Raw genomic sequence first — 72,089 nt, forward strand, 5'->3', positions numbered from 1 at the left:
CTGAGAAGAAACTGCCTACTGGAGGATGCACTGAAAGAAATGGTGAACGGGAAAAGAATTCGGGGCAGAAGAAATCAGATGACAGGCGACGTTAAGATGTATGGATCATTTGAGGAGCTTGGTATCAAAGTTGGACAACTCCACTTTAGCTTTTTTTTTTTTTTTTTTTTTTACAGGAGAAACGAGAAACTAGATCCTTGGAAACCAATGTCACCGTTATACGTATATATTTTTTAAACATTCTCTTGCGTCATATAAATATTTTTTCAGTCTCAAAATGTGATTAAAATTAATATTCAAGTCGAAATTTAAGTTTAAAAAGTGGAGTTGTCCATCTCTGAAACTAAGTCGTGGAGTTGTCTGTTTTTGAAGCCATATTTAAAGTGAAATTGTCTACTTTTGAATCTAAGTCTCTTCTAACTCGGTTTCAAAGCAAATTTACGTAAAACAGTACTTATTCATCCACAAACCGATTATATAAACAATCAGCCATGTTGGATTCGCGATGCGTGATGGGAAAAGGTGATACGAATGTGGGCTTCTCATTGGCTACTGAAGGAATTGTTCTAATTTGAAACCAAGCCACAGTGGAGTTGTCTACATTTTGAATCTAAAGCGCACAATTAAGTGATATTTTCGCTCTGTTCTGTCATTTTTTCAACCTAAACAGTTCCAGAATCGCATTCAGCACACAAAATTCTATGAGAAAAAATCGATATCTCGAAATCGCAAAAAATGGAGTTGTTTAACTTGATACTATGTTCCTCATATGAGGAGACAAAGAGGAAGGCAGAAAATAGGAAAGATTAGAGAAAGCTGGGTTTGCAGTGAAAGAACACTGAATGAATGAATCAGTGTAACCAAGTCATTCCGGTAATTTCGGTTCCAATTTGAGCAGTAATAAAATTTTCTTAAACTTCTGATAGGCAGAAGAATGGATAGATAAGTGCCGAATATCGTATTTCACATTTATTTTTATTATCTTAAACTGAATTCACAAAATCTAGAATCGATAACAAGCAACATGAAGGAAGAAAATTACTTCCTGACATAAATGTAGAGTGGCTAAAATTTGAAGCGGTCATGTATGTGGGAACCACAGCCTCTCTCACCAAGGAGACGAGTGTTAATGCTCGCAGAAGGCCATGCTCATGAGGAGAGCTTGGCAGCGCGGCGACGAACAGTCTTCATTTAAAGCGATGTCCATATGGACGCGCAGCGTTGACTGGCGTGGCACCTTCTAACCTCACAGCGATCGGAGATTTCCTGTTGTGCTCTTGCATTCCCGCCGATCAGCACTACATCGATAGCTAACACGTATCGATTTGAGGTAATCAAGTAAGTACCGTGCATTTAACATATATCTAACTTTAGGTTAAAAATCCACATTATTTAGTTAATTAATGTATTTCAAACTTTGCTGTTATGTTGGTTGGGAGTAAAGTATTTACATAATGAAACGTGAAAATCATATTCTGGGATGAAAGAAGTTATTTTTTCCATTAACTTCGTATAAAACAGGCGATTACTCAACTACTTTTAGAGACAAACGAAAGCTATTTTCTTTGACTGAGTTATTCAATTGTTTACTGAGTACCTAGTCTAATAAAATTATTTCATAGCTGTAGTATATGTAGCATGTATCATTAGCTAATAATTTATTATGTTGTATCTCAGATTGATTTATGGCGAAATGAAAGCCTGATTGTCTTAACTTCACCCTGATAAATAATTATAAAATTCTAATTCTAACAGAAATATGGTAGCCATTATGAGATATCCAGTTCCGAAATAATAAACATTATTATTATTATTATTATTATTATTATTATTATTATTATTATTATTATTATTATTATTGGCGGCCGGATAGCTCAGTTGTAGAGAAGCTGGCTACGGACTGGAAGGTCCGGGATTCGATCCCGAGTGGTGACGGGATTTTTCTCGTTGCCAAACTTTCAGAACGGCCCCGAAGTTCACTCAGCCTACTATAAAATTGAGTACCGGGTCTTTCCCGGGGGTAAAAGGCGGTCAGAGCGTGGTGCCGACCACACCACCTCATTCTAGTGCCGAGATCATGGAAAGCATGGGGTTCTACCTCCATGACTACGGGCGTAGCTTAGGCGGTAGCGTGTTTGCCTGCTGATACAGAGTTGCTCTCAGACTTGGGTTCGATTCTCGCTTGGGCTGATTATCTGGTGTGTTTTTTCTCCGAGATTTTCCTCAACAGTATGGCGAATGTAAGGTAATGTATGGAAAATCCTCGACCCCATCTTCCTCTCCCTTGTCGCCCTGAATGTCCCAGTTGGTATAGCGCTGGCCTTCTGTGCCCGAGGTTGCGGGTTCGATCCCGGTTCAGGTCGATGGCATTTAAGTGTGCTTAAATGCGACAGGCTCATGTCATTAGGTTTAGTGGCATGTAAAAGAACTCCTGCGGGACAAAATTCCGGCACACCGGCAACGCTGATATAACCCCGGCAGTTGCGAGCGTCGTTAAATAAACCATAATTTTTTTCGACCCCACCTCGCTACCACCAATCCCTCGACGTTAAATAACCTAGTAGTTGATACAGAGTCATTAAATAATGCAGTAGTAGTAGTAGTAGTAGTAGTAGTAGTAGTAGTAGTAGTAGTAGTAGTAGTAGTATGTATGTATGTATGTATTTATTTATTTATTTATTTACACTGCAATGGGTATATACCCGGTGGCAGTGGTAACTAATTACACTCAATAATGACACTAATAAACTTATTAATTAAAAATACAATTAATAATAATACTAATAATTAATTAATAATTAATACTAAGAATAATAATAATAATAATAATAATAATAACAACAATAATAACAGGGAATATCCTAAATCCTAAATTAAATGAAGCACGAACACTTAAAATAACATTTAAAATAAATCTATTTTGTATCTTAAACCTAAGTTCGAACTAAAACCCGCGAGTATGATATGTTCATATCTGCACAAGAACCTTTCGCTGTCAACTCACTTACTGCACTGGAACTACGACACATTTCACTGATTCTATCCTGATTTCACTAACACTGTTCACTGTTCAAATACTTTGCACTGCCACTATATACTATAATGCTTCACTGACAGGAACACGTTTCACTTACACAACACACTTCACTGACACAACATAATTCTTCACTGATACAACACTTCAATAACAAAATATATTTTACACCCTTTAAATCCTGTGTATAATTACCGTCTATTAGTAAAGCCCTTAAGCCTATTTTTAAATGCATTTTTGGTTGTTGGTAAAGCCTTTAGTAAGTCTGCAGGTAAAGCATTCCAGTCCCTGATAGTACGATTGAGAAAAGAAAACTTTCCAGTGTCCGTCCTCTGTCTTCTTTCCCTCAATTTATATGAGTGGTCTTTCCTTGAAGAGTTCCTAGTAGTAGTAGTCTCTCATATTTAACTACAGTGTTAACAAATAAAACAGAATTAAAAACAATTAGGCCTACTTCTCCTTAATCTAAATCTAATTAATATTAATTATATTTATTGTACTAGTTCTAATCAAAATGTCTCCGTTATTTCCCTGAGAAAAACAAAGAATCGTCAGCCTCGGTAGCGTAGTCGGTATAGCGCTGGTCTTCTGTGCTCAAGGTTGCGGGTTCGATCCCGGCGCAGGTCGATGGCATTTAAGTGTGTTTAAAAGCGATAGGCTCATGTCAGTGGATTTACTGGGATGTAAAAGAACTCCTGCGGGACAAAATTCCGGCACACGGGCGACGCTGCAGGTACGAGCGTCGTTCAATAAACCATAATTTAATTAAAAAAGAATCCACACTCAGCAGCTACAGAAACAGAAAAATGCTATTTCCCGGTCAGCCAATGCCATCAATGTCTTAATTACATAAAATTAATATAATATATGTATACAGTATAACAGCCGTGGTGAAAATGCGACTCGAGAGCACACTGTGGCTCGCAATGATTGCTATGCATTTCTCTTGCTTCCTACCTCCCCCAACCCCCATCCACTCACTCACTGGAGTCAAACTCCGTTCCATTTGTATTTGTCTCTGACCTGCGAGTGGCGTATCGTCGCAATGTCTCTCTCGAAACCATCTATAGTCCGGGTCAGCTTACTTCATACCCTAAGGGAGAAACCTAATCATTTTTCCCCTATTACTACATATGCTAGTGGATTGTGGTGATTTTCTAGTTTGCAGGTTGAATTTTCTTTTGCCAACTTCATTTCGAATTTCGATACTGGCAAATACTACAAACGGTAGTGATTTTGTAACTGGTATGTTGGGAGCTGAGACAAATATCGACAATATTTGTCAGTACTGGAGTTCCATGAAATTAAAATTGTACTAGATTTCTGAGCCGGTTACTGGAAGCTAGTGAAATTTGAACATACTAATAATTAATTAATAACAGTATTAATATTAATACACAATAGGCCTAGTTATTTTATGTGTTGTGTTGTGGTTATAATTCAAGACTATAGTCAGGAAAGTTTTCGGAGGTAGTATTAATAATTTCATGTGGTCAAACAAAATACATTTTTAGGTTAGGTCTCGTGAGTCAATTGTTTAGTCAAACCAATGAATTTCGTATTGCTAGACAAAATACTTGACATGTTGATCCTTTTCCCGTATAATTTGCCTTCGAAAATATGTTACAAATTATTGAATTATTTAGAATAACTTTCCAGCATAAAGTACAGAAAGTAAATAAGTCATTTACTGCGTAGGATCGTGTGATATCTGGTAACAGTTGGCAACTCTGACAAGATGGCAATATTTGCTGCTTAGGAACTATTCTTATGTGATCCTCACTATACCTCTACAAAAACGAAAGTTTCAAGTAGGATGGGAGGATGCATTTTTTTTTTTTGCTGCCAATATGATGCGAATATTAAATGTATGATTTGTTCACAAGTATTACGAGGAAAATGGTTGTATAACATAAAACGGCATTATATTACATGTCACTCATGAAAGATTAAAAGGTTAAGTGTTATTTATTATTATTATATTATTATTATTATTATTATTATTTATTTTTTTATTATCTCTGTACGTCGATCCTTTTTCAGCAGATGTACGAATAATGCGATTAGATCTTCAATTTAAACTCACAGATTTACAATGTCCTGTTAAATGAAAGCTAGATGTAAGGACTTGACAAATATTGAACTTTTCAAATCTTTGCCAAAAAATAAATATCCGAAGCTTCGTTCTTTCGCTTCAACTTACGTTTGTGAAAAATTATTTTCAACAATGAAAATAGTAAAAACCAAATTTATATCGCGACTGACAAACACCTTCGTGATGAACTACGACTGGCAGTAAGTGACATAATTCCTGATTTTGAAACTCTGTCGCAGTGACATTCTGAAGACAGTTAATTTTAGGTTGTGATAATGTGTTCTATGTTTTTTTTATTCATGTCTTTCTTCAGTACACGTACTAAACATTAGTTTGTAACCTTATACTGTATAATATTATATTTAAGTGCTTGACGTAAGAAAAATGAAAATCCGTTAATATGTCAGACAGTTGCTTCCCTTCGGGTGTCCGCCTCCCTCCATAGGTGCTATGCATGTTGCAGGTTACACAGTGGCTCTGCGCACGATCACATTTTCGCCACTGCTGCAGTAGAACTTGCATAAGTGGAACTTCTGTATCTCGAGATAATTTTAATTTCCGTGCAGCACCGTATATAATTTGTGTGTAAAATTTATTCCACAACTCGAAGTTCTGTTGCTCGAATTTTTCGATATCTCGAAGGATATTTTATTCTCCAACTGTAAAACATATATCTTTAACGCGAAGTTCCAGTGAAAATGTTTAACAAAGCAGTAAAACCCCGATAAGATGCGCCAGCTTATTACGCTATCCCGTGTAATACGCTTTTTTTTGTCCGGTTCCTGCACATTTCATATATAACGCCTTTATAAAATACCCCGTTTGTTGGGCTCAAGTCCCGCATAATACGCTATTTTTGTGGAATATTTTGGATGTAATTTTCAGCAATGTACTGTAATAGCAATGAATCATTTTGGCCATTGAACTTACCGGTGCCATTAACCTGAACAGTATTGTATTCGACCCTTTACCAGTGCATTTAAACCTCCATACTACACAATACCCCACTCTCTTGTTAAGCTCTCTTATTCGACCCTTTACCTGCGCAGCTTACAGTTACAATGATCCACCCTCTTGCTAATCCTCTCTTTCTCAAGCAACATTCCTCACTCGACCGTAATAAAATTCTGGAAATTTTTACTGGTCAGTTTGTTATCTTTTAGTGTATTGAACTGTCGTGTGATTGCAATGAGTGTTAAACGAAAAGCGCTTTTTGTGTCTGAAAAATTCGAAATCTTACGAAAGTACGATGAAAACAGTACTCTTAATCAGAAACAACTGTCTGATTCATTAGGAATCCCATCATCAACATTAATAATGATAATAAAAAATCGCGACTCAATCACTGCAGCTGCGACGTCGGGAGGGTGTAAGCGCATGAGAGGGAAGTGTGGTAAACATGAGGACTTGGAGAGTACGCACACGGCATAGTGTTCGCCTACGGGTGGGGCCAGGAAAGCGGCATGTACTGATACGCCGCTTTGTGCGCGCAGTTGTTTAGACACGCTCGACAATCAAGGACATCAAGGTCGACAAGTTATCAGTTGTGAGCCAGATGTTGCAGTATTTAACACGTACAGTGCAATGTCTTGACACAGTTGCTTAAATATTCAGCGTGTGTGTAAAATTTGTTAACAATGCAAAACGCAAAATTCACGCTTGAACAGAGAGTTTTTATGTATGATGCATATATGAAAACAGAGTCATGTAGAGAGGTGCGTAGGCAATTTGAAGTGAAATATTCGGGTGCTCCAATTCAGGGTAGAGAAACTGTTAGACGTCTAAATTTAGGACAACAGGGTCGATAAATGCTATAATTCCTAAGCGAAAACAAAGAGTATTGACGGAAGAAAAAAATTGATGAAACCAGTGCATCATTTACACGCTCTCCTAATAAATCTCTAAGAAAGGTTTCACAGGAAGTTAGTGTTTCAAAAACATCAGTCTTTACTGCTGCTAAACTTTTAAAATTAAAACCCTACAGAGTATAGTATAGAAAGCGGAAGCTTACGGATAGGCGATTCACGCAAGCGACCCCGCAGGCAGGCCGCTTTCCTGGCCCCACCCGTAGGCGAACGCTCTGTATAAAGGAGTCTTTTCGAAAGAATTAAGACAGTACATACCTACAGTATCGTAAATATCTTTGACGTACAGTACAGTAATTACATAATGGAGTAATACTGTATTACCTTTCATGAATCATGTATTTCAACAAAGAAAAATGCTAATAGATACTGTATATAAGTCAAAATTAGTATACCCGCCTAATACGCGGTCCCGGTTAATACGCGGTTTACTCGCGGTCCCTTGAACAGCGTCTTATCGGGGTTTTACTGTATAATAAAACGAAAGGGATGAAGTGCCGTTACTTTAGCAACCGTTATAAGTAAGACCTACTGCTTTCCTTTGAATACAAACGTCCTCAAACAGTGAAGAATATCATTCCTCCTACAGTAAGCTGGGGACATAACCGATTACCCCCCCCTCCAGGAATCCCACTTCTCTCTTTTAATAGAGTTAGGTAGGAGTGCAATAATAATAACGGAAGTGCGCACAATGTGCAGGATGATATACTATTTTAGCTTTCGCCGCTGCAGAACTTGGTCAGTGAAACTAATCGGTTTTTACACTCCATCACATGGTATCTTCCACATAGTTCGTCACACAGGAAACAAACACATGCACTCCTCTTTTGGGTCGTAAAAGCTGGTGTTGCGGCATATTTTGAAGTGGAAGCCGTGGGTAGCAAATCTGGTCACCAGATGTCTCTATAGGTAGTTGGCCTCCTTCCAGTCCTCTCTGGTCATGGCATCCGTGACGAAGAACTCCTCCCATATTTCTGCTTTCTTAGGCCTATATTATACTATCAAATTTCTGTGTCACAGAAGTTTGATAAAATGTATATGATAAAATCTTTTACAGTGTAATATAGCATCTTTGGTCACATCTAGCTGTGACATAGTTCTGTGATAAAAGTTATGGTCATCATCATACCTTTGATAAAATCTGTGACTGAGAAGAAAGAAAATGGCGAGATATTAAGTACACATGGACTGTGAAAATCACAAAACTTTTAATATCAGACCAAGAGTCGCATGAATTGTTTCATCATCCATTATTAAATACTTAGGATTTCACATCTTCACACTGAAGTTCTCTCAATAGAGTTTGATGGATTTGTTTTGTATCTGTTCTCCCTACCCCAATTTCTAACCTAAATCGTCTGCTTGGAGTGTAAACCTGCTAACATAAAGGAAATTTTACAGGGGAAACAAAAGAACTGAGTAGGCTATACATTAACTCTGAAACTTCTCCATCTGTTCTTTAGATTTGGTCCTGAAGTTTGAGAGTTAATTTATACTCAGTTTTTTGTTTCCCCTGTAAAATTTTCTTTTCGTTGATTAGCAGGTTTACACTCTAAGCCGACGAAATATATTTTTTCGATATATGATTTCTTTTTTAGTATTAATGCAATAACCATTAGTGCATATTTTACAATTACAACAAGCATAGAACTGTTGTGGATCCATTATTAGAACTGTGATGAAAAATATGATAAAAGCTTTGACATAGTGTAATATAGTCAAAATCTTACATTTGATCATATATATTTGATCAAAACTTTTGTCATATTCTGTGACAAAGAAATTTGATAGTGTAATATAGGCCTTACGATGGTGTTCGAGCACAGTGCTCTCGTATGCTGGTGTTGATGGAAGTAGGAATTGCAGCCGTGGGTCTTCTAGTGACATAGGTTCTCTGGTTAGTTCATAGACGATTCTGGATGGTGCAAATCTGGACAAGCCAAGTACCCGTTTCAAATATATCGCTTTCACTTTCTCGAGGTAGGAGGTATCCTACAAACAAAACTCAGCTCGGACTCCTCGCGGCGCGCATGCTATACTCCTCTTACTCCCCTGCAGTAGGCTTGAGAGCATGCTGGAAACGGGAGCATACGTCATCTGCGCGAGATGGTCACGCCCGCTGGTTTCTGCGCACCGAGTTTTCCTTGTTGGATGCCTATAGAAGTACAATAACTACAGCATACACAATGGAATCCACCGTTGGGGAAGGGCGTTAAGATATCCTCAACATTTATCTTTTACAACGACTAGCTTTGGAAATTAGAGTTGAAGCTCGTCTGTGTTAATAAAAAGAAAAAAAAATCATCTGCCTGAAAAGCAGAGATGCGATCTATACACAATCTTGAAGTTCCACTTTTCGGAAAACAAACTACAACAGATCATAAGTTCATTGCCTTTACCTATGTAAGCTTTATTGTACAATTTCGTGCCTTAAGAGAAATGTTGGTTACAATAATAATAATAATAATAATAATAATAATAATAATAATAATAATAATAATAATAAACCTGCGGGTTCCTTAAAAGCCAGTAAGTAACAACAACAACAACAATAATAATAATAATAATAATAATAATAATAATAAATAACACTGGTTAACAAAATTAAACATTTTTTTGTTAAAAGATAAAGAATGGGTGATTCTTACAACATTTTTCGTGCTGATTTCAGATCTGTTTTCAAAATGTTTGTATCACCCAGAGTTTTTGAGTCATTATATAAAATGTATTTCAGACTTTTCTATTTATATCTTGTAACATTTTACCTACAGTAAAATCACATTTACTTAAAATGTGTGTGAAATAGATTTTAGGCTATACTTCCCTTGAGAAACATCTCTTTTGAGTGTCCAGCAGTAGTCTGGCAGAATATTTGGACTCCATTTTTCCTGGTAGCGCCTTTCCATTTCAGAAAAATCCTGGTGAAAACGCTCCCCTGGACTAATCTAAAATGTTATATCTATGACTTATTTACCATACCCATAGAACTACCGTTGCAGGTACTAGCTCTATATGAGTGTTAGAAAAGACCGTACGGCCTTAAGTCTGTCAGGTTAAAAACCATTATTATTATTATTATTATTATTATTATTATTAAATATTATTATTATTATTATTACACTGGTCAACAATGATTTTGTTAAATATACAATTTCTGCTATTTCTTGCATAATGTCATCTGACAATTCAAAAAATGAAGTCAGAAGTTTTCTACCACTCACCATTTTTTGTAATTTTAGAAAAATTGATTTATTTTCGTTGCTACGTATACACAAACCTGAACATACTGATGGAAAGAAAATATTTGAAATATTTCATTTTATTGCTTTAACAAATTGTTGCTTGTGAAGTCAAAATTCATAAAAATGAATTTTATTCCTCTTAAGACTGAGAGAGTTAGTATTAACTCAGTTGAGTTAGAACTTACAATCATGAAGCAAGTTTCATAACCCGTGATTTCTTTGTCCTAATTTTAAGTGTAGTAAAAGTATCTTATATAGTGAAACATACCTCAAGGCAGTGTGTAAATTACAAGCAATTTTTGTTAAGTTTATGGTTAATTAACTTTGAAGGCACACAGGTGAATGTTACCACACTAGTTAAAAGAGCTTACGAGTGTCCTTTTCATTGCAAAATAGATGAGGACAGGAACTGGGCCCCTGAAATCTGTTGTGCTCCATGTAATTCTATTAGCCTAACAGGTTGGCTAAAAGGATCCGTCTTCAAATGATATGCTGGGAACCTAAGGATCTTTCAACAGACTGTTACTTTCTAGGAACCACAGATCAGAAGATTACAGAGAACTTCTCAGCGAACTGATTCAGAACTATAACGTGATGGGGTGTAATATGTCTCTCAAAATAACTTCTTAGATTCTCATCTATTTTTTGTTTTCTCAAAACCTTCGGGTAGTGAGAGACGAACATTTAAAGTAAAAAAGGAAATGTGAAAAAAAAAAAAAAATAAATTTATTAATATGAAACTGACAGAAAATAAGTACTGACTTTTACGTATTAAATATAATTCGTAGTTGGTTGTACAGTAGTAGTAATAGTGTTACTAGAACGTAGCACCAGTTAGTTATAACACGCTACTGTATTTTTGCGCGGTTGATAAAATTTGAGGCTTTTATGGTTTATTTTCTATATCTCGTATTTTCGCTAACTCAAAGCGTTATGCATTTACCAAAGCATTTCGAGATATCGAAGTTCGAATATGTAATTATAAAGGTAGTGGAAAAATCAGGTATACAACTTGAGCCTAAATATCTTTACATCGTTCGTGGTTCTTATGACACCAGCCTTTCAGCTCCTATACCCATAAACGAACCACTAATCACCTTTACTTTTTAACTTCGCTCTAGAATATGCCATTAGGAAAGTTCGGGATAACACAGAGGGTTTGGAGTTGAATGGGTTACATCAGCTTCTTGTCTATGCGGATGACGTGAATATGCTAGGAGAAAATCCGCAAACGATTAGGGAAAACGCGGAAATTCTAGTTGAAGCAAGTAAAGCGATAGGGTTGGAAGTAAATCCCGAAAAGACCAAGTATATGATTATGTCTCGTGACGAGAATATTGTACGAAATGGAACTATAAAAATTGGAGATTTATCTTTCGAAGAGGTGGAAGAATTCAAATATCTTAGAGCAACAGTAACAAATATAAATGGCACTCGGGAGGAAATTGAACGCAGAAGAAATATGGGAAATGCGTGTTATTATTCGGTTGAGAAGCTTTTGTCATCTAGTCTTCTGTCAAAAAATCTGAAAGTTAGAATTTATAGAACAGTTATATTACCGGTTGTTCTGTATGGTTGTGAAACTTGGACCCTCACTTTGAGAGAGGAACAGAGATTAAGGGTGTTTGAGAATAAGGGTATTAGGAAAATATTTGGGGCTAAGAGGGATGAAGTTACAGGAGAATGGAGAAAGTTACACAACGCAGAGCTGCACGCATAGTATTCTTCACCTGACATAATTAGGAACATAAAATCCAGACGTTTGAGATGGGCAGGACATGTAGCACGTATGGGCGAATCCAGAAATGCATATAAGTTAGAGTGTTAGTTGGGAGGCCGGAGGGAAAAAAACCTTTGGGGAGGCCGAGACGTAGGTGGGAAGATAATATTAAAATTGATCTGAGAGAGGTGGGATATGATGGTAGAGACTGGATTAATCTTGCTCAGGATAGGGACTAATGGCGGGCTTATGTGAGGGCGGCAATGAACCTCCGGGTTCCTTAAAATCCAGTAAGTAATGAAGTAAACCTTTGCTTTAGCCTCAAGTTCTATAAATATCTATTAATATTGTACAGAGTTAATTTCACTACAAATTGACCTAGAGTGAAATTTATTTCGCCAAAATGATGTCCTATATACGTATTTTTTTATTTTGACTCACGTAAATATTACATATTATAAGTACTTTATACAGACATTTAAATAGTCTATGTTTATATTTTTCAGATCAATTACTTACAGTTGATCTAAAGTAATAATTTTAAGCTATGATTCCGCTATAGCGATCGTCGCCGAGCGAAAAACGCCGCTAGATTTAGTTCTACATGTAAATAAACGGAGCTGGTTTCTTTACGACGTGCTGCGTTGGCGTTCATCGCTCTGAGTTGATTGACTTGACTTCAACTTGATAGCGATGATCGTCGTTCATTTAGAATAGATCTGCAGAACCGTAGCTCCTCAGAGCGACTGGCTTACTTTCCCTTCTTACCCCACCCACCTTTTCTACCAGTGAGGTCATAGCGTTCTAGTTACGCTCGGCAACATCTACATTTATTCTCGCGGCGGCAGGTATACAATACGCTATCAAGAATTACAAATGAACAGATAGTAAAATCCTTGGGAACATACCATTAGAAAGTAAGAGAAAATGAATGGGGGAAATAAATAAGTTAAAAGACATGTAAAATAAATTTTAAAATGTATGTGTGGGTATAATGCAAGAAGATCGACCTATGTATACATCGTCCTATTACTAGTAAAGCCGATTAAGTCTACTTTTTGTGTAAAATAAGTTAAGTACAGTCCCCGACTTGTCTTTCCGTGCTCTGTATTCTACTAAAATTAAATAAGTCCGAAATGTTGCATGCAGGCAACAAACCAATTACTTTATTTGAAGAATTTATTACGATTTTTCGTGCATTAATAAAGTTTTAATTCCTGTTTTTACAAAACTTGCATTACTGGTCTTAACTGGTTTTACTAGTAATAGGACGATAAATAAATTGTATGTTGATAAGTGAGTGATAGCTATATGACCGGATGCCAATGCTGTCATTCAACATTGTAACGCACTCCAGCCAAATAAATAAATATATAAATAAAAAAATATCTATATATATATATATATATATATACATATATATATACACACACAATACGCGTACTGCAGTTTAAAGAGAACTGGAACAGAACTGGAACATGGCAAAATCTAAACCCGTGAAGAAATACTACTTCCAAAGGAAATGGGAATATGATTATTTTGTTGTTGAAGACGAAAGAATTGCTTGTTTACTGTGTCCCATCCAATTTATTTTTACTCATCATTTCAATATTAAACCATATTTTAACAAAGCCAATATTAAGAATTATGGAATGCACAAACTTTCGGGTAAGTTCATTATTACAAACTGTATATTGATTATTTATTTATATACTGTTAAATTAAGGACGTGACTCTTTGTGTTCATTTTGAATTGAAATTAATAGTGACTTTCAAGGTTCATTACTCAAATGCTATAAATTTATGTTTCCGTAGGTGATGATAGGAGGAAAGTTTTCGAAAATCTAAAGTAGGTTAGATGCAAAGAAATCTCAAAGAAACTACCAACAGGAAATCTAGCATAATTGTAAACCTTGAAACGAGATAACGCATTATAAATACAATGAATTTACTAGAAACCTTTTTGAAAATTACATGCCACCATTGATGGACCTTTGCACGGGCAGAGAATGTAAACAACTCTACGCGGAAGTCGAACATTCCGAATAGAAGTGGAGTGAGGCTGACGTCATATTTCCCCTACGTACGAGTTCTGCAGGCCTGACTTAGAAAACAAACAAGTATAACGATATCACAAATATGGCTGCAAAACATCCTGTATTTAGCAATTTCTCACAAATAAATTATGAAATTTTAATTAACCATGTTTTCAATCATCCCACCTTGTAGGACAGGGATCGACAGAAATGTCATCGTGATAGTGACGTCGCAGAGAGGCAGCGCAGTAAATATCTTTGCTTCAACCTCTCCCTTCCATCCAACTCCGCTACAATTCCAGTACACAGGCGTCAATCAGTGGCGGGTTACCTGATTACTAGGGCCCGGATTTGTCGAAAATGCATATGCGCATACGCAAATGCATATTTTGAATGTTAGTGCACGTTTCGGCATTTATTTAGTTTATGTATGATCAATTATCTGACATTTCTAAACGAACTGTAAATCTAGTAATGAATTTGTATGTTGAACATCCCTTGGCACCACAATAACCTTCCTATTTCAAGTGAAATGTTAAGGGCCAATTTATAAACCATTTAATCTTAGATCAGAGGTTAAATTGATCCTCGTTCTAGCTGAACTTGGAATTTTGTGTTGTATAATGTCTAATCAGAGATTAATTTGTCTTAAACTAAAGTCAACTTTTCTGTTTGAAATATACGAGTGGCAGACTGTGCAAAAAGAATACTTACTTACAAATGGCTTTTAAGGAACCCGAAGGTTCATTGCCGCCCTCACATAAGCCCGCCATCGGTCCCTATCCTGTGCAAGATTAAGCCAGTCTCTATCATCATACCCCACCTCCCTCAAATCCATTTTAATATTATCCTCCCATCTACGTCTCGGCCTCCCTAAAGGTCTTTTCCCCTCCGGTCTCCCAACTAACACTCTATATGCATTTCTGGATTCGCCCATACGTGCTACATGCCCTGCCCATCTCAAACGTCTGGATTTCAAGTTCCTAATTATGTCAGGTGAAGAATACAATGCGTGCAGTTCTGTGTTGTGTAACTTTCTCCATTCTCCTGTAACTTCATCCCGCTTAGCCCCAAATATTTTCCTAAGCACCTTATTCTCAAACACCCTTAACCTATGTTCCTCTCTCAGAGTGAGAGTCCAAGTTTCACAGCCATATAGAAGAACCGGTAATATAACTGTTTTATAAATTCTAACTTTCAGATTTTTGGACAGCAGACTGGATGATAAGAGCTTCTCAACCGAATAATAACACGCATTTCCCATATTTATTCTGCGTTTAATTTCCTCCCGAGTGTCATTTACATTTGTTACTGTTGCTCCAAGATATTTGAATTTTTCCACCTCTTCGAAGGATAAATCTCCAATATTTATATTTCCATTTCGTACAATATTCCCGTCACGAGACATAATCATATACTTTGTCTTTTCGGGATTTACTTCCAAACCGATCGCTTTACTTGCTTCAAGTAAAATTTCCGTGTTTTCCCTAACCGTTTGTGTATTTTCTCCTAACATATTCACGTCATCTGCATAGACAAGAAGCTGATGTAGCCCGTTCAATTCCAAACCCTGCCTGTTATCCTGAACTTTCCTAATGGCATATTCTAAAGCGAAGTTAAAAAGTAAAGGTGATAGTGCATCTCCCTGCTTTAGCCCGCAGTGAATTGGAAAAGGATCAGATAGAAACTGACCTATACGGACTCTGCTGTATGTTTCACTGAGACACATTTTAATTAATCGAACTAGTTTCTTGGGAATACCAAATTCAATAAGAATATCATATAATACTTCCCTCTTAACCGAGTCATATGCCTTTTTGAAATCTATGAATAACTGATGTACTGTACCCTTATACTCCCATTTTTTCTCCATTATCTGCCGAATACAAAAAATCTGATCAATAGTCGATCTATTACGCCGAAAACCGCACTGATGATCCCCAATAATTTCATCTACGTACGGAGTTAATCTCCTCAAAAGAATATTGGACAAAATTTTGTACGACGTCAACAAAAGTGATATTCCTCGAAAGTTACCACAGTTGGTTTTGTCCCCCTTTTTAAAAATAGGTACAATTATGGACTCCTTCCATTGTTCTGGTACAATTTCCTTTTCCCAAATAGCAAGTACAAGTTTATAAATTTCGCTATATAATGCACTTCCACCCTCTTGTATTAATTCTGCTGGAATTTGATCGATACCTGGAGACTTGTACTTTTTCAGATTTTCTATCGCAATTTCGACTTCTGAAATCGTGGGTTCGGGTATAAATGGCTCAGCAGTTTGTATTTCAATATCGTCCCGATCATTTCTATTTGGCCTATGTACATTTAGTAGTTGCGCAAAATAGTTTTTCCATCTGTTTAGGATTGATGAAGAGTCTGCAAGCAAGTCACCATTCTCATCCTTGATCACGTTTACCCTTGACTGATATCCGTTCTTAAATTCCTTTATACCCTTATATAAATCTCGAATGTTTTTATTCTTACTATTTGTTTCTACCTCATTCAGTTTTTCCTTCAAGTAACCTCTCTTTTTATTCCTAAGTGTACGACTTGCTTCCCGTCTTTCATTGAAATAATTATCTCTATTCTCCTCACCTGGATCCTGTAAGAATTTCAATTTTGCCTGTTTCCTTCTTTCTACTACCATGCAACAATCTTCATCAAACCACGGTTTCTTTTTCTTAGTTTCATAATAACCTATGCTCTGCTCAGCTGCAATTTTGATACTATCTCTGATATTTTCCCACACGCTATTAACATCTAATTCTTTCTCAACTTCGTCGGAACTTTCTAAAGTGGCAAACCTATTCGAAATTTCGACCTGATAATTTTGCTTAGCTTCCTCGTCCTTTAATTTCAAAATATTGAATTTAGTAATATTAACTTGTTGCTCTACTCGCTTGGCTACTGATAATCTTTCTCTTAATTCTCCAATCACCAAATAATGGTCAGAATTACAGTCTGCACCTCTGAAAGTTCGAATATCTACTATACTAGTATGTCTCCGTTTATCTATCAAGATGTGATCTATTTGGTTGTGTGTCAATCCATCTGGAGAAGTCCAAGTATATTTATGTATATCCTTATGGGGGAATGTTGTACTTTTGACAATTAAATTTTTCGATGTGGCAAAGTTGACTAATCTAACTCCATTGTCACTACTAATTGCGTGTAGGCTCTCTTTTCCAATAGTTGGTCTAAAAATATCCTCCCGTCCTACTTTAGCATTGAAATCCCCCAATAAAATTTTCATATGATATCTAGGGAACTGATCAAAAGTATGTTCCAATTCCTCATAGAAGCTAAAAGAATAACCATTATTATTAATATTAATACATATGGTATATATATATATATATATATATATATATATGTTTTCAATTTCTTGCCTTAATACACAAACATTTTTATGTTTTATAAGGCTTTATCGTGTTCAGCAGTATCAAGTAACATAACCTATAATTATATTATGTTTACAACCATTAATTGTTAATGGATTTGATAGGTACGTTCATAAATTTTCAATTAACTGTATTACTGAACGAAAATTGTCGTTTTACAGGATATGATAGGTACGTTCATAAATTTTCAATGTTATGTTTTTTTTTATGTTATGTTTTATATAACGACGCTCGCAACTGCAGAGGTTATATCAACGTCGCCGGATGTGCCGGAATTTTGTCCCGCAGGAATTCTTTTACATGCCAGTAAATCTACTGACATGAGCCTGTCGCATTTAAGCACACTTAAATGCCATCGACCTGACCCGGGATCGAACCCGCAACCTTGGGCATAGAAGGCCAGCGCTATACCAACTCGCCAACCAGGTCGACCAATAAATTTTCAATTAACTGTATTACTGAACGAAAATTGTCGTTTTACAGGATATGATAGGTACGTTCATAAATTTTCAATTAACTGTATTACTGAACGAAAATTGTCGTTTTACAAAGCTTTATTATATTTAGCAGTATCAAGCACCATAACATAACAATTTGGAAAACGGTCAATCTTCTTCATATTGTTCGCCATTATTTACAATGCACAAAACAAACCAGTGTCTCCAACAGAGTGTACGGAAAGTCGCCAAAAAGTAGTTGGAAAGTCGCTAGATTTTTCATTATCAACAAAGAAAGATTAAATTTTGTCACTATGGGGTGTTAAAAAGGTCACTAAATCTCTATTTAAGCAATATAAAAGTTAACAGAAATTGTCGTTGAAAAAGAGTTAAAGTCGCTAAATTTGGCGACACTGAACAATCCTGTACAACATGGCCAGCGCATCTCATACTTCACCTGTTTATGCGCTTTTGCCAAATCCTTTTCACGTGAAGTTAGGTCGCATTTGAACCAAAGTAATTTGATCGCGGAAAAGTTTTATACAATAGAAGAAGTGTCTGAACTCGGTTCACTTTCCGATCTTCGATCAAAGTTGACCTTTAGTCAGAGACAATTGGGCCTAACGGGACCATACTTCCAGTCTCACAATACATGCAGGTAGATGGACGTTGCAGACCTTTTTCACAAAAGGAATTTCTTACATTTCTATCTCAATGCAGTATCCCCTCAAAGTTTGTGTCGACAGGACAGCAGGTGTTCATCTGTTGACTTGTCTTTCATCTACTATACTTGGGAAGGTCTATGTTGGCAGAGCTACCTGATGTCTTGGGAAGGGTCAGGGAGGGTGAGTTGAACTAATCCTGGGACACAGACACTTGTATAACAGTATTTCCTCTTTCTTTCCTCCCTCTCCCTCACCAAACCAGTCCGTCTGGAGACGTTGTCAGTGGTGGATGTTATTACAACTGTGTGTTAACAACATTTTTTCAGTGTAGTTTGAGAAGGTGCCTATAATCATTTTATAATTAAAATGTTAGAAGTATTGTGCTTTATATTAGACCTACTTGTCCTAGTGTTTGTGATTCTTGGTGTAGGAACAAGAGGAAAGCCACTACAGTCTGACGCCAGGGAAATAGTGTACAATGTACATAAGTTTTTCGTAGAGAAGTACGATGCCTTGAAAGTCGGAAATCCTACAATAAGCGTAGTCGAAGTAGCAAAGCGAACTGCTGTTGCGTGTGGAGTATCTGAACGCACTGTTTATCGTATCCTAAATGAAAAGAGAGAAGCAGATGAATCAGTAAGAAAAGTTTCAACTCCGGGCAAAAAGCGGCCGCAAAGAACTCCCACGAAAACCAATATAGACTCATTCACTGCTGCCGCCATCAAGAGGCAGATTTACTCCTTGTATAAGGCTGATTTCATTCCGAGTGTGGAAGATATTCGTGATGCTCTGGATAAGTCTGGCTTATTTTCTGGCAGTAAATGGTCGGTCCGAGAATTATTTAAAAAACTTAATTTCCGTTACGCTAAGAATAACTTCGGACGGAAGCTTCTGCTAGAGAAACCCGACATAATTGCTAAGCGATTCCATTTCCTAAGGAGGATGCGCGACTTACGAATAACCGGCCGCCCTATCGTTTACCTAGACGAAACTTGGATAAACATCAATCACACGAAGAGCAAAATTTGGGTTTGTGACGATGGTGACATTCCTCTGAACGTGCCCTTAGGAAAAGGAGGACGATTTATTATTGTGCATGCTGGATCTTTCTCTGGATTTATACCAGGAGCCCATCACAGTTTTAAGTCTAAATCTACGAACGATCCCCATGAGGAAATGAACGCCGTTAATTTCAAACATTGGTTCGAAAACAAACTCCTTCCGAACATTCCACAAAACAGCATTATAGTCATGGATAACGCCTCTTACCATTCTGTTAAATAAAGCTCCCACTTCTGCATCTTCTAAATCAGACATGCAGTCTTGGTTACGTCAGAACAACATAGAGTACGACCCAAAGGCGACAAAAATCGTACTGTACGACATAATAAAATTGAAAAAGGAGAAAATGGTAAGGTACGAACTGGATACATTAGCTCAAAGTGAACCACACCGGCATACCATAGTACGACTGCCACCATACCACTGCAATTTTAGTGCCATTGAGTTCATCTGGGGTCAAGTGAAAAATGATGTCGCTAAACACAATGTATCTTTCAAATCCAGTGAAGTTATAAAATTATTTGAAGATGCGTTGTCCAAGGTTACGCCAGAGAATTGAAAAAATGCGTGTTAACATGTTAAAAAGGAAGAGGATTTTTATTGGGAAAGGGATGGAATGATTGACAAGGCGGTGGATCGTTTCGTAATAAGTTTGGACTCTGATAGTGACGACGATGACGGTGACGACAACATGGAAGTAGAAGTAGAATAATCCGCCACTGCACATACAAACAGTTTCATGGAGGGTGTCTGTCTCTTACCACCGTCCCCCCCGCAGAGTTCCGGTCAGCTACTGAGTGAGTGAGAGGTAAGAAATATATCTTTCTCTGTCTAAATTTCTCTGCCAACTAAAGAATTCTATACTATAATAGTTTATGCGGTGTTCTGTCAGATTAAACTAAAAATGCCTAAAGATAAGTCCCTTAAATCCTTTTTAATTAAACAGTGGATTTCAGGCAAGTGACGGCGATGTAGTGTATTGTCAAATATGTGAGAAGACTGTGAAATGCGAGAAAAAGTTTTAACTAGAACAGCATTCGAAAACAACTGAACATCTCTGGTCAAAACAAAAGGATAAGAACACGCAACAGGTACTTTTAACTCAGGCGAAATCACGGTCTGAAGTTAGTACATTTTCCGCTGACCTTTGTAAAGCTTTTGTATGCAGAACATTCCGCTGCATAAATTAAATAATCCACATCTACGATCATTTCTCCAAAAATATTGTCTTAATCAGAGGACACGGGATGAATCCAACGGTCTGACATAGGAGGAAACTGCGCATGGATTTTGGTTGATGAATCAACAGATTCGTGTGGCAGATACATAGCGAACTTCATAGTGGGTAAATTATGTTCAAAAGAACCCAGCAAACCTCATTTACTTTCATGCAAACTGTTGGAAAAAACCAACCACAGTACAGTTGAAAGATTTGGTTAGTGCATATTGTTTTGTTTTTAGTGCATATTTTCAACATTTTCAGTGCATATTTGCGTGCGTATTTTAGGTATTTTCGGTGCATATCTATCCGGGCCCTACTGATTACATTTAGATTGCTTCTTCATCAAACCTTCAACGTCTGTTCGGAAACGTATGTTTAAGGAATAATGGGAGGAACAGTATCTGTTGTGCATATGATGACAATGTAGATGCCTCTTGTGTTCTAAAATTATAAGGCATTTATAAATCAAACATCTAGCAACATTACGTCACGTCATATGATTATCACTAAATCATAAGCAAGCATGACCATATCCAATGTAATTGTAAACGGAAATGTATACAGTAGAAAATAAGTATAAACATAATTTTCTTTTCGTAGCGCTGGACGGGCGAAGCAATTAAAACATAAAAAAACTAAATTCAAATAACAGTTCTGGTACTAGAATATGATGGAACAAGCTATGAGTCAAAGGGAACTCCATGCAAGTTATGTTATTGCTTTGGAAATCGAAAACTCATTGAAGTGCTACAATGAAGGACAATTCATTAAAACATGTCTGAATAAAGTTGCTAACATTATTTGCCCCGAATAATCTGATGTTTTTAACAGTACGAAATTATCTGTAGTAATGGTCGCTCGTGGATTTATCGGAAAATCTCAGACCTCTCGTGACGTTTATTAGGACTATTTCGTGAATAAATTAAAAATGTAAATAATATATCCCTAAAATTCGATCACGAAATGTTAATAATTGTATATTAACGAATACTTAACCTATTCAGACATTGTGAAGTTGAAATACTCGTAGATGAATATCGATTACTGCAATAAAGAAATTCGATGTTATTATTCAGTAATGCCAACTGCGAAAAGCGAAATACAGATTTAACAATGTTAATTACATGTACTGCACTTTTCTCTTATCATTATAACATAAATACATTTTTATTATCTGCTGAAATCATAACTTAATTTAACAGTAACAGTGGGGACAGCTATATACCAATGCTTATGTATTCACAGCGAAACATGTTGCTACACAGTGAAGCCATCTCTGTATATATAGGCCTAATTAAAACACGAATTTTATTACGCCATACGGAAGGTTTGATCAATGACCTTATTATTAGTATGCAAGGTCTTTGGGTTTGATATGTGATGATGTTACATAAATTTGAATAACTGACTTTCTATTAATTGTTTAATTAAATTCGCAAAATACAAATTTTATATTCTACAATTATAGGTTAAGTTACCTATGGGAGCAGGACCATTGTCAGCTGTGCCTTATTTCGACCGTTTCAATCAGTGCTACACGAAAGCATTTTTTATAGCTCGATAAACGCATTCTCGCTGTAATGAGTAACGGAACTAAAGCTGCATCTACACAGTTCAATATTCCAATCGCGTATGCGTGCAATCTGAGAAGAATATTGAAAGAATCAAGTTTAAAAGGTACGTTCAATTAAGATGCATGAAGATTTTGTGTCTACATGGTGCGCCGTTTTGAACGTCGTCTTCACTGCGTAAATATATTAATTAATATTAAATACCGTATCAATCTTGCAGTCATTGCTTTAAAATTGAAAAAAAAAAAAGTTTAACCGTGTAGTTGCATCTTAATGTATTCATGATAATCAATTAACTGGGAAACATGCGATAAATTGATAGCGATAAATCTAGCTGCAAAAATTATCGCGAAGTGACTGTGATTGGTTGCAATTCAAAATTTCATTACACTTTATTGGTCGAAAATGGAATGACATCATATAAACGAAATAGTCCACACGAACAATACAAAGGAGGTTAAGGGATATGAAACACTAGCTGAACGAGAAATAAAATCAAAGATACATGAACAGTGGTCTAATCTCTCGTGGAAACAGATATTGATACAGCAGAATTGTTCACTCGCGGAGTTGCGAAGGATCTCTCTCTGTATAAGAAATATTTGCTAGATGTAATTGCACTTAAAGGAAATACAACAAGAGAGGAGTTATTTCAAGCATGAAGAAAATATATAGAAGAAATGAATGTGAACGTAAAGCAAATTGTATCTGTAGTAACATTCGAGATTCGAAATACAACTTTAAACAAGTCTACTAGGTCGAGTAATGTGTTATTAAGGTCCAATTGTATAAAACTCCCTGACTAAAGATCAACTTTGATCGAAGATCGAAAGTGAACCGAGTTCAGACACTTCTTCTATTGTATAAAACTTTTCTGCGATTAAATTATCTTGGTTCAAATGCAATCTAAGTTCACGTGAAAAGGATTTGGCAACATCGCACAAACAGGTGAAATATGTGATGCGCGGACCATGTTGTACAGGTTTGTTCAGTGTTGCCAATCTAGCGACTTTAACTCTTTTTCAACAATTTCTTTTAACTTTTATATTGCTTAAATAGGGATTTAGCGACCTTTTTAGCACCCCATAGTGACAAAATTTAATCTTTCTTTGTTGATAATGAGAAATCTAGCGACTTTACAACTACGTTTTGGCGACTTTCCGTACACTCTGTTGGAGACACTGGTTTGTTTTGTGCAATGTAAATAATGGCGGACAATAAGAAGGTTGACTGTTCTCCAAATTGTTATCATGTTATGATGTTTGATACTGCTAAACATAATAAAGATTCATAAAACGACAATTTTCGTTTAGTAATACTTTTTTTTTTATTTTAGTAGGTTATTTTACGACGCTTTATCAACATCTAGGTTATTTAGCGTCTGAATAAGATGAAGGTGATAACGCCGGTGAAATGAGTCCGGGGTCCAACACCGAAAGTTACCCAGCATTTCCTCATATTGAGGTTGAGGGAAAACTCCGGAAAAAACCTCAACCAGGCAACTTGCCCCGACCGGGAATTGAACCCGGGCCACCTGGTTTCGCGGCCAGACGCGCCGTTTAGTAATACAGTTAATTGAAAATTTATTAATGTACCTATCATATCCATTAATAATTAATGGTTGTTATAAACATAATATAATTATAGATTATGTTATTTGATACTGCAGAACACGATAGAGCCTTATAAAATATAAAATTATGTATTAAGGCAAGAAATTGAATATATATATATATATATATATATATATGTAACTACCATATCTATTAATATTAATAATAATAATGGATATTTAATTTGCACAATCTGTCACTCGTATATTTAAACAGAAAAGAAATAACTGAACTTGGATCATCTAACTTAATCGGGGAAATTTCTTCAATCAAAGTTGACTTTAGTTTGAGGCAAATGAATCTCAGATTAGACTTTATACAACACAAAATTCCAAGTTCAGCTAAAACAAGGATCAATTTATCCTCTGATCTAAGATTAAATTAATTAATTAATTTATTTATTTATTTATTATTTTGCTAATAATTGTAACAAATTTTAAATTATACAGAGAAACTTTAGCTCGCCCCTGAAAGAGTAGAACTCGTGCTGAGGGGCGGATTCCTGAGTTGAAATTAATAATTATACAATACAATTATAATTAATAATTATACAATACAATTTGCAATTATAGTATATATATATATATATATATATATATATATATATATATATATATATATATATATATATTTAAATTTACAATTTTTCAAATTTTATAAAATCCATACATAACTTTTTTAATTTAATACTAGAACTATTAGAATTGACAAGATTAGGATATTTAAATATAAATTTGCTATATATTCTTGGGCCTAAATTACTACTATGATTGAATACTGTAACAGTGTTGCATTTTGGTTCAAACAATCTTGAAGAATTCATATCTTTTGTTTCATAACTATGAGAATACAATTCAAAATTATTTCGATTTTTATGTATGAATTTTATTAATACAATATAATAAATTTGTCTTACATTAAGTACATTAAAGTCTATAAACAAATTTTGAGATGGAAAATCAATAGGTTTATGAAGACATATTTTAATTATTTTCTTCTGTAATAAATAAAGTGGATTAAAATTGGATTTAAATGAGCTACCTCATCCTATAATTCCATACATAATTACCGATTGAAATAAAGTTAAATATATTGTACGTAATAAACTTATTGACAAGTAATTCCTCAATAAAACAAAATAATATACTATTTTACGTAATTTATTACAAAGGTAATTAATGTGTTGGTTCCATTTTAAATGATTATTATCGAAAATTATGCCTAAATACTTAACTTCAGAGGACTCTTTAATAATCGGATATTTACACTGTATAAGACAACAATCAGAATTATGTAATTTAATACTTAATATAGATGTGGGAGGTTATACAATCGGCCCTAAGAGAGCTGGAAGTAAGTGAGGACATAAAACGTCATTGTATAGCACACCAGACTAGGTTAGATTTATTTAAAATGCTCTCCATAGAAAATATGTGTAGTCTTATTATAGGTCTCCTCCCGCTACCCTACATACTATGAGCTTCGGGACTACATTATACAGTATACTAGACTGTGGCTCTACTGTATGTTTAATTATTGTGTGCATTAACCACAAAACTGATACTATGCGAAAAGAGGAAGAAAGTGTGGAGAAAGTAAAGAAAGGAAAGTGGAGGAGAAAAGAATGAGAGAGAGAAATAGAGAGGATGTAAAGAAGGAAAAGTGGAGACCGAGAGACAGGAAGGGAAAGTGTCGAAGATATACAAAGCAAGAGAGAGAGAGAGAGAGAGAGAGAGAGAGAGAGAACATGAGGGAAAAGATAGAAGACAATGATGGACAGGATAGGTGAGGATAAGAGAGAAAGGGGGAAGTAAGGAACAGTCAAGACAAAAGAGAGAGAGAGAGAGAGAAAGAGGGGAAAAGGAAGAGAAATAAATGTGAGATATGCGATAGAGTGGAGTATCTCTATTTTAATGCAGAGTTGGCAACACTGGACTACGGTTCCAATGGTCGCATTCTTTAGTGCGTTACGTATGAGACGTAAGCAATTGCTTCAGATAACTCTTCGCGAAGTCACAGATAATATAAGATAAATGCGACGTCGCATTTATTAGTGTCCACTTCCATCTGAACACCTTCCAAGGCCGAGTGCCTGTAACAGGTAAGCTCAGCGCCCGCACATCGCTTTATGTACCCAATTCAATACAATCAGCTAGGTACTTATTTACAATTCATTATTCTTAAATAGAATATGCATTATTTATGCACGCTTACATTTACGTATGTGTTATTTGTTTTATCTGCATTGTTTAAATTTGTTTTCTTGCTTCCAACCTTGTAAGATAAACGAGCTTTAAAGATAGGCATAATGTACACCGATTCTACTGAATTACAGTAGAGCTACTCAGAAGGCAGCATACAAAACGGCTAGTAATTTACTTTAGCTGATGGTGCATTATCTCAACAAAAATTATTCAGAACTCCTCGACTTGGGTTTTTAATACGTAGGAACTACTAAAATTGATCGGAAAGCAATAATTTTCATTTTATCTAGCACGATTTAAAGTATGTGTTCTTGGGTAAACTTAAATGTACTGCATAGTTAACAGGGGGGCTACTGGGGTTGGTGCTTTCTTATGTTCCTTGTATATAGTGAGGATCACGTAAGAGCAGTTCCTAAAAGGCTAATTTCGCCGTTTCTTCAGTGTTACCAACTAATACCAGATATCATCAAAGAGGGTAAAATCACAATACCATGTACAATAATAATAATAATAATAATAATAATAATAATAATAATAATAATACTTACAAATGGCTTTTAAGGAACCCGGAGGGTCATTGCCGTCCTCACATAAATCCGCCATCGGTCTCTATCCTGTGCAAGATTAATCCAGTCTCTATCATCATATCCCACCTCCCTCAATTCCATTTTAATATTATCCTCCCATCTACGTCTCGGCCTTCCCAAAGATCTTTTTTCCTTCCGGTCTCCCAACTAACACACTATATGCATTTCTTGATTCTCCCATACGTGCTACATGCCCTGCCCATCTCAAACGTCTGGATTTAATGTTTCAAATAATGGCAGGTGAAGAATACAATGCATGCAGTTCCGTGTTGTGTAACTCTCTCCATTCTCCTGTAACTTCACCCCTCTTAGCCCCAAATATTTTCTTAAGAACCTTATTCTCAAACACACTTAACCTCTGTTCCTCTCTCAAAATGAGAGTCCAAGTTTCACAACCATACAGAACAACCGGTAATATAACAGTTTTATAAATTCTAACTTTCAGGTTTTTTGACAGCAGCCCACAAGACAAAAGCTTCTAATCCGAATAATAACAGGCATTTCCCATATTCATTCTAATAATAATAATAATAATAATAATAATAATAATAATAATAATACCAATTATTATTTATTTATTATTAACATTTGAGTGCTGAACAACAGGCAGAGGCCAATTATAGTTCAGCGCAATAATAATAATAACAATAATAATAATAATAATAATAATAATATGCTATTAGCGATAACGATGTCTTCCTTATTTACTACATCTCATCATTATGTTGGGAGGTGTTTTCTAAATGGTTCAATAATTTGTGAAGGAGTAGGTTGAATTGAATTGAAAGAGGAGAAGTGGGAAGAGAAATTTAAAATGTATGCAAAACGCGTCCTTGCAAAGGATTCGGTGCCGAAAGAAACTAAATATGTGTGCTCCAAGCCTGTTGGCCACTTGTCTCACTTCGGGTTACGCTGCTCCACTGAAGGAGCTCCTGTGTCTCCGCTATTTAAACATCTCCATCCCTTCCACTGCGACTCCTCCTACTTTGCTCTTATAACTATGCTTCCCCTCTCAAGGAGTTCGAGAGCAGAAACGTGTGACGTCACAGAGCCAGCAGTTGGAAAGGGTTTCAGGTCATTTTTCCGAATGTCTTTTTTTCCCGAATGATAATTTTTCATAGAATCTGTTTCAGAAATGAATATTAAATTAAATAATTAGTAAAGTTAAGAGCACATTAAATTTATTGTGATTTTATGCTTACAAATGAATGTATTACAAATAGTGGCCTGTATTTCATGTCTTTTCAGAAGCTAAAATTGTACCCAATTCTTCTTAAGTACTGAAGACGGTAGTTTTCTTCCTTGTACAGTATGTTTCGTATTCCAGTGTTATTGCCCTGATTCTGTTTTGTACTGCTATTCACCGCTTGAAGGTACTTGATGTAATTCGTTCCTTAAAATCTGCCCTGGATGAAGCTCTGGGTGATTCTATGCCGTTCGTTTCAAGCTACTTTTCATTAATTCTGTTTGTGCTTTCTTTATTCGGAGCATGAGAGTGACGCAACACATCAACATCTTTAAGAATGATTATCTCTTCACAATTTCTGTCTGTTGTGGCTCTTGCTGAACACTCCTTCTGTCACAGTCTTACTCATTCCCAATATATCTTTCCACCAGGACCATTTTTACCTTTGTGGCGTCGCGGTCTAAGGCATCCTGACTAGGGCTGGCGCTATGGAATGCGCGCTGGTTCGAGTCCTCATGGGGGAAAAATTTTCTCATGAAATTTCGGCCAGTGTATGGGACCGGTGCCCACCCATCATCGTGATCCACTTGGGGAGCTACGATAGGTAGCGAAATCCGGTTGCGAATGCCAGCTATAACGGCTGGGGGGGATCATCGTGCTAACCACACGATACCTTCATTCTGGTTGGATGATCGTCCACCTCTGCTTCGGCATGTGGGCGTGAGGCCAGCAGTCGACTGGTCGGTCTAGGCCCTTCACGGGCTCTAGCGCCACGGATTATTATTATTATTATATATATATATATATATATATATATATATATATATATACACCGTGTGCAGCTAATGCTGCAAACTAAGTTCATTAGACGTTCAAATAAAAATTTTTCTCGTTTATTTTTAATGGAGAATAGGCCTACCAGATATTTTTTAAAGTAATTTGCTTCCGTAATAATGAAACATACTCCCTCTGAATGGTTTTTTATGCCAAATACTTTTTCTTGAACCTATCCACCTTCACTTTTTGAGTTTCAACGCGAAAACGCAAGTAACAATGTCAGGACGATCAGTGGGTTTTTCATGTGGGAGTAAACCAATAACTATTTCAGGAAAGTTAAAAAAGTCAGGTTTGCTATGCTTTCGAACAATAGGGATAGCATCTTGGTTTAGCTGCTGCATGTAGAGCTTGAAATGTAGAGGGTAAAATCATTTTATCCTGCTAAGAGATCTTGCTGAAATGATCGAGAGACTACATAGTTGTGTAGGCCTCTTATTTTATCAGTAAGTAATACCTTTTGGTCTTTTCTTAGAAACTCTAATTTTTGCGCTCTTTCTCGAGTCAATACTGAAAAGAATGACGCATATCCTAAATATCTACAACGCATCGCCATTAAGAATATGAAAAAGACCCAACCCCACTTTATTAGTAACTATAAAATATTTGATTTTTAATAACAAAATTATTATCTTACTACATTTTGTAGTTATACTATAGGAGCTACCCTCAGTAAATTATATAAATGAAGATCTAATTTAAGATATTCTCTACATGTACTTACGTAACCCCAAATCGTTTCACTTTCATATCATCAATATAGCATTAATATGTATAATTAATGAAAAATAGTCACATCATGGCATTAACTATAATAATATTTCATTTCTAATGGTAATAATGGCATCAAACCGCCTCAAGTTTTGTAGCTGTACTCAGAAAATTACACACCGCATAATCAAACCTGTAAATTATTTTTAGTAAGTCTTGAAGTTTTTAATAACCAATAGAATTTGAGCTCTAAATATGTCAGCAATCCTGCAGGTCATGGCCTTCGTGTAATAGCCTATTGTTTATTGTAGTGTGTGTTTTGTTTTATACTGAAATGCAATTAGTTCTCAAAACTGACGAAAGATGGATTTTGGAAAATAGGAAAATTATGTGGAAAACTAATGCTTCACTGAAAGATAATATTTTTCTGAAAATCCTTGGATCCAAGCTTCAAAATGACGGGTCATTCATTAAATTCCGTTCAGCTGTTTTCCCGTAATTTACATTACCAGTTCAAATTATACTGTATATGAGGGGTTCAGAACCAAGTCCTTCTGGGATAATTTTGAGAAATTGAGTCTTAAATTTCCTGGCTTATGCTTAGCAACCTTCACCTTCCATAGGAAATGCTGCCCTCTGTGGAGTAACAAATGAGTTATGGATTTGGTTTGTTATGGCAATGAATAAATCTAAGTTTTCTTCATCCGAAATGTATTAATCCACAAACTGACCACTGATGGACTTGGTCCACTCTGGTTGTGAGCTCCTTATATATATATATATATATATATATATATATGGAGAAATGACCATTCGGAAAAGTGGTCAGTCGGAAAGTTGATTTCGGAAAAATGGGTGCAAACGGTTGTACATACCTAGTCTATGAAATTACGGTACTTTGAATGTGACAGTGGATTAGATGCCATAACTGTGTCATCGGTGTTACGAGAATCCATTAATAGTAGGCCCTACATTATGCAACGAGCCTATAATGATAGTAATTAAGATGCAAGTATGCTTGTTTATGAAACGAGCGAAAGCGAGTTTCATAATTTTCATACGAGCCTCTTAATTACCATTATAGGCAAGTTTCATACGACTTTTTATGCTCGACCATATTTCGGACTTGAAATTATTCAGAAGTATTCATTTTATTTGCATCTCACTGAAGAGCAGAAGTGACCTTGTGCAAGCTCGTAAATTGTGAGATGTGCGCAGACGCGAAAGTATTGATTTTTTTCCGAGGAACAATAATGTCATTGACCTTGATGTAATGTAACATGAACTAATTTTGATATAACCTGGAAATTGATTTAGAATTGAAAAACGAGATGACAAATTGAATTTATTTGAATATTATTTACAATTAACGCTAATTATTATAGTAACAGAACATAACCTTCTGCGACAGTATTGGATTTCCAGCCTCCGTGACGTTTCCCTCGTCTTTCGATTGCATATCCGAGAATAATCGAAAACCTGAACTTTAATGAATAGGTGTACTTTAATGACATGCATTAAAGGACTGCTACCAGGTGTATAATTACTGCATTTCGGCATGGTCGAGCATAAAAATTATTGAATGTTACTATCTGTGACCTAGATTTAGTACAGTTTTTATTCATCATGTCATGAAGGAAGACGAAAGAAATAACTTAAGAGTGAATAAAACATATCTGCAGGAGCAAACTATTCACCGATTACTGCTGATCTCAAAAGGGAAGCTGTTGCTCTTTTGGACTGTACACTGGCCATGGTTGTCTCGCCTCCCACCACCGGCACCGTAGGATTGCAATATTTACGAGCCCAGAGAGTCATCTTCACAATCAACATGATGCAATGAACGCCGATCGTCTGAAGCACTGTTCAGTTAGTCTAAAAAGTATTTCTGTGCATGTTCAACACTGGGAAGACGCGGAAACATCTGTTTCAATATTTTCTTCCTGTTTATTTTTTAACTTGCGGTATTTATTAAAGTTTCTGCAACGGTGATATGAAACTTACGATAAGGCACTGGGGAATTTTTAATCTTGTCATAACTTATAATTATGTTATTTACAGAACTATAGAAAATGGGTGGTGTTCTGGGATACTTCTGGGGAAGTAAGCCGGATAATGATCCAAAACTGGACATTCCCGACCCCGCTACCGGGTTGACTCCCCGTGAGAGGCAGCTTGTGGTCGACACTTGGGCGATAGTAAAGCAAGACGCGAAAGGAAATGGCGTCGATCTCTTTATGGGGTAAGTATAATCTGTTTATTTTATGATGTCCTAAAAGTATGACGGTGTCTAGAATACTGTTTGTACCTACAGTGAACACAGAACTCGTATAATTATTCTCTCTTACCTGTACTTTGCCTGCAAATTCTTTCCTTACTACACAAAATCAAACATTAACAAATTTATGAACCATTCATCGTTAGCCTGTATGATCTACATGAATTCATTCGCTATTTTATACTGTTAAGCCACGCTTTCATTAATAATTTGTGCTATTTTTTAAATTACTTCAATTAATAATATTATGTAATGTTATAGGCGAGGGTGGAAGCGTATTATCTAGCGAAATTTATAAACTTGTACTTGCAATTTGGGAAAAGGAAATTGTACCAGAACAATGGAAGAAGTCCATAGTCGTACCTATTTTAAGAAGGGGGACAAAACTAACTGTAGTAACTTTCGAGGAATATCACTATTGTTGACGTCCTATAAAATTTTGTCGAATATCCTTTTGAGAAGATTAACTCCATATGTGGATGAAATTATTGGGGGTTTTCAGTGTGGCTTTAGGTTTAATAGATCGACTATTGATCAGATTTTTTGTATTCGACAGATATTGGAGAAAAAATGGGAGTATAAGGGTACATTACATCAGTTATTCATAGATTTCAAAATGGCGTACGACTCGGTTAAGAGAGAAGTTTTATATGATATTCTTATTGAATTTGGTATTCCCAAGAAACTAGTTCGATTAATTAAAATGGTCTTAGTGAAATTTACAGCAGAGTCCGTATAGGCCAGTTTCTATCTGATGCTTTTCCAATTCACTGCGGGCTAAAGCAGGGAGATGCATTGTCACCTCTACTTTTTAACTTTACTCTAGAATATGCCTTTAGGGAAGTTCAGGATAACAGGCAGGGTTTGGAATTGAACGGGTTACATCAGCTGCTTGTGTATGCGGATGACGTGAATATGTTAGCAGAAAATCCACAAACGATTAGGGAAAACACGGAAATTCTACTTGAAGCAAGTAAAGCGATAGGGTTGGAAGTAAATCCCGAAAAGGCAAAGTATATGATTACGTCTCGTGACCAGAATATGGTACGAAATGGAAATATAAAAATTGGAGATTTATCCTTCGAAGAGGTGGAAAAATTCAAATATCTTTGAGGAACAGTAACAAATATAAATGACACTCGGGAGGAAATTAAACGCAGAATAAATATGGGAAATGCGCGTTGTTATTCGGTTGAGAAGCTTTTGTCATCTAGTCTGCTGTCAAAAAAATCTGAAAGTTACTGTAGAATTTATAAACCCTTTATATTACCAGTTGTTCTGTATGGTTGTGAAACTTGGACTCTTACTTTGAGAGAGGAACAGAGATTAAGGATGTTCTAGAATAAGGTTCTTAGGAAAATATTTGGGGCTAAGAGGGATGAAGTTACAGGAGAATGGAGAAAGTTACACAACGCAGAACTTCACGCATTGTATTCATCTGACATAATTAGGAACATTAAATCCAGACGTTTGAGATGGGCAGGGCATGTAGCACGTATGGAAGAATCCAAAAATGCATAAGGGTGTTAGTTGGGCGGCCGGAGGGAAAAAGACCTTTGGGGAGGCCGAGACGTAGATGGGAGGATAACATTAAAATGGATTTGAGGGAGATGGGATATGATGATAGAGAGTGGATTAATCTTGCACAGGATAGGGACCGATGGCGGGCTTATGTGAGAGCGGCAATGAATCTTCGGGTTCCTTAAAATCTATTTGTAAGTAAGTAATAATATTATGTAATGTTATAGGCTATAGGTCTAATATAAGATACAATAGTATTCTATATTACAGGACAGTATGGTGTTGGTACAATATAAATGGTTAATATGGAGATGAAATATACTGTGAGTATAGTATAGTAAGAGTTAGTACAGTGTACAGTACGATTATTTAGTCCTGACAGTCGCCGGAAATGTGCGCCTGGGTCAGGAGAGTCCATTTAGTTACGCCAAGAGGTGTTTGGGTTAGTCACTCGCTTGCCGTCGGAGCGATCGGATCTCATGCGTGCGGTAGATCAGTATGTTTCTAGTACAATTAAGCTGTACTGTATTCCTTTACCGACCGCTCGCTCTTATCTCTACTCCGGAGCTCTCTCCACTACTCCTATTACTTCCTCTCTTTCGCGTCGCTGAGCTGTCAGGACTAAATAATCGGTCTGTAATATCCATATTGTGTAGCTACAGTATAGCATAGTTTAGTGTTGGTACGGTACAGCATTGATATTAGTATAATGTATGATACAAGACAGAATTAGTACATTGCTGGTACAACACAGCACTAGTACATTGATGGTACAAGATAGTATTAGTACATTTCTGGCATAGGACAATATTAGTGCAGTGTTGGTATAAGATAGTGTTAGTACACTACTGGTACGGGATAATATTAGTACACTGCTGGTACATAATAGTATTAGTATGCTGCTAGTACAAGATAGTATTAGTACATTTCTGGTATAGGACAATATTAGTGCAGTGTTGGTACGAGATAGTGTTAGTACACTACTGGTACGGGATAATATTAGTACACTGCTGGTACATAATAGTATGCTGCTAGTACAAGATAGAATTAGTACATTTCTGGTATAGGACAATATTAGTGCAGTGTTGGTACAAGATATTGTTAGTACACTGCTGGTACGGGATAATATTAGTTCACTGCTGGTACAGAATAGTATTAGTATGCTGCTGGTACAAGATAGTATTAGTACACTGCTGGTACAGGATAGTATTGATACACTGCTGGTACAGGATAGTATTAGTACACTGTTGGTACAGGGCAGTATTAGCATCCTGCTGGTACAGGATAGTATTGGTATACTGCTGGTACAGGATAGTATTGATACACTGCTGGTACAGGATAGTATTAGTACACTGCTGGTACAGGGCAGTATTAGCATCCTGCTGGTACAGGATAGTATTGGTATACTGCTGGTACAGGATAGTATTGGTATACTACTGGTACAGCATAGTATTAATATACTGCTGGTACAGGACACTATTAGAATACTGCTGGTACAGGACAGTATTAGCATACTCTGGTACAGGATAGTATTGGTATACTGCTGGTACAGGATAGTATTGGTATACTGCTGGTAGAGGATAGTATTAGTACGCTGCTGGTGCAGGATAGTATTAGTATACTGCTGGTACAGGACAGTAATAGTACACTGCTGGTACAGGACAGTAATAGTACACTGCTGGTACAGGACAGTATTAGCATACTGCTGGTACAGGACAGTAGTAGTACACTGCTGGTACAGGACAGTAATAGTACACTGCTGGTACAGGACAATATTAGCATACTGCTGGTACAGGATAGTATCAGTACGCTGCTGGTACAGGATAGTATTGGTATACTGCTGGTACAGGATAGTATTGGTATACTGCTGGTACAGGATAGTATTATTACACTGCTGGTACGGGATAGTATTAGCATACTGCTGGTACAGGATAGTATTGGTATACTGCTGGTACAGGATAGTATTGGTATACTGCTGGTACAGGATAGTATTGGTATACTGCTGGTACAGGATAGTATTAGTACGCTGCTGGTAGAGGATAGTATTAGTACACTGCTGGTACAGGATAGTATTAGTACACTGCTGGTACAGGATAGTATTAGTACGCTGCTGGTACAGGATAGTATTAGTATACTGCTGGTACAGGACAATATTAGCATACTGCTGGTACAGGATAGTATCAGTACGCTGCTGGTACAGGATAGTATTGGTATACTGCTGGTACAGGATAGTATTATTACACTGCTGGTACGGGATAGTATTAGCATACTGCTGGTACAGGATAGTATTGGTATACTGCTGGTACAGGATAGTATTGGTATACTGCTGGTACAGGATAGTATTAGTACGCTGCTGGTACAGGATAGTATTAGTACACTGCTGGTACAGGATAGTATTAGTACGCTGCTGGTACAGGATAGTATTAGTACACTGCTGGTACAGGATAGTATTAGTATACTGCTGGTACAGGACAGAATTGGCACAGTGCTGGTACAAGATAGCATTAGCACACTAATATTAGGCTGTATTAGTATACTGCTAGTTTATGATAGTATTAGAACGCTGTTGGTACAAGATACTATTAGTATACAGTTAGTACAGAATAGTATTAATGTACTGCTGGTACAGGATAGTACGGTATTAGTATACTGCTGATACAGGATAGTATTAATACACTACTGGTACAGGATAATATTAGTATACTGCTGGTACAGGATAGTATTGGTATACTGCTGGTACAGGACAGTATTGGTATACTGCTGGTACAGGACAGTATTAGTATACTGCTGGTACAGGATAGTATTGGTATACTGCTGGTACAGGATAGTATTGGTATACTGCTGGTACAGGACAGTATTAGTATATTGCTGGTACAGGACAGTATTACTATACTGCTGTTACAGGACAGTATTAGTATAATGCTGGTACAGGACAGTAATAGTACACTGCTGGTACAGGACAATATTAGCATACTGCTGGTACAGGATAGTATCAGTACGCTGCTGGTACAGGATAGTATTGGTATACTGCTGGTACAGGATAGTATTGGTATACTGCTGGTACAGGATAGTATTAGTATACTGCTGGTACAGGATAATATTGGTATACTGCTGGTACAGGATAATATTGGTATACTGCTGGTACAGGATAGTATTGGTATACTGCTGGTACAGGATAGTATTGGTATACTGCTGGTACAGGATAGTATTGGTATACTGCTGGTACAGGATAGTATTGGTATACTGCTGGTACAGGATAGTATTGGTATACTGCTGGTACAGGATAGTATTGGTATACTGCTGGTACAGGATAGTATTGGTATACTGCTGGTACAGGATAGTATTGGTATACTGCTGATACAGGATAGTATTAATACACTGCTGGTACAGGATAATATTAGTATAATGCTGGTACAGGACAGTATTAGTATACTGCTGGTACAGGATAGTATTGGTATACTGCTGGTACAGAATAGTATTGGTATACTGCTGGTACAGAATAGTATTGGTATACTGCTAGTACAGGATAGTATTAGTATACTGCTGGTACAGAATAGTATTAGTATACTGCTGGTACAAAGTAGTATTTGTACACTGCTGGTACAAAGTAGTATTAGTATATGCAAAATTGGAAATTTATGTAAATAGACATTTCTTACTTTTCTACAATTGCATGGAGGAATGCGTGTCTGTCAGTCACCGTGTACATAGGCGACTGACGCGATTGGGACGAAATATCCCGTGCACTATTTACCATTCTTTTAGATTTATCACTATTAATACATACTGATCTTTCATGAAAGAGTAGGTCGAAGCCGTAGGTTCTGAGTAGTGCCTTGAATCACATCTGACCAGCTACTTGTTGTGAACAAAGATTGAGAGAGAACAACTTTGTGGAGTACAGACTGATGCTATTGTTACGTCAAGTACAATTTAGCAGAGTACTTGGATGATTCACTCACTTCCTGAGGAAATATTGTGCCGCAAGAACCATAACACGTTCACGATCTGTTCTCTGACTTAATCACTCGCCAACAACGATTTACTCATGTAATTACTGCGCTTTATCACTGCAAACGATGAGGAAAACATCACAATATTACGAAATTACATAAGGTGATTCCTGCCTAAACAGCGGCAGAACTTTAGTCAATCCACAGTGCAGCATGCTCTTTTATAGTATACAATGAATCATTATTATTAATACACTTCACACGTTTCAGTAGTGTGTATATCGTATTTTCACTGAAATGAATTTCCCAATGTAAAGGAGAGTTTACTTCTATTCGAAAACGTAGACCTATACTTCAAAACAAGTTGCTTTTGGTATGTAACCTACATTTCGTTTTGTAGTGTGTCACAATAATTTTACTTCTGTTTATAAATGTTACTGCATGATCCAATTATTATTAAGTTATTATTATTATTATTATTATTATTAGTATTATTATTATTATTATTACTATTTACTTAGGAGATGCACTATCACCTTTACTTTTTTTTTTTTTTGCTCTAGAATATGCTATTAGGAAAGTTTGGGATAACACAGAGGGTTTGGAATTGAGCGGGTTACATCAGCTTCTTGTCTATGCGGATGACGTAAATATGTTAGGAGAAAATCCACAAACGATTAGGGAAAACACGGAAATTCTACTTCAAGCAAGTAAAGCGATAGGTTTGGAAGTAAATTCCGAAAAGACAAAGTATATGATTATGTCTCGTGACCCGAATATTGTACGAAATGGAACTATAAAAATTGGAGATTTATCCTTCGAAGAGGTGGAAAAATTCAAACATCTTGGAGCAACAATAACAAATATAAATGACACTCGGGAGGAAATTAAACGCAGAATAAATATGAGAAATGCCTGTTATTATTCGGTTTAGAAGCTTTTGTCATCCAGTCTGCTGTCAAAAAATCTGAAAGTTAGAATTTATAAAACAGTTATATTACCGGTTGTTCTGTATGAATGTGAAACTTGGACTCTCACTTTGAGGGAGGAACAGAGATTAAGGGTGTTTGAGAATAAGGTTCTTAGGAAAGTATTTGGGGCTAAGAGGGATGAAGTTACAGGAGAATGGAGAAAGTTACATAACACAGAACTGCACGCATTGTATTCTTCACCTGACACAATTAGGAGCATTAAATTCAGACGTTTGAGATGGGCAGGGCATGTAGCACGTATGGGCGAATCCAGCAATTCATATAGAGTGTTAGTTGGGAGGCCGGATGTAATAAGACCTTTGGGGAGGCCGAGACGTAGATGGGAGGATAATATTAAAATGGATTTGAAGGAGGTGGGATGTGATGATAGGGACTGGATTAATCTTGCTCAGGATAGGGACCGATGCGGACTTATGTGAGGGCGGCAATGAACCTCCCCTTAAAAGCCGTAAGTATTATTGTTATTATTATTATTATTATTATTATTATTATTTACTTACAAATGACTGTTAAAGAACCCCGAGGTTCATTGCCGCCCTCACATAAGTCCGCATCGGTCCCTATCCTGAGCAAGATTAATCCAGTCCCTATCATCACATCCCACCTCCCTCAAACCCATTTTAATATATTTCTAAAATATAATAAATGGAATGAAATAAGGAGGAAGGAATTAAATGAGAAAGATCTCATCCATGGAAATGGAGTCAGGAAATGATTCCAGGATGGAGGTAGCAATCCCTTGCTTAACCGCAATTGCAAGGCGTTGGCGAAGGGAATTGTTACATCTAGGATCGTCGGTAAAGGACAGTATGCGTGTACCAAATTTGAGTCAGCGTCTCTACACCCCGGACCAAAGGTCTCAACTACAAAAGCGACGAAGATGTAATTTGATGTTAAATGTTCATAATTACGTCGTTTAGCATAATAAGCGGATTCAGCATAATTGAGAGAAGATTTTAAATGGGAAAGGTCTAATGTGTCTACAGATGTAAAATCCCAGATAGTCCTATCGATAGTTATAATCAAAACTATCGATACTATTGACAGTCGTTACAAACTTTTTAGTATTATTTTTCCATCTACGTCTTGGCCTCCCCAAAAGTCTTTTTCCCTCCGGCCTCCCAACTAACGCTCTAACTAAATTAATAAAAAAATAGTTTGACATAAATTATTATCTTTCTATCAACGAAAATAAAAACATAATTATTCCATTCTCATTATCTGAAAAATGTAACAAGCCTCCTACATCTATATTAAGTATTAAATTACATAATTCTGATTGTTGTCTTATTACAGTTTAAATGTCCGATATTAAGGAGTCCTCTGAAGTTAAGTATTTAGGCATAATTTTCGTTAATCATTTAAAATGGAACCAACACATTAATTACCTTTGCAATAAATTACATAAAATAGTATATTATTTTGTTTTATTGAGGAATTACTTGTCAATAAGTGTATTACGCACAACATATTTAACTTTATTTCAATCGGTAATTATGAATGGAATTATAGGATGGGGTAGCTCATTTAAATCCAATTTTAATCCACTTTATTTATTACAGAAGAAAATAATTAAAATAGGCTATGTCTTCATAAACCTATTGATTTTTCCATCTCAAAAATTGTTTTTAGACTTTAATGTACTTAACATACTGTAAGACAAATTTATTATATTGTATTAACAAAATTCATACATAAAAATCTAAATAATTTTGAATTGTATTCTCATAGTTATGAAACAAAAGGTACGAATTCTTTAAGATTGTCTGAACCAAAATGCATCACTGTTACAGTATTTAATCATAGTAGTAATTTAGGCCCAAGAATATATAACAAATTTATATTTAAATATCCTAATCTTGTCAATTCTAATGGTTATAGTATTAAATTTAAAAAGTTATGTATGGATTTTATAAAAGTTGAAAAATTGTAAATTTAAATTTATATATTCTAATTGCATAGTAGACATAAGACAAATTGTATTGTATACTTATTAATTTTAATTCAGGAATCCGCCCCTGAGCACGAGTTCTACTCTTTCAGGTGCGAGCTAAAGTTTTTCTTTATATATATTATATTTTATGTTACAATTATTAGCAAAATAAATAAATAAATAAGTAAATAAGTAAAAGAATAAATAAATAAATAAATAAATAAATAAATAAATAAATAAATAAATAAATAAATAAATAAATAAATATTTCTGGATTCACCCATACGTGCTACATCCGCAACTGCTTATTCAATATATTCGCAGGAATTATTATTATTATTATTATTATTATTATTATTATTATTGTCGTAGGTTTTTTGAAGCCCATCCGGATTACCAAAACCGATTTCCTAGCTTCGTGGGTATACCGCTGCCAGAGCTCAGAGGTAGCAAGAAGCTGACGGCTCATGCAGCCAATGTGATGTACTCACTGACCAGCGTGGTGGACAATCTGGAGGACCCGGAGTGCCTGACCGAGTTGCTCATCAAGCTGGGGGAGAACCACGGACGCAGGAAAGTCACGGAGAAAGAGTTCCATGTAAGTTGGCACCATTACTTCGTCAAGTATCAACTATAGATGGATCGATAGTCCTTACGATAATATCGATAGTACTATCGACTGATGTTCCTACTGTCGATAGTCCTATCGATAATTACAATCAAAACTATCGATACTATTGATAGTAATTACAATTTTTTTTGTTAATTTGTTATAAAATGAATATGTATCTGAATTTATGTCTAAACACGTACTGAAATATTAATTTAATAATTTATACTGAATTGAATCTGAATTACATACCAATAAAACACAATATTATAATCTGTCCTTAAAGCCTCAACATTAGCCATCATTATAAATTTTTCTTCAACACATGACCATTGCTCCAAGGATAGTCTAAGTTTTTCATTAAAATCAGAATTTCCACTTTGTTGGGATGCACACCTTTTCGCCTTTCATTGATTAAGTTTTCAGTTTTGGATAACAGTCTTTCCGAGGGAACTGAAGATCCCAGTGAATATAGATAGTTTCTATAGAAATCACTTAGTTGTGGGTGAATGGTGTATGAAAAATGAGTGCGTGCCTTACACTTGCGTAGTAGTTAAATAGGAATTTAATATAAAAACTGTACTTGATAGTAAGGTGGAATTCATAAATTATAATTGAGAATAATTTTGTAGAAAACTATGTCTACAGTGCCATCTATGCGAGATGTGTAGAACGCTTTTATCCTAGACCATATACTGTAACAGATAACTCATCGCTATGTTAAAATCGGCAGCACTTTGAAGAGAACAACCGCCAGGATCGCCACCCGTCCACCGTAAACGAACACGAGATGGCAGTACAGTCGCTAATACTACTTACTTACAAATGGCTCTTAAGGAACCCGAAGGTTCATTGCCGCCCTCACATAAGCCCGCCATCGGTCCCTATCCCGTGCAAGATTAATCCAGTCTCTATCATCATATCCCACCTCCCTCAAATCCATTGTAGTATTATCCTCCCATCTACGTCTCGGCCTCCCCAAAGGTCTTTTTCCCTCCGGTCTCCCAACTAACACTCTATATGCATTTCTGGATTCGCCCATACGTGCTACATGCCCTGCCCATCTCAAACGTCTGGATTTTATGTTCCTAATTATGTCAGGTGAAGAATACAATGCGTGCAGTTCTGCGTTGTGTAACTTTCTCCATTCTCCTGTAACTTCATCCCGTTTAGCCCCAAATATTTTCCTAAGCACCTTATTCTCAAACACCCTTAACCTATGTTCCTCTCTCAGAGTGAGAGTCCAAGTTTCACAACCATACAGAACAACCGGTAATATAACTGTTTTATAAATTCTAACTTTCAGATTTTTTGACAGCAGACTAGATGATAAAAGCTTCTCAACCGAATAATAACACGCATTTCCCATATTTATTCTGCGTTTAATTTCCTCCCGAGTGTCATTTATATTTGTTACTGTTGCTCCAAGATATTTGAATTTTTCCACCCCCTCGAAGGATAAATCTCCAATTTTTATATTTCCATTTCGTACAATATTCTGGTCACGAGACATAATCATATACTTTGTCTTTTCGGGATTTACTTCCAAACCGATCGCTTTACTTGCTTCCAGTAAAATTCCCATGTTTTCCCTAATCGTTTGTGGATTTTCTCCTAACATATTCACGTCATCCGCATAGACAAGAAGCTGATGTAACCCGTTCAATTCCAAACCCTGCCTGTTATCTTCAACTTTCCTAATAGCATATTCTAAAGCGAAGTTAAAAAGTAAAGGTGATAGTGCATCTCCCTGCTTTAGCCCGCAGTGAATTGGAAAAGCATCAGAAACTGACCTATACGGACTCTGCTGTATGTTTCACTGAGACACATTTTAATTAATCGAACTAGTTTCTTGGGAATACCAAATTCAATAAGAATATCATATAATACTTCCCTCTTAACCGAGTCAAATGCCTTTTTGAAATCTATGAATAGCTGATGTACTGTACCCTTATACTCCCATTTTTTCTCCATTATCTGTCGAATACAAAAAATCTGATCAATAGTCGATCTATTACGCCTAAAACCGCACTGATGATCCGCAATAATTTCATCTAGTACAGTCGCTAATGCAATTCATTTTTTTTAGATGTTTTTATTAAAAGTACCAGATCTCTTGGACCCTTGCTTTTTACAAAAATATGATTTTACAAATTGAAATTTAAATAGGTTACGTTAAAGAAAATTGATTAATAAGACCGTCAAAGACGGAAGTATGTGTTTAAATTTATGTTATGTCTCTTAGTAAAGGGTTGGCATGATGAAGTAGCTTATTCTAGTGTGTAGTCTGTAGATCTTGAATATGAGCAACGAGGAAGGGTATATGAATGCGATTCAAATGGGAATTATCACGTGATTCCTTATGTAACAACTAGATGGCAGCGTAGTAAACCTGACAAAAGTTTAAATCAAACATATGGGTCAATTAAACAGTGTTCATGGGTTAGATAAGAAACGTACAAAATATATATCACAGTTGTATGAACGCTATTAAAATAAATAATTATTAAAATTAATAAAATTCAGACATGTTTTGGAGACTGCCTCTCCTTTAAGCCACGCTACAACGCGGTCGATCACCTGAACCAGCCGTCGTGGTAAAGTTACTGAGGATGGAGAGGCAGTCTCCGAAGCATGTCTGAATTTTATTAATTTTAATAATTACTTTATTTTAATAGTGTTCATACAACTGTGATATATATTTTGTACGTTTCTTATCTGACAAAAGTTGTTAACGTCAAAGCCTATAAGGCCGACCTATCTGTTACATATATGATCTAGGCTTTTATTCTACTCATGATGGCAAAGTAAAGAATCGTGTGTCATTAGTTTACCATTCAAAAGAATACTTGGAATCATAGACTGGGATGAGTTCTGACAAACCGTGAATGAATCGTTACAAGAGATACGTAATGTCTGATTGAATCGCTGAAAAGGGATCGTGTTGCGTAACTCCAGTTTGAAACCCTTATAATATTTTGAATGATCTTCCTATTTTTCGATACTATCCATAGTCACCAGAACTATCGATAATATTGGAAACAATTTGACTATCGGTAGTACTATCGACTAAGTCCACACCTGTGGAGTAACGGTTAGCGCGTCTGGCCGCGAAACCAGATGGCCCGGGTTCGATTCCCGGTTGGGACAAGTTACCTGGTTGAGGTTTTTTCCAGGGTTTTCCCTCGACCCAATATGAGCTAATGCTGGGTAACTATCGGTGCTGGATCCCTGGCTCATTTCACCGGCATTATCACATTCATCTCATTCAGACGCTAAATAACCTAAGATGTTGATGAAGCGTCGTAAAATAACCTACAAAAAACTATCGACTATCGCCCATCCTAGTATCACCTTGAGAAGAATCGATCGTGAAAAAAAAAAAAAAAAAAACTATCAAATCCATTCCACCTCCAAGAAATTCCTAGGGACAGAATTTCAGATTAAATATTACGCTTTCCATAAGCCAATACTTGCGTTCGAATTATACTGAGGACATGGGATTCTATCTACTGCTTAAGAGCACGTTTTGGGTGTTTAGTTTGTGTCCTCATACCGTTGAGGTACCACAATGTACTGTTGTGGTCATATAGCTTGGCCGGTGTTACGCGCGAACATTTGAGTAGGGGTGATGCCGAATGAGTCAGTTTCTCAGCAGGAGGGAGAAGGAGGAGAACTTCATGCATGCTGACGTAAACTATAGCTGTGTTGAGAAACATTGGTCACGCACCTGCACTCCATGGGCGATCACAGTTTTTCCACTCACTGCTATCCAAACACAATGCAGTATTCTCTTTTCACTCTTCCACTCACAATAAAATGAACTACAATGTCTTTATTGGTTCCATTACAATGCTAATGTTTTTATAATAATTAGTATAGTACGGACTTGCACGAGGAAAAGAAGTGTATCTGTAATATATAAATGAATGAGTGACTAAATAAATGAATATAGATAAATAGGCCTATATACAGTACATAAACGTATATTTTTTTAGTAAATTGTCCGAAGACAAGTTTGAACCTCATAAGAGACATCAATAAGGCACCACTCATGAGGCAACTAAGCCAGAATTTAATGGAGTAGAGTGGTCAGATCCTTTCCCCCTCCATTGCATACATCGCACATCGCTGACTAGCTACATATTACACTACTGTTCTCCAACCAGGAGATTAACCGTGAAAGGAATGTGCTTACTATTGCGTCATCTATTGGCGCGAAGTAGATAGATAATATTGCCGTTATAACGTCAGTTTAAAAAACCTGCGCTCTCCTGCATATGTTATTTCCTGTATGGAGGGATTGAAAGACCAGGAGATTAACAGTGATCTAATTTTGTAATTAGGCTAGTATAAGTATGTGTGTATCAGTGTTACCGTTTGTGCTGTGAGAGTTAGCCAATAGAGATACGTGTACCCACGTGTGTGACCTTATGACATCTTATGACATCAACATTCATTCACAGCATTACACCGCTGCGTCTCATTTCCCTGAGACTTTCTCGTGGTTGGAGTAACTTACAGTAGTCAGACTTCAGATGCATGCAAACAAAAATTGTTCTTCCTCTGACACACATCGTCAAGTGAAATGTACTGCGTGATATTATTTATGTACCGGTACATATCAGCCAGAACCTCAATCAGATAAATAAGTAAACAAGTAACTAAACAAAGAATAAATAAAATTATAGTTTCTTTTGCGTCAATTTGTTATCGAGGTTTGGGCAGCAGGTGACATACATTTCGTTGAAGGTAACAGCTTATCTCCGACACACAGCAACTGGCACGAACTGATAAATCTCTACTAAAGACGTCTGTAACATCATTCCTGTTTTTAGAGCTGTCAACTCTTCAGAAATCGTCTGTTTATCTGCCAGAATCACAGTTAAGCGAAGTGGCAATGTAAAGTCTTAATTTAACTTGCTAGTTATTATTATGCATACAATATTGTCAATACATTGGGACAAGATGTGCATTTTGTGTTTTAATTTGTATTAATATTGATAGTGAAGACTTTTCCTAGACTTCCTTATTCGCGCCTGCAGTCAAGTAGAGTTCTAGAGGCACGACCAGGTGGACCGAAGTAACATTTTAGTAATCTTTGGTTTCGAATCGTCTTGATTTATATTATTTAGAAAATCGTGATAGCTTCTGCTGTGGAATTTTGTTACTCCTTCCATTGTATTACATAAAGAGAAACGAAAAGAATGAAGAGGGGTGTATTAGCGGCGATGTTGCCAGACTGATGAAACTTCCAACTTAATTTTCTAATTAACCGTGCATTTAATCACAAAACGTAATATAGGTTTTCTATTCATTTAAGTGTACACTATCGTCCCTTTCATTCTGCAGGATTATTTCATTTCCACACGGTATAGTGGCAGCTCATGCATGGTAACCACGAATAAAAACAACATCTGGTCTTATGAACTATTTCCTGCTCGTCTAACATAACAATTTGTGAAACACTGGTGTAAATATTACGGTTGGACCTTATCGTACTTAACTTATCTATGGTATTCGATGTTCGTTGCTGAGAGTGGTCTCAATCCAAACACTTCTTACAGCTCGGGGCATGACAATGCAAAATTCAGGAGGTCGCACGTGGGTCTGGGTTGGATTTAATTCTGTCCACAACCACAATGATTACATCACCACAAAGTGCTCTCCACGAACAATGAAACCAAATACTCTCTTGTCACTATAGCAACATAGATGCTTCCAGATAAATAGATCGACCTTTGCTGTCAATTTTTTTATTTGTACTTCTATTTTTTCAGGACCTAAAAACGGTACTGATGCAACTGCTCAAACAAAAGCTTGGATCCAAACTGACGTCTCAAGGAGAGGAAGCCTGGAGTAAGACAGTAGACGTTGCTTACAAGTTTATTTTTGAAGGAATAACAAAATATCAAGCGTCTAAGGGACAGCAGAAGTAATGTAAAGATGCTATATGACACTGCAAGTTGAGTGTGTTTTGAAACCTTGGAAACAGACAAGTCATGCCAATTCCTCATTCAAGGTGAACAAATAATTACTAAAGTGAACGAGAGATGTTCAATTTTAATAGTCATAAACTCGATGTGAAAATCCAGCGCAGTGTTGCCTGCATCAGATGGTATTCATTTTAGTTTTATTTACCAGATCATTAACTATTGTGTCATGTTTTTTAAGAGTTAAAATTGAAAGCACTTATCATGGTGTAGGCCTATAAGAAAATAAGTTTATATATTAAATGAAACTGACGAGCATTACCTCTTTCGTTACGCAGTTAACCCTTCGGCGGGCGCGTCTTTTCTGGTAACATGACCAGGCGCGCGGAGCACATTGTGCGCCACAAAATTTTTCATTAAAAAACGGCCTTTTCTATAATGTTAACTGAATATTTTAAGAGCGTTCTTAGACACTTTATTAGTACTATATTTAAATGAAAAGCGAACACTCGAATGGAGAAATAGACGCGCGCAGAAGAAACAGGAACTTATCCCCTCCACATACAACCGGAAATTCACGGCATGGTTCGCCGCCGCGCCAGACGGAGGGTTAAGATGCAAGAAACAAAAGTGCTGTGCTGTGCTGTGCTGTGTTAAATATTATTATAGTTCAGTATTCTGTGTAACTTGTTACATTTTATGTCATTAACTGCGTGTGGACAATATTAGAAACTAATACAACAGAAAACTGATTAGGCCTATATGTAATACATTTTTGTAAGTGTATAAACAGCAGTGGCGTAGCATGAAATTTTGAACAGGGGAAGCTAACTCAAGTTGTCTTTCATGTACATATGAGAAAACGTATTACAAAAATATAGTCGTAAAATAAATAGCAGTCAATGTCAAGTCAGCAGTCTGAAGATTGGTTGGAACATCGTAAGTAACACCAATAAGACATGACCTCAAATGGTACGTAGGTAGTAAAATATGATTTCACTGTTTACACATACAGTATCTCTAACAAACAGACACGTATACGTATAACATTAGCCCACTCCCTGTCATACTTAGAGAAATCACAATATTAACGGTCAATAGATACAGCATTAGTATCATTACGTAAGTATGCATCTGTCTTTTGGTTGTGTCCTTCATTGACAGCAAGGGAGTCGGTCATTTGTTTTCTAAATCACACTTTTGTTCGTAAGTCGGTCTTGATAATAGAATTGTCCTAAAAATGCAAGTAAATTGGTGTCAGGAACTGTTATTTCAATCAATGCACACTAACACTTCAATTGAACACAACTCACGAAAGGGGTAACTCGGAAACTAAATTATTTTCAATGTAAAAGCTAGCTTCTTGCGAGCCTTGTGACTAGGGTAGTTTAGTTAGAAAGGGATGGAAAATCTGCGGGGTGGGTTACACAGAAGAATGAGTAAAAGAAACCAGTCTGCTTGGAAGCTGGTGTGTGCAGGCTTCTTGTTTACTGCTGCATCACGAATCATCTTGAGCTGCCGCATCACAATATTTAACGCATAAATATAAACTCTATTAAAATTAATAAATAATTTTGTTCATAAACTGCAGGTTTTTTATGAAATTATTATTAACTGGGGAAATTGAGCTTTTTAGCTTACATTGACGCTACGCCACTGGTAAACAGGAGCAAGAAATGTTATTCACTTATTTAATATCTCAGATTTTCACGGTAGTTGGTTCATGCTGTATCTTTCTCTTTTTTGTTGTGAAAGAAAAGGTCTTCAACTTTTCGGACTGGCTCCATCTTCAGGTTAAGTAAATAAATGAATAGTATGAAGGATATTGTAACGCTCACTTAAACATATTGAAATAGTTACATTATTCTCATCCAATACTTACACTTATATTACGACTGTTCTGGAAACTAAATGGTTTGCTTCGTAAATCTTTATTACATTGGATTATCAAACAAAACTGAATAAAATACTTTATGAAAATAAGAAAGAACAATGTTATGTAGGAGGGGGTAAAGCCTAATTTGGATTTCAGGATCTTTGATCGGGTCAAAAATCCCGATAGAACCTGTGGCCGGGAGGAAAAAGGTCTTAAGTCAATTTTTGTGAAAATGAGATTTTTATATATTCTGAAAGCCTACAATCTAGTAAAACGGTTAAAGTCAAATAAGACTCCTGACTGGATTTATAGAGCGTTACCAAATGTCCTAAGTACTTTTTGAATCGAGCACACACAGAATAAAGGACTTAAGAATATTTAATACTTTATTCCTTACAAACCATCACATGTTTACTTTCCATGCTTCCCTATCAAAAAGGTCTAACTTGTATTTTAGACATTTTATCACATACTGATGCCCTTTCCTTTTAAAACTTTAAGCACCAGGGTAAACAGTCCTATATTTGTTTAAGACCCGTTTTGCATTCCTAATAATTTACATTTCTCATTTATTTTGACATGAAAAAGGTCTTATGTTTAAATAGTCCCTTCTACTCAGTTTGGCTTCTAGTCTTAAAAGGGCTGAAGTGCGGCTATTTTTGTAAATAATCCAGAAAATTGTTAAATGAGCAACATTACCTTATTTTAGAAGAAATATAAACAAATACTGTAATATCCAGGAAAAACCTCTTAATTAAAAAAACTCTATAATTGACACCAATTTCAATCTTTCTACTGCTTTCCTGAAAAGTATAAAATGTTTACTTATGACCTTTTTCCTCCCGGCCACAGTTTATTTAATCCTTGCGGTGAATACTTAGAGAAGAATTATGTAGTATTTTTGGACCTAGAAAAGGCATTTGGCACAGTGGATTGGAACAAACTGATGGAGAGCCTAAAGCAAATGGGTGTGGATTGGAGAGAGAAGACTGTTCAGTAATCTTTATATGAAACAACGAGTCAAAGTCAGGATTGAAGAAATGTCAGAAGGAAGTGAAATTGGAAGAAGAGTACGTCATGGATGCTCTTTATCACCTACCCTGTTCAATATCTACTTGGTGGATTTAGTGAAGAACTGCTTGCAGAACATGGGAGGAGTGATAATAGGAGGAAGAAGAATAAAGAAAATTTGCTGATTTTATGGGGGCGTTAGCAGAAGAGGAGATGATGCTAAAGGATATGCTACTGGAGCTAAATGACAGCTGTGAGCAGTATGGGATGAAGATAAATGCCAAGACGAAGACCATGATCATAAGAGGAAAAATAAAGAAGGTAAACTTGCGAATCCTAAATGAGGCACTAGAGCAAGTGGACAGCTTCAAATACTTGGGTGTACTATAAGCAGTAACATGAGCTGTTGCTAGGAAGTCGAAAGGAGGATAGCAATGACCAATGAAGCTGCGAACCTCTGCAAAAAGAACTAAGGAGAGACTAGTGAAGTGATTTGTGTGGAGTGTGGCAATGTATGGAGCAGAAACATGGACATTACGACGAAGTGAAAAGAAGCGACTAGAAGCATTTGAAATGTGAATATGGAGAAGAATGGAACGTGTGAAGTGGACAGACAGAATAAGAAATGAAGCTGTGTTGGAAAGAGTAGATGAAGAAAGAATGATGGTCAAACTGATCAGAAAGAGAAAAAGGAATTGTCTGGGTCACTGGTTGAGAAGAAACTGCCTACTGAAGGATGCACTGGAAGGAATGGTGAACGGGAGATGAGTTTGGGGCAGAAGAAGATATCAGGTGAAAGAAGAAATCAAGATACATGGATCATATGAGGAGACGAAGAGGAAGGCAGAAAATAGGAAAGACTGGAGAAAGCTGGGTTTGTAGTGAAAGACCTGCCCTTGGGCAGAACAATGAATGAATGTTATGTACAGTCTTACCTCTCCCTGAGATGTATACCTGTCCGAAACTGAGCGTTAATTTTACTATTTTATACGAACAATTTTGGAACTGAGATAAAATTTAGTTCCAATGAAAGATTCTAATATTACATTATTATAGCATATAATGATCAGTTGTCAAATAGATCGACCTCTTCATTCCTAGCGATTTATTTCTCCGAGTTCTGGGGTAACGTCATTCTGTGAAAGTCATTACAGTCTACATTTACTACACTTGTTATCCCATGCAGAATTATTCGAAATAATGTTCGTCTCTTTATTATGAATGTTAGCAAATATGTTGATTTTCATGATCCTTCCCGTGTCCAAAACACATTTTTTTAGTATAGTATATATTTATTTTATCTAGTAGATGTAAGGCCATCAGGCCTTCTCTTCCCCTATACCAATATATAAATTGGAGAAATGAGCATATAACGATGTATTAAATGCACTGTTTTATTTACTTTATTACCAACAATTTAGAGAAGTAAGGAGTACGTTAGTACAATTTTTAACATGATTTGTACAGCGGAATACTGCAGTCAAAGTCTGTCTTGAGTTTTAATTCTCAACTCCGTCTCACTATTTTTGTCTGTGTGTCTCCGCCAGAGACTGAAGCACTGTCAGTCGGCATGCTGCTGTTTGATATGTCCAGGTGAGTACTAATGTTTCACATATTGTTTTGTAAATTATATTTTATACCCAAATTTTAAATATTTAATTTTGAATACGTACAATTACTGTTCGCAACTCCATCTAATTGATAAGTTAATTGTCAACGTAATCTCACTAAGGTTTTGATTTATCTAGAGAAAATCAAAACTCAAGTAGGATTTAATTGACTATTACACGATTAAAAGAAAGTATATAAAGATTAGAAGAAATAAAGTACTCTAATACAATAAAATATTAATTAATTTACTGACATTCTATTTCACTAATGTTAGCTTCCCAAATGACGATCGCAAAGCATGTTTTATAGTAGGCCTACCATAAAGAATTTACAGTTTGAAATGTTGGCAAACAAAGAAACAAATGGTAGGAAGGTGATAAAAACAGAAGAAAGTATATAAGCTTAAAGATTAGAAGAAATAAAGTACTCTAATGCAATAAAATAGATATTAATTGACTTACTAAAATTCTATTTCACTAATATTACCTTCATCAAAATGTTTGAACGGAGCCGCCATTTTCAGTCGACTATCTATGCGAGAAGCAAATTACGATCGCAAAGCATGTTTTATAGTACTACAGTATAAATAACTTGCAGTTTCAAATGTTGGCAAACAAAGAAACAAATGCTAGGATAGTGATAAAAACAAACAAATGCTAGGGAAGCGATAAAATTAAACAAATGCTAAGGAAAAGATAAAATTAAACAAATGCTAGGGAAGCGATAAAATTTTGCGATAAGCAGCCATGATTGGTTGAAAGACGACCTTTCGTACCGTTTTATTGGTCAAAAATAGTATGACGTAGTAAAAGTGTAATAGTCATTGAAAACAATCTGTGATCTTTGCCATATAACCTGAATGCATAACTTCATATGCTTCATGCTTTAGTTGGGCTGGTCAGTGATGCCAATACAGGAAAACGAAGTTTCGCTAATGAAACTCACCTCCGTCCCATGACCAATTGTAACTTTGTAGTTATTGTTGCTTTAACAATAACATTTTGTAATGAACTGTGAAGTATCTGCTAGTCATTACGTAAGCTACAATTATGTTAATAGAAATTCACGTAAGAATTAAAAAACGACTGAAATTTACAATACGTAAATTACAATGAGAAAAGTGTGTATAATATTTTGAGCGGCTTGTTTTATCGCCTTCCATAATTTATTTCTGAACTACTACGTCAATTACATTACTAGATAACAACACGCATTTCCGGGTACTACATTTTGTGACACCAGATGCCACTTTGGCTCTAAGCCAACTCGTCAATGTCTTCAGAGTTGTTTTGCGTCCAAATGAGCGAATGTTGTGTTGACTGACATTTTACTGTTTGTTTCGTTCGCGAGAAGAAGCATAAATAGAACTGGGATACGTCCATTTAAAGCATCATACCAAATCCTGAGATAAATTCCAGATCCCAGCATAATATTCAATGTCGTAAATTCGTACCAAATTCTACAACGCAAATGTTGCACAATTTTATTATTTCAGGCGTTGAGTATAGATATTCTAACAATTTTAGCAATACCTTCTTTATCTAGGTTATTTCATTATACAGTCAACTCTGGATATAGTGAACATTCAGCTACAGTGAACGTAAATCGTTGGTCCCGATCTGCATACATTAAAAAGTACAGTGAAACCTCAGTATTTGGACACATCTGTATGTTAGACACCTCATTATATTGGCCATATTTTCCTGAAACCGGACAAATTTCTATGCCTTTACATGTCTAATATATCCTCTATGTTGGACATTCCTCAATCCTGAAAACTGGACAACCCTTATTGTTCTATCTTGGACGATTCTCTTTTTCTATTGTGTATTTTATACTGTAAAATTTACTCCTTTTTTTTTAGAGATTAAGTACTGTAATGGCATGTATGAAAGTACAGTACTATTTTAGTTATATTGTTTTCCATTCTTTCACTTTAAGACTTACTTATTTATTTTTCATTTATTAATTATGGAATTAAAGACAGTGCACACCAATGGTTTCACTCGTATCTCATAGACAGGAAAAAGAAAGTCGAAATCAATATCACTATGAAATCTGCCTCGACATGGGAAACTATTAATAATGGAATTCCACAAGGGTCGATTTTAGATTCCTCACTTTTTCTAGTGTTTGTAAACGATCTTGCCCCCCTAATAAAAGATGTAAGTCATCCTATAATATTTGCAGATGACACAAATATAATAATTACAGCCAATAACTCCAATGTATTACAATCTTCAACAGAGGCAATTCTCCTCAAATTATGTGATTGGTTCTCAGTCAATAAATTAGTATTAAATTGTAACACAACTAACATAATCCAATTTAAATCACGCTATTTTTATTTCATAATGTACCGCATCATACAATGCAAGCAGAGTTGTAGAAGAAAGAGTTGTAACAAGGAAATGAAGCGTTTCCGAACGAATGTTCACAGAATATTTTTTTCATCCTCTATATGATAGGATTATGCCCCTAAAGTTTTGACATACATTTTAGTTACACCCTGTATAAGAAATAGCGCTGTTTCAGAAGGCTAGCCAGAAGTGGTGATATAAACTTCATATAAACTTTCACAATTCTGTAAGTTTTTGTATTCTACCAATGAAGAATATTCCAAAGTTATAAAAATTGAAATAAACGTTTTAATAATATTTATTTCCGCGCTTGGTTCGATTATTGCCTGTTGGTCACATTCTCATCTCTTATCCTAAATCTGGCTGGCCACCGACGTAGCTCAGTCGACAGAGGCGCCGGCCTGCCGATCCGGAGTTGCGCTGGGAATAGGTTCGATTCCCGCTTGGGTGATTACCTGGTTAGGTTTTTACCGAGTTTTCCCCATCCGTAAGTAGCATGTCAGGTAATCACGGCAACTCATCGGCCTCAAGTCACCAAATAGTCTACCATGTTGCTATCACCAATCTCATCGATGCTAAATGACCCAGTAGTTGATACAGCGCCGTTAAATAACCAACTAAAAATTTAATTCAGCCTTAACAGGTAACTATGCCTCACAAATAAAATTCAACTCTACCAGACTAACAAACCTGAAAAGAAATCCTTAGTTGCCTATATTTTAAGATGGAAATAGAATAATTAACATTTTTTCTATTTCATAGAACACATTCGACAGTACAATCAATTACTGTGTAAATTTTCATATTTAAGATGAAAAACTATCGAATTACAAGAAAAAAATGTTAAGGCACCTGAGAAGTAAATGATTTAATGATCGGAGTGAGGGGCACCATCCTACAATTAACTGTAAAAACTTTCAAAACATTTGGAATCCATGACATCATTCCTATAATAATCACTTCAACTTTTTTTTTTAACGAAGCTCAATAAGTAGGAAATATTATGCATCCATAGATAGTTGCTAACACTTTTTTTTTTAAAGAAAGTACATTTAATGTTTGTATATACAAGGAAATAATCAAATACAATAAAATATTTACAAAATAATACAGACTCACAAGTAACGCGACTGCTATACCTAGGTAGCACATAAATATGATCATAATTGTGCATGAGTCCACACCTGTGGAGTAACGGTCAGCGCGTCTGGCCGCGAAACCAGGTGGCCCGGGTTCGAATCCCGGTCGGGGCAAGTTACCTGGTTGAGGTTTTTCCGGGGTTTTCCCTCAACCCAATACGAGCAAATGCTGGGTAACTTTCGGTGCTGGACCCCGGACTCATTTCACCGGCATTATCACCTTCATATCATTCAGACGCTAAATAACGTAGATGTTGATACAGCGTCATAAAATAACCAAATAAATAATTGAGCATGATCTTTAAAAATAACCTTACATTTTGTTACCGGTATTTCACTAATAAACAGACGTCGGATTTTAGGGCAAATGCTTATTTTGTTCCTTTAGCATAAAGGAAGAAAATGATTAATATTTACTTTTAATGAAAACTGAAAGCTATTCATAGAGTTTGACAGTGCCCCAAAGTGCCCTAAAATTATTGTTAGAACCGTATTTGTTAATATTCGGCTTAAAATGCATGAATCAAGGTAAAGTTTCGTTATTTGGCTATTTACTGAAATCTTCACATATGTAAACAATATTGAAGATCAGTATTTCATGGATATTTTTTAAATATAAATTTTAAAAGTTTTGTTTATTTACATTCTTATTATTCCGAACCATTAAAGGGTCTATGACAATTATGAAAAACCATTTATACGGAATATCATAATTCCCCCCTTTTCTATTCGTGTGTGTGATTGTTGTAAATATATGTGTAATTTATATTATTTCTAAAATTCAAGTTCTAATGTTCACATTTAATTTGATCCATCTATTTACTGTAATCCGTTATTATTCTTGTATGTGTAATATTATTCTGTGTTTTTGGCAACCCAAGATGTCTGGGCAGACGATTTCTTGAAAATAAATTATATACATTTTTATATTAGTTTAATGCATCGTATTAAAACAATCATTACACTTACATACGGTATTATACTTCTTTCTTGTCCAGAAAACCAGCTTCTCAGATGATCTGTAGCACCTGAAAGGAAAAAGAGTACCTAATATAATAATTACAGCAATTTAATAATGATAATTATGAAAGGTTTTACTTCTTTAAACAACCCAAGATGTCTGGGCAGACGATTTCTTGAAAATAAATTATATACATTTTTATATTAGTTTAATGCATCGTATTAAAACAATCATTACACTTACATATTATACTCTTTCTTGTCCAGAAAACCAGCTTCTCAGATGATCTGTAGCACCTGAAAGGAAAAAGAGTACCTAATATAATTACAGCAATTTAATAACGATAATTATGAAAGTTTTTACTTCTTTAAAACAATAGAATATCGTTGTCCCATGATTAAGTTGTTCGGAGAGTCAAAATTGGTCGAATTGTGTTCCTGCGTAGTCAAGGTCGGTTGCTGCGAGTCATGCTAGCTGATAACCGGTTTCGCACGCAGTTGAGTTGCTAAGTGTGGTGCTAGTTTGACATGATTATTGATCTGTGCGTGGAAATAATGTGTATTATGGTGTGAATTCCGATTTAATTGAGAAGAAAACATATTCAGGCCTACAACAGTTATATAAAAAAATTCTTGCAAATTCTGCAATAGGAAATTCCGTCGTAATTATCCCGGAATACACATTCCGTTAACAATGAAAATATTTAAGGTATGGAAAAAATACGAACACATGGTATTCTTATAAACAAGAGATTTATGAGGCGTAAGACCGATCATGTCTTAACAGAGCAAAACTTGACGATAGAGGGTACTGATTACAAAACAAACTTCATGCTATTTCCTCGCAATTTTTTAAACAGTACTGACGAATTTTTTAAGAGCAGAGAACGAAGCAAGTACAATTATTTTCTTTCAGCTCCCAATAATTAAACACTTAGTGAAAATTTGACTTTTTTTTTTTTTTTTGTCTGGTACCATTTTCTCATAAGTATTTGTCACAACTCAATGAAAATATTTATACACATCATTTTATTAGTAGTTTGATATTGGAGGTGAAAGCTTCACTGAAAAGTATCAATTATGTTTTTAAATTTATTAATAAATATAATAAAAATTGTGACATTAATTCATACATTAAATAAATAAAACTTTGTCAAAAAAGTTTCATCTCCATTAAAAAAATACTAATAAACAATGTCGGTAACATTCTTTATTAAATTTGACAAATAGTTTATAAGAAAATGGTAATCCAATAATCCAAAGCACGACAGTCCATGAAGGACAATGACCGACCAGCCGGCTGGTCTCACGCCCACATGCCGAAGCAGAGGTGGACGTTCATCCAACCAGAATGGAGGTATCGTGTGGTTAAAATGGTACCAGACGAAAAAAACAGATATATTCACTCCAGTGCGCCTTGTTTAATTATTGTCAACTGAAAGAAAACAATCCTAGTTACTTATTGTGAGTATCAATCAATCAACAACCTCTGTTTATAGGTTGACGAGAATTTTGTCTATCTGCAACACTTCTGGAGAGAATTCAGTTTCTTTTGTGTAAGGTAATCAAATCAATCAAAATCCTGTATGTCCTCATGAGGAGCATAGGGCATTCACAAAGTGCCTCCATCGGACCCTATTTGTAGCCAACTTCTTCACTTCGCTCCATGTTTTCCCCTCCCTAGCAATTTCCTCCAAAACTGTTCTCTTCCACGTATTTTTTGGCCTTCCTCTTGTTCTACTACCCTGGGGATTCCAATCCAAAGCCATTCTTTCCACTGCTCCATCTTCTTTCTTGATTGTGTGTCCTATCCAATTCCACTTTCGTCTTTTGATTTCTATTGTGATTTCTTTCTGATTTATCTTCCATAGTTCTGAGTTTGCGATTATATCTGGCCATCTAATTTTTAAAATTCTTCCTAAACAACTATTAACAAATATTTGCAGTTTATTTTGTATAATTTTACTTGTTTTCCATGTCTCACAGCCATATAAAAAGACTGATTTCACATTACTGTTAAAGATTTTAATTTTTGTAGATCTAGATATAAGATTTTTCCATATTGGGTACAACTGGACAAATGGACTATTTGCATTTTTATTCGGTTCTTTACATCCTCAAAGGCTCCACCATCCTTATCAATTATACTACCCAAATATTTAAATTCTTGAACAGTATCAATGTTATTATTATTTATTATAACTTTATCTGACCTGTAATTAATCACGTAAAACATTATCAGAACAACTGGATAAATCATCTCCATCGCATGCATAGAGATAGAATCCCAAAAGTCATCCTCCACTATCGTCCCAACGGGAAGAGATCTCTCGGTCGTCCAAAGAAGCGCTGGATTGAAAATTCAACTGTGAGATCGTAACAGGCCATTTGGCCTAATACTTGAAGAGAAGAAGAAGAAGAAGAAGAAGAAGAAGAACTTTATCTGTCTCTTTACTAATTTCATTTTGTATGATTTTTCCGATAAGCAAATAGTAATAATATATTAAATTGAGATGAGCCGTCTATGCTTATCTAATTTTAGATAAGCATAGACGGCTCATCTCAATTTAATATATTATTGTCTCTTTACTATTTAATCTCATTTCTTTAGTTTTCTTTACGTTTATTTTCATATGAGCCCCTTTTATTTGTGTAAGGTAAAATATATGAAAAATGGCAAACTCTACCAAGCGTCGTTAAATCGATCATGGTTCTGCGCAATATAGCCAGCAGTTTCAGTAACTGTGAATTTTTAATGTTGATTTATAATCCTTGCAAGAAGAGAACATAGGCTAACGCAACAGACCCAATCCTCGAGCAATTAGCATAATCATCGCCTCTGCTATCCACTGTAGCCTAATTGAGTTGGCAGTGTCATTATTATGATGGATGGCTGTGAACTGGAAATACGTGGGTTTAATCTGGGTTGGAGTTAAAGGGGTTTGTCCAGAGTCGATCCTGGTCTTTTTCAGTGAGAAGCTCTCAGCTGATTTATTGAATTACAACTGGGATACTGGGAAGGAGGACTCAGTATGTGTGACAGTGAGTTGCGAAATATTATCCAAGATGACGCAAGGCCACTGTTTATGTCAACACAAGACGAAGAAACGCACATTCCATTCCATATGGCTTGAGTCATAACTATTAAGCAAGTAGTGTGTCGAACGGGCACACGCAAGCCGTTCTTTACTTCAAATTAGTTGACAGCAGCGGCAGGTAACTATTTGAACACTTTCATGTCGCTATGTAAACCTTCGACCTTTTGAAGCAAGTGGGAATTCAGAGAAAAATGAAAAATTAATGTTTAGTTACGGGAAATGCAAAAAAACGTTACGTTTATGCTACACTGGATAACGAATAACTCTACGCCTATTAGAAGTATTTTAAAGGAAAGGATTGTCGCCATTATCAATCAACTCCATAACTAAAGGTAGAAAGTTCGTACCAAAACATAGATTTCAGGATATATGCAGACACGCGTATAGATCATCTCGACTCCATTGTACTAGTTGCTTTCTGTGTATATTACACTCTCTTCACATAAACAACTCACAGTATATTCTCAAGTGTGGATGGATGATTTTTGTAACTGCATTACAGCAACATGCACGACATAGATGCAGTTTTATTACGTACTAATGTTTGTAGTGGAGTTGTGAAGTTTAGTGAGCGGTTTTTAACATGGCAGAATTTAAATCTTCCAATGACACGAAGGTGAATGCAATACTTCAAGGCTTACTGGTAATCATACAAGCCTATCAGCAAATGGGAAACATATTATCTGCAAAATTATGTAATGTACATACGTAATGTAAAGAAGGAATATTAGTTCAGGGACTTTTGCTACGAAATATTTATATGGAACACTTTTCTTTGCATGGGAGATAGAACAATTAAGAGAAACATTCTATTTAAAATTTGAGTCAAAATAGACATAATTTTGTGCCTTCTCGACCTATGTATGACGTTGGTATGTTTAATTATCCCTTCAAACAATTGTCTGCAGCAGTCACTATGCAACAGTCCAGAAATATAGAAATGGCTGATGCCGCGAGATGTGGAAGAATTATAAACATTAGTTATCAAAGCAAAGAATGAGAAGTGTTTTTGAAAAGAATTATGAATTTCATGTTATGGGTCATATACGTACTATTAGATTCACGCAAATATTGTCCACTTCCCTAATAGTAAGGAATATTGTATCACATTTTAGATTTGCTCCAGTTACGTCTTGTGATATAGAACGAACATTTTCAGGTAACACATTATTTTTTTGAACAAAGAAAAGTATATTTTTGATAAACTGGAAATGTACATTATTATCAATTGTAACAAGGCTAAATATATATTATTACGCATTTTTTTTCTTATATATATGGATAAATTATTTTATATTGAAAATTACGAAGAATGTAACTGCCAACCCAGGCAGGATTTCAATCCTTGCCCAAGCACAGCTATGGAGTGAATAGTGGTGGCGGTAGTGGCGTTGGTGGTGGTGGTAGTGGTGGTGGTGGCAGCAGTATTGTCGTTGTATAGTTGGGAAAATCTTGGAAAAACACAGCCAAATAAACCAATTCAGAAGGGATTTGAACTCACGACCAAACACAACTTCACAGTAAGTAGTAGCAGTAGGTCTAGTAACAGCAACAGCAGAAACAGCAGTAGTAGCAGTATTGTTGCTCTACCATTAGGAAAACCTCGGAAATACACACATAAAAACTCAACCCAGACAGGACTTCAACCCACGCCCCCAAGCACAGGTTTGTAGTAGTAGTAGTAGTAGTAGTAGTAGTAGTAGTAGTAGTAGTAGTAGTAGTAGTAGTAGTAGTAGTAGTAGTAGCAGTAATATTGTTGCACAGTTGGGAATATCTTGGAAGAACACAACCTAGTACAGTGAATCAATTTAGGAGGGATTTGAATTCACGACCAAACACAGCTTCAGAGTAAGTAATAGCAGTAGTAACAGCAACAATTGAAACAGCATTAACAAAAGCATAGCAGCAGTATTTTCGTTCTATCTTTAGGAAAACCTTGGAAAGACACAAATAAAAAATCAACCCAGACAGAATTTCAACCCACGCCACCTAGCACAGGTTTGTAGTATAATTACTACGCAGTAGTAGTAGTAGTAGTAGTAGTAGTAGTAGTAGTAGTAGTAGTAGTAGTAGTAGTAGGAGCATTTTCGCTATCCACTGAATTAGTATACAATGATATTTTTATGCACCAATAAGGGCGAAGTGAAGAAAAGAATTCAAAATGCTACATTGATTAAATTGTATGCTCTTATACATAATTAATTTCAGTAAATGAAATACTGTTATTTTAAATTTCCACTATATGTCAATTTCGACTACAATACAGTAGAACCCCGTCAATCTATTAACCGATTGGCGGTTTATCCGACTGTTTATTTCTCGCTCTTTTTTTTTCTTCGGAAATAAATAACGCATATGAATTACTGTTTTCTACATCATATTAGTAGGTTCTACATATTATATTTTTGCTAGAGAGTGTTTATCGTTATTTTTACTAGAGAGTGTTATTACAAGCCTTTATCGTTATTTTTACTAGAGAGTATTATTACAAGCCTTTATCATTATTTTTACTAGTGTTATTACAAGCCTTTATCGTTATTTTTACTAGAGAGTGTTATTACAAGCCTTTGTCGTTATTTTTACTAGAGAGTGTTATTACAAGCCTTTATCGTTATTTTTACTAGAGAGTGTTATTACAAGCCTTTATCGTTATTTTTACTAGAGTGTGTTATTACAAGCCTTTATCGTTATTTTTACTAGAGAGTGTTATTACAAGCCTTTATCGTTATTTTTACTAGAGAGTGTTATTACAAGCCTTCATCGTTATTTTTACTAGAGAGTGTTATTACAAGCCTTCATCGTTATTTTACTAGAGAGTGTTATTACAAGCCTTTATCGTTATTTTTACTGGAGAGTGTTATTACAAGCCTTCGTCGTTATTTTTACTAGAGAGTGTTATTACAAGTCTTCATCGTTATTTTTACTAGAGAGTGTTATTACAAGCCTTTATCGTTATTTTTACTAGAGAGTGTTATTACAAGCCTTTATCGTTATTTTTACTAGAGAGTGTTATTACAAGCCTTCATCGTTATTTTTACTAGAGAGTGTTATTACAAGCCTTCATCGTTATTTTTACTAGAGAGTGTTATTACAAGCCTTTATCGTTATTTTTACTGGAGAGTGTTATTACAAGCCTTCGTCGTTATTTTTACTAGAGAGTGTTATTACAAGCCTTCATCGTTAATTTTACTAGAGAGTGTTATTACAAGTCTTCATCGTTATTTTTACTAGAGAGTGTTATTACAAGCCTTTATCGTTATTTTTACTAGAGAGTGTTATTACAAACCTTTATCGTTACACAGCGTTGTCTACTGTCCGAATTGCCGTTCTATAATATAACTTGTATATAAAATGTCGGTAAACGTGATCAAGGATGAGAATGGTGACTTACTTGCAGACTCTCATTCAATCCTGAACAGATAGAAAAACTATTTTGCACAACTACTAAATGTACATAGGCCAAATAGAAATGATCAGGACGAAATTCAAATACAAACTGCTGAGCCATTCATACCGGAACCCACACTTTCTGAAGTAGAAATTGCGATAGAAAATCTGAAGAAGTACAAGTCTCAAATTCCAGCAGAATTAATACAAGAGGGTGGAAGGGCATTATCTAGCGAAATTTATAAACTTGTGCTTGCAATAAGGGAAAAGGAAATTGTACCAGAACAATGGAAGGAGTCCATAATCGTACCTATCTTTAAGAAGGGGGACAAGACTAACTGTAGTAACTTTCGAGGAATATCACTTTTGTTGACGTCGTACAAAATTTTGTCGAATATCCTTTTGAGAAGATTAACTTCATATGTAGATGAAATTATTGGGGATCATCAGTGTGGTTTTAGGCGTAATAGATCGACTATTGATAAGATTTTTTGTATTCGACAGATATTGGAGAAAAATGGGAGTATAAGGGTACAGTACATCAGTTATTCATAGATTTCAAAAAGGCGTATGACTCGGTTAAGAGAGAAGTTTTATATAATATTCTTATTGAATTTGGTATTCCCAAGAAACTAGTTCGATTAATTAAAATGTGTCTTAGTGAAACTTACAGCAGATTCCGTATAGGCCAGTTTCTATCTGATGCTTTTCCAATTCACTGGGGGCTAAAGCAGGGAGATGCACTATCACCTTTACTTTTTAACTTCGCTCTAGAATATGCCATTAGGGAAGTTCAGGATAATAGACAGGGTTTGGAGTTGAATGGGTTACATCAGCTTCTTGTCTATGCGGATGACGTGAATATGCTAGGAGAAAATCCACAAACGATTAGGGAAAACGCGGAAATTCTAGTTGAAGCAAGTAAAGCGATAGGGTTGGAAGTAAATCCCGAAAAGACTAAATATATGACTATGTCTCGTGACCAGAATATTGTACGAAATGGAACTATAAAAATTGGAGATTATACTTCGAAGAGGTGGAAAAATTCAAATATCTTGGAGCAACAGTAACAAATATAAATGACACTCGGGAGGAAATTAAACGGAGAATAAATATGGGAAATGCGTGTTATTATTCGGTTGAGAAGCTTTTGTCATCTAGTCTTCTGTCAAAAAATCTGAAAGTTGGAATTTATAAAACAGTTATATTACCGGTTGTTCTGTATGGTTGTGAAACTTGGACTCTCACTTTGAGAGAGGAACAGAGATTAAGGGTGTTTGAGAATAAAGTTCTTAGGAAAATATTTGGGGCTAAGAGGGTTGAAGCTACAGGAGAATGGAGAAAGTTACACAACGCAGAGCTGCACGCATTGTATTCTTCACCTGACATAATTAGGAACACAAAATCCAGACGTTTGAGATGGGCAGGACATGTAGCACGTATGGGCGAATCCAGAAATGCATATAGAGTGTTAGTTGGGAGGCCGGAGGGAAAAAGACCTCTGAGGAGGCCGAGACGTAGGTGGGAAGATAATATTAAAATGGATTTGAGGGAGGTGGGATATGATGATAGAGACTGGATTAATCTTGCTCAGGATAGGGACCAATGGCGGGCTTATGTGAGGGCGGCAATGAACCTCCGGGTTCCGGGTAAGTATGTAAGTATATAAAATGTCCTCCATGGGTGTTAACAGAAAACTTGTGCTAAGTATTGAAAAAAAAAATGGAAATAATTGAATGGTTTGAGAAAGAGAAACTGTGGCTTATCTCGCATCAGAATACGAGATTGGAGTTAAAACTGCGCGATTTAGTAAAAAAACAAGGATAAATGTAAAAAAAGTATGTAAATCTACAACATGAGACCTGAGACAGTCATTACAAAGGGCTTCTTTGCCGCTTAAAAAGCCGTCGTTGACAACCAGACTTAAATTGGTGAACTTCTGATCCACTACCTAGCGAGTTAAATACAAGACCATGGAGGAAATTACAAAATCTTTCAGGATACGGATTATATCCGATTTTTTCGATCAAACGTTCAGTCCAACCCCTTCATTACCACGGGTACTAGAGGTTCTACTGTATGTAAATTAAATTCTTTAAACCTAACAACGTTACACTTTATTCGGATTTGTCTTCATTAATCTTTGTACTTAATAAATCATTCTAATAACAAATGTGTACCAATCACAAAGCAATTACAACACAAGATAAACTATTGAAATAATATCATATGTATTTATTACAACGTAAGTCTGTTAACAATCTTCGTAACGTTATCGTAGCCAATCCATCTCTGTTTAAGATAAGAGAGACAAAATTATTGGAATTACGGTTCGGAACGCGCCTGAATTGTTCCCCCTTTGTTTAAATTTGCATGCGATGATTATCGTGAATCGTTATTCTGGATGAAAAATCCGTTTTTTAAACAACGTTTTGCCTGAAACACGTGGCCTGTTTATGACATGTATTTATAATCATTTAAATGGAACGCATCGGCGGATTCCCTGCTGAAGCGACCCTTAACACACGATATTGATTTGCTGCGTTGTAAATTCTTAATAGAATGACATCAAAGCTGTGCACGGGGCATAATAAAAACATCATAATTTGTAATTAAACAAGCTGGCGGTTTCACAGGGGTACTCTAAAAAATAAAAAAATATGACGGCCTTAAATACCAATATCGGAACGACGTGGGTCCCGCAGTGGCGGTAACCACTTGGCGCAGTGGTGTGAAAAAGTTCGCGAGGCAACCAGCATACGTCACACGAACAAGACCGGAGAGGATGCGCGTTCGTTATTTGAGCTGACGGTTAAAGCTGTACTGAGGATCACGTGAGAGTAAAGGCTGGTTCACAATAAACGGGAACGAGAACCAGAATGAAAACGAGAAGCAGAGGACGTGAATATGAAAATGTTTTATTCACAATAAACCGAGAACGTAGACGATTATGCATATCGATATGCATGTCAATAACGATATGTAAAGTCGATATTTCGCATTCTGGTGTTATTTGTGTATAATTGACCAATGGCGTTCTCTCATGAGTACAAGGCAGCCAACATAAACACAGATTAACCAACTTCGAAATTTCAACTGAAACATTTCATTAGGTACGGTAGGCCTACTATAAATATGCCCATGCATCTTTATTATTACAACCTATTTTAAGTCTACCATAACGTAAAATAATTAGAGAAGAAACATTTGTAACAGAACAAAAATGAACACAACAGTAGTTATTGAATTGAAGCATGAATATGTAATGTGTAATACAACCAATACAGTAATAAAATATGATTCACTTACGATTGGTGTTCAAAGATACAGCTATTGAAAGCCACGTATTCTTCTTCATTTTCTCATCTTTATAGGAGGCGCGCCGCTTATCGTAAACGTGAGGATTTTCCTCAACACTCAAAATTAGAATCTCATCAAATAAAACTTGCTCCATGATGCAGAGCACAGAACAAAATAATGCATAGGTTATGTCACGGTCTTCTTGCTACAAAATATACGACGACAAAATAGCTTTTAGATGGCAATATACTCAATCTAGTGGGCTGTGATCGGAAACGTGAACGCCAAAGTTGAAACTTGGCCAATTCTCCGTTCCCGATCCCGGGCTCCGGCAAGCTTTTCGTTAATGTGAATGCTCACATTTAAATGTACACATTTTAACAATTTTACCGTTTTCGTTTTCGTTCCGATTCTCGTTTCCCGTTTATTGTGAACCAGCCTTAATTCCTAAAAGATTAATATGGCCGTCTCTTTAATGTTGCCAACTAATACTAGATATCACCAAAAGAGGATAAAATTACACAATGCCATGTACTATAATAATAATAATAATAATAATAATAATAATAATAATAATAATAACAATAACAATAATAATAATATAGTATTAACATTAACGATGTTTTGCTTATTTACCACATCTCATCTTTATGTTAGGGAGGTGTTCTCTAAAAGATTCAATAATTTGTGAAAGAGTATATTTTTCTTCTGGACCTCTCGCACATTATGTTAGTACAGGGTGGGGCATAGGAACCAAGTGTTTTTAAACTAACCATAAAATAGTTAGTCTTTGTTTTAACACACTTTATTGGTAGAACAATGTTTGTGAGAACATACCATTTCAATTATGAGCGAAAAATTACATCTGGGATGTGATGTCCGTCTGTGTTGACGCATTGTTGAAGCGCTGACGAAAATTGACCTCTGTTCTTTCTAGGAGATCTCTGTTGTAATACTTTTAATAAATTAATCGATTTCTATTAAATTTCGATCCGAAAAATTCTAACATATTCTTCAATTATGATATGGGCCGAATGTTCGTCTCTTCTTCTTTGTAACTCAGGGATGAAAAAGGTATGAATTGTCACAATGTAACGCACAGAGTTTACAGTAATTTTAATCCCATTTTCTTGACAAAATTAGGGACCGATGACGCCAGAATGTCCTACCACGCAGCAAACTGTTACTTTAGGGCTATGCATGTTTTTCGTGTAAATGACGCGGATTTTCAGCATCCCAATACCGAAACTTTTATCTGTTAACGGCTCCATTAAGGTGGAAATGGGCTTCATCACTCATTGCAACCATCATGTTTTCATACTGCTTATGTAGTGCAAGAATTTCCTGTGCGAAACTCATTGTTGTGGTTATCCCTTACATTGAATTTCTGCACAACCACACATCTTGTATGGGTCTAAATGTAAATCGTCATGCAAAATCCGTCTTACCGTACGATTGCTGATTCAAAGTGCAGCTGAATGTCTATGAGCAGAAGGACCTGGGCTGCGCATTATCGCTTGTCTGACTCAAACATTTCTGGAGTACGCACTCTACGTTGGGGGCCGGGCGGTTTATTCTTCAGTACTGCGCCTTTTGTTCAAAGATTTTTAACCCAACATAAGATGTGTGACGCAAGGGAACAGAATCATTTCGATTAATATTGAATCTGTAGCAAAATTCACGCGGTATCGCGGTCACCGACTCGCCATTCCTAACAAAATAATCGTACGCAAATTTGCGTCCACTGCTCCATGATGCCGACTGCAGGTGAAATGCTATGAGCCACGGAATGGAATGTCACATGCCGCACGTCTCTTCCTTTCATAACGACCGAGTGTAAGCCATTCCAAAAACACTTGGTTCCCATGCCCCACCCTGTAGTTAGTAGATTAATGTATGATTTAATATTAAAATGTATTTTGTCTGACAACATGAAATTCATTGCTTTGATTAAACAGTTTACGATTCACGAGACCTAACCTAAAAATGTACGTGAAAGCTCTTAAGTTAGACAGAAATCAAGTTCGACATCCTATAGTTCGACTGCTTACGTAGGAGAATTAGACACGCCCCTATACGGGCACTAAGAAATGGGTTTGCCATTTGAATGGGAATTGGTTCTGTGTCTTGTAGTGATACTTTTATTAAATAAAAAACAGAATATTTTATTGATTAGGACATCCATATTGATCACTGATTTTAAATTAATGAACTGTTCTTTTTCTATTTGAGAATTGTGCCGTTTGTGAGACGGAACTGTCGAAACCCACTGTGGTACTAGAAGCGCATACACAAGTCTCGGGGCGGGCAGGAAATGCAAGTACAGTACTGTATTCGTTGATGGATAACGAATAAGAATTTGCATTAATTTCACCTGCCACACCCACTACCCTTATTGGACTAAACTTTCAATTCTGTTTTGTCGAACTCAGGAGAGTCCACTGTATTTTGTTTGATCACGTGAAATGAATTCCGAAAACGAATGCCACTTTGAAATGTATGCTTTAGAATATTTACTCCATTATTGTAATAAAAATTTAAACACGAAAGAGATTAATTAAAATGTGAAATGGTATTTCTATCGATTACTCAAGGGAATGTATCACACGAAATATGTTATATTTATTTACACTTAGCCTACCTGACTCTAATCTTGAAATTGTAACCATAACACAAAGCAACACATACAATAACTATTATGTATTAATATTAATACTAATATTAATTAATTATTAGTATGTTCAAATTTCACTAGCTTCCAGTAATGGGCTTAGAAATCTAGAACAATTTGAATTTTCAGAATTTAAACTAGCGACAACTTGTATCACTGCTGCCAACATAGCAGTTATAAAATCACTACCAGTTGTATTTCTCAGTACCGAAATTCGAAACAAAGTTGGCAAAAGAAAATTCAACCTGCAAACTAGAAAATCACCATAATCCACTAGCGTTTGTAGGAATGGGGGAAAAATGGCTAGGTTTCACCCTTAGGATATTAAGTAAGCTGACCCGGACTATACTGAAAGGTTGATCCTTGATCAGCAGGTTTTGTGAAAGTGTAACTGCAACCATCTATACTCAACTACAGTAACTTATGTTACGAGATAACAAGACAAACAACTGGTGTGAAGAAATGAATAAAGGAAAAATATAGAGAAATACGTTTTTTTTCAACTCCGGGTACAAAATATAAGTATACGAATAATCACAATAACAAATTATATGAGCATTATGAAGGCATCATTGGACAACAAAATGGTTTTCGTAAAGGCAGGTCTTACTGTATTGGTTATTTTACACTGAAATTGCTAATTAAAAAAACAAAGAATTCAACTTAGACACACACACATTTTATTGATTTTAAACAAGCTTTCAATAGAGTCAATGGAAATAGATTATTTTAGATGTCAGCAAATGATCAAGTCTCACAACAGTTTTTAATTAACATTCTTATATGATCTTCTTGTTGAATTTGGTATTCCCAAAAAACTAGTTCGATTAATTAAAATGTGTCACAGTGAAACGCACAGCTTTTGCAATTCACTGGGGCTAAAGCAAGGAGATGCACTATCAGCTTTACTTCTTTAACTTCGCTCTAGAACAGAGGTGACCAAAGCGGGTGTCGTGATTACATCGTGTAATCACAGACATTCAAACGGGTACGAGGAGTTTCCTGTGCATTGCTGTGTGTTTTATCCACGTACTGAAGGCAAGCATTGGCGGTATCATGTCTCTCTACAAACTCTGTCTCTACAAGCAGTAAGAGGTGGTTTCGTAAAGAATGAGAAGGAGAACTTTTTTGTTGTTCTGTCGGACAAAATGTAATATGTTTACTTTGCTCAACGGTTCAATTAGGATTATAAAAACATTGCCACGCTGAATAATGAATTATTATTATTATTATTATTATTATTATTATTATTATTATTATTATTATTATTATTATTGACCGTAAGTATGTGTTTCTGTAATTCTTCTGTACGTGCATGAATATTAATATTTTTAGATCTTATACGTAGAAGAATAAAATTATTAGGTTTTATGTCAATTTTAATCTTCTTAATCTTAGATGAGGGTAACTATTTATTAGTTATTCATTTACTAATAATACTGTAGAAAAACTGATTCAATATTATGTGCCAACGAACTGTTAAACGCTAGGAATTGATACAAGTTTTAAATCATAACCACGAAAAGAAAGACGACATAAATAAATGTAAGGAAATCAGCTACCTAATGGGGTTTGAAATATCTCGTGCTTTAAAGCCTTTTATTAGAGTAAAATTTCTCAAAAGAGTAATGATTAAAATAGCCTAAATGACTTGTTCATAAGAAGTTTTTAATTTTGAAAAACTACGAATTCTTTGACCAAGTATCGAGAGAAAAATTAAGAAAATTCCAAATTATATTCAAGAGGAAGTTGAAAAAAGAAGTAAGAAAAATCGTACATTATTATTCACTAGATCTTGAAGACAGCAGTGACATTACTTATACAGCAAAGCTTGAGATTTTTAGCCGCAGAATTGATCAAGATGTTAGTGCAGGAACCACCACTGGTTGTAGTTTCCATGCCAAGTACCTTTCCTCCGTCTCCTTACTTCACAGGCTATCTGTCGCATGTAATCACTGCTGCTCGAGTTTTGGTCACCGCTGCTCTAGAATATGCCATTAGGAAAGTCCAGGATAACAGAGAGAGTTCGAAATTAAACGGGTTACATCAGCTGTTCGTGTATGCGGATGACGTGAATATGTTAGGAGAAAATCTACAAACTATTAGAGAAAACATGGGAATTTTACTTGAAGCAAGTAAAGAGATAGGTTTAGAAGTAACACCCAAAAGGACAAAGAACAGTCCGGGTCAGCTTACTTCATACCCTAAGGATGAAACCTAACCATTTTTCCCCCATTGCTACATATTCTAGTGGATTGTAGTGATTTTTTAGTTTGCACGTTTAATTTTCTTTTGCCAACTTCGTTTAGAATTTCGATACAGACAAATACTACAAATGGTAGCAATTTTGTAACTGGTATGTTTGTAGCTGAGACAATATCGACAATATTTGTCGCTACTGGAGTTCCATGAAATTAAAATTGTACTAGATTTCTCAGCCTGTTACTGGAAGCTAGTGAAATTTGAACATGCTAATAATTAATGAATATCAATATTAATATTAATGCATAATAGTTATTTTATGTGTTGCGTTGTGGTTATAATTCAAGACTATAGTCAGGTAAGTTTTCGGAGTTAGCATTAATAATTTCATGTGGTCAAACAAAATACATTTTTAGGTTAAGTCTCGTGAGTCAATTGTTTAGTCAAACTAATGAATTTCGTATTGCCAGACAAAATACTTGACATGTTGATCCATTTCTCGTATAATTTGCCTACGAAAACATGTTACAAATTATGGAATTATTTAGAATAACCTTCCAACATAAAGTATGGTAAGTAAATAAGTCATTTAGTACGTAGGATCGTGTGATATCCGAGTTGGCAACACTGACAAGACGGCAATATTTGCTGTTTAGGAACTGTTCTTACGTGACCCTCACTATATACGGTTACGTCTCGTGACCAGAATATTGTACGAAATGGAAATATAAAAATTGGAAATTTTTCCTTTGAAGAGGTGGAAAAATTCAAATGTCTTAGAGCAACAGTAACAAATATAAATGACACTCGGGAGGAAATTAAACGCAGAATAAATATGGAAATGCCTGTTATTATTCGGTTGAGAAGCTTTTGTCATCCAATCTGCTCTAAAAAAAGCTGAAAGTTAACATTTATATTACCGGTATATTCTTTACTGACTCGAGGCTTTCCCGGCATTGGATATGGATAATCCATCTTGTTTATTGTTAGCAATATGACTGAAAATATACGCAGACTTTGGAACACGTAAGATTCCCAAATCTGTAACAGTAGATTGTGTTTAGTTGATTGATGGATATGCTTCATACAGTATGTTGTTTGTCCAAGTGAACAAAATTATTTAAGAATCCTTATAGAATTTCGTTTCGAATCACGTAATCATGACTCGTGATACTTATTACAGGACGAGCCTAATTAAGCACTTTTTAAATTCAAGGTAAGTGTTATTTCCACCACACAGCAAGTATGTTTACAAAGTGCAATGAAATAACAACGTAGGTACTTAAATACCAATTCTACAGTCTTCAGTCTAATTTCTCACGTTTCAATAAAACAACGAGCAAAGATTGAGTTCTGCGTACTTACAGGGAAATGAAACTTGACTGACGTTAAGTTTATAGATGTAAACTACGTAATAGCCTACGTGTATTATGATGCAATCGAAAATAAGGAAAAAGTTAGATTCAATCTGAATACGAAATGCAACAAGTAGACCTAGTTCAAAAAAAAAAATTCTGTGATTACTTCAACACAAAAAAAGTTGCGTCACTTCTTATTAATTCTATACAACTCGTAACATGTGTCTGACAAACTTTAAAACTCTGAGGACACGCCCGAAGATATTTCTTAAAGATTTCATATCTGATATGTTATCACTCTTTCTGTTCGTGGTCCAATTTTCAGACACTTCAGTACAGACACCCAGGCACTATCGGTAATTTCATAAAATACATCTATCCCATACGCTGTTTTTTTTTTTTTTT

At 35.7% G+C, this 72,089-nt stretch overlaps 1 protein-coding gene across 4 annotated transcripts; it reads left to right on the forward strand.

Moving 5' to 3' along the window:
- The first annotated feature begins 1,148 nt into the window (after positions 1-1,148).
- On the forward strand, positions 1,149-47,620 carry LOC138701737 (globin D, coelomic-like). 4 transcript variants are annotated; one of them, XM_069828960.1, is made up of 4 exons: positions 1,149-1,338; positions 31,553-31,733; positions 40,541-40,766; positions 46,559-47,620. In XM_069828960.1, exons 2-4 carry the CDS (start codon positions 31,564-31,566, stop codon positions 46,715-46,717), a joined length of 555 nt encoding a protein of 184 aa, XP_069685061.1. In that variant the 5' UTR covers positions 1,149-1,338; positions 31,553-31,563; the 3' UTR covers positions 46,718-47,620. The 4 variants fall into 4 exon arrangements, with proteins under 4 accessions (XP_069685061.1, XP_069685059.1, XP_069685062.1 ...); XM_069828958.1 differs by lacking the exon at positions 1,149-1,338 and adding an exon at positions 25,918-26,070; XM_069828961.1 differs by lacking the exon at positions 1,149-1,338 and adding an exon at positions 31,311-31,455.
- The last annotated feature ends 24,469 nt before the right edge of the window (positions 47,621-72,089 follow it).

Source organism: Periplaneta americana, chromosome 6 (genome assembly GCF_040183065.1).
Source record: "Periplaneta americana isolate PAMFEO1 chromosome 6, P.americana_PAMFEO1_priV1, whole genome shotgun sequence".
In the NCBI taxonomy this organism is placed as follows: Eukaryota; Metazoa; Arthropoda; class Insecta; order Blattodea; family Blattidae; genus Periplaneta; species Periplaneta americana.

Excerpts from the sequence above, each read along its gene's own strand:
- LOC138701737 (XM_069828960.1), top strand. The coding sequence starts at position 31,564 with ATGGGTGGTGTTCTGGGATACTTCTGGGGAAGTAAGCCGGATAATGAT. Across the intron at positions 31,734-40,540 it reads GGCGTCGATCTCTTTATGGG|GTTTTTTGAAGCCCATCCGG; the intron begins GTAAGTATAATC and ends TTATTGTCGTAG. Across the intron at positions 40,767-46,558 it reads TCACGGAGAAAGAGTTCCAT|GACCTAAAAACGGTACTGAT; the intron begins GTAAGTTGGCAC and ends CTATTTTTTCAG.